This window comes from Triticum urartu, chromosome 5 (genome assembly GCF_003073215.2).
Source record: "Triticum urartu cultivar G1812 chromosome 5, Tu2.1, whole genome shotgun sequence".
In the NCBI taxonomy this organism is placed as follows: Eukaryota; Viridiplantae; Streptophyta; class Magnoliopsida; order Poales; family Poaceae; genus Triticum; species Triticum urartu.
In genome coordinates, this window is record NC_053026.1 from 311,868,384 (window position 1) to 311,940,472 (window position 72,089).

Below are 72,089 nucleotides of genomic sequence, written 5' to 3' on the forward strand. Positions count from 1 at the left end.
TTGAAGAAGCATTGGAAGATCCAGATTGGATAAACGCTATGCATGAAGAGCTACATAATTTTGAGAGAAACCAAGTTTGGACATTGGTCGAGAAGCCCGACAACAACCACAACATCATTGGTACCAAATGGGTGTTTCGTAACAAGCAAGATGAAGATGGCCAAGTGGTTCGCAACAAAGCACGTCTCGTCGCCCAAGGTTACACACAAGTCGAAGGTATGGACTATGGTGAGACATATGCTCCCGTTGCTAGACTTGAGTCCATTCATCTTATTTGCCTATGCTAATCACCATAATATCACCTTGTACCAAATGGACATTAAGAGTGCTTTTCTAAATGGTGAAATAGAGGAGGAGGTTTATGTCAAACAACCTCCCGGCTTTATCAATCCTAAGAAACCAAATCATGTTTACAAACTTCACAAAGCTCTTTATGGTCTTAAACAAGCTCCTAGAGCATGGTATAAATGCTTGACCAAGTTCCTTACTACAAGTGGTTTTGAAATTGGTAAAATTGATTCTACTCTTTTTACTAAAAGGGTTAATGGAGAACTATTCATATGCCAAATTTATGTTGACGATATCATATTTGGTTCAACTAACCCTCTCTTTAGTGAAAAGTTTGGAAAGCTAATGTCAGAGAAGTTTGAGATGTCTATGATGAGTGAACTCAAATTCTTTCTCGGGTTGCAAATCAAGCAAACTAAGGAAGGTACATTTGTCTCTCAAAAAAAGTACACCAAGGACTTATTCAAGAAGTTCAATATGCAAGAATGCAAAGGTGTGTCTACACCCATGCCTACTAGTGGACATAATGATTTGACCAAAGATGGTGAACCAGTTGATCAAAAGGTTTATCGCTCTATGATTGGTTCATTGTTATACCTATGTGCTTCACGTCCCGATATTATGCTAAGTGTGTGCATGTGTGCACGATATCAAGCTGGTCCTAAAGATTGTCATCTTAAGGCTGTGAAAAGGATAGTGAGATATTTAATCCATACACCAAATTTTGGCATTTGGTATCCTAAGAGGTCTTCTTTTGATCTTGTTGGCTATTCTGACTCGGATTATGCCAGAGACAAGGTTGATAGAAAGTCCACTTCGGGTACTTGTCAATTTCTTGGTAGATCTCTTGTGTCTTGGTCTTCCAAGAAACAAAACTCAGTATCCTTATCCACCGCCGAAGCGGAATACATTGCCGCTGGTTCATGTTGTGCTCAATTACTTTGGATGACCCAAACTCTTAAAGATTACGGGATTTATGTGAAACATGTTCCACTGCTTTGTGACAATGAAAGTGCTATCAAAATGGTCATAATCTTGTACAACATTCTCGAACTAAGCATATTGAAGTTCGTCATCATTTCATTCGAGATCATGTTGCTAAGGGTGACATCAATCTTAAGCATGTTCGCACTAATAAGCAACTAGCGGATATATTCACTAAACCACTTGATGAGAAAGCATTTTGCAGGTTGAGAGGAGAATTGAACATCATTGATGCTTCGAACTTGGAGTAGAAACTCCACTGGATACATGCAAGACATGAGCTTATGACTAATCCATGATATATCTCTTATGATAACTATCCTATGTCTTGGATATATTTGCACCTTGCATGTTGTCTAACCCATGTAGGTGCTTGGTTGAATCTAATTCCATGAGATTGCGACTCACTCATATCCTGAGCAATCTCTACATCACCAAGACGCTACACAACAGTGGTTGAAGACAAGGAAGCACAAAACCATTCAAACATATCCTTTGACAAACTCTATATTAAGCTTCATGATTGTCATTTTTGGATGTACAAGTGCTTTTCCTTGCAAGAACTAACCCATGTAGGTAGATTAACTCAAACTCCAAATGGTGCTCCCAACTCTCGATGAGCTACATCAACCTTGAGCACCCACACGAGTTCAACTACATGAGCAAGAACCACATCACCACCCAAGGTATGTTATTCCATCTTAGAGAAGCTTTACTCCAAGACATGAGTCAAAGCAACTCAATAAGATGTGAATACATCAAGATGCTTAAACGAAAAATGGTAACCCCATTTTGAGCCTAAACGATGAGTATGACCTATGGTCAAGTGTTCTCACTTGACTCCTAAGTCAATATACTCTAACATAGGTGACTATGTCACCGCCCAATTCTAGATGAAGTTCTCTTGTGTTCTTTTCTGAGTTATTGCATTTGTCTCTTGCATATTTGTCTCTTTCTTTTTCAAAAAAAAAACTTCATCCAGAAACTTTCACTCTTTTCTCTTTGTTTTTGTTCTGCATATTTCTGCATCAAATTCATTGCAAATCTTTGTGAGATCTTACTTGACTAGTGAGCTGCGGTGACAAGTGTTTCTCTCTGTGATGAACTCGGTTTCACCGAATAGCTATTCTCGGTCCAACCGAATCCCTTCGGTACTACCAAAACATGCCACTCGGTGCCACCGATTTCGCAACAGGAAAAACAGTTTGCCACATATTCTATATTTCTTCTGACCCAGCTCCACTCAATGAATCTTATCCTCTACAAGCATCACAGTTTTATTCACTGCTTTGTACTGAATCTCAAGGACCAAACCTATTCGACGGATTCCAGGAAAAACCTTCTTGGAAATTGATGTCAAAGGGGGAGAGAGAGAACACATCACATCAAAGCTTATCATCAGAGAGAGAGAGAGATCACATCAAAAGCTTATCACCTACAAAGGAGAAAGTACTAAGGGGGAGAGAATACTCAAGGATCCCAGATGATTGATGTTCAAGAGGAGAGATGCCACATGTCTTTTTGGGGGAAAGACATGTTCATATGAGCTTATTTGAATTCAGTTCTATTCATATCCTTCAGCTCTGATTTTCTGTTTCCTATCTTCTCCAAATATCCCATGTCAGATTTAGGGGGAGCAAGACACCTAAGGAAAAGAAATCAGTCAAATTCATTGCACATCTTTATTCTTGGGGACATGTTGAATTCTATGTGGTACCTTGTACTCACTCTCTACATGTCATCCCAGTCTTTGTATTCTTGTGGTTTCTTTTGTTTGCTCTGGCTAGTGGATATACCTGTGTTATCTAACCTTGTTTGTGCAGGTTCATTCCATCCTAAGCCAACTCAAGACCACAAGGTAAGTATATGCATCAAAATCATGAGTATGAGGAGTTCTTGCTTATGTACATACTGTTTGCAAGAAGGACTCATGAGCATGAAGGTATTTTCCTTGATAATCTTTTGCTCTGATGCATATGGCCAAGATGCATGTAACACTTTGCCTACTCTGTCATGGTTATGCTCTCACATGCCTCTCTATTTCATAATTACATGAGTGCATACATGAAGGGGGAGCCTATGCTTGTTACATGTCCTTCCAAAGCTTTACTTGCTGTTCTTTATATCTTTATCCAAAGCTTTGATGTATGTTGCCATCAATTACCAAAAAGGGGGAGATTGAAAGCACAAGTGCTCCCTAGGTGGTTTTGATAATTGATGACAACATATCTCTTGTTGGACTAACATTTCGATCTAGCATGTTTCAGATAAGTTCAACAATGGAGTGGCATGGACTAAAGGTTGTGGGAACTCCTTCAAGATGCTAAGGACAAAGGATTGGCTAAAGCTTCAAGCTCAAGACTCTTCATTTTATATTTTAGTGATCCAAGATCACATTGAGTCTTTAGGAAAAGCCAATACTATCAAGGAGGGATGAGGTGTTGCTTAATGAGCCTCTTGCTTCATGTGCTTAATGATATGCTCCAAAATCCTCAACTACTTTCCCATATCCACATATGACCTAAACCCTAAGCCAAACTCGGTCCTACCGATTCTTCCTATCCGGCGCCACCGAGTTTCACTTGTCATTAGCCACTGCCAAACCCTAGCAATTTGGTTCTACCGATAAGGATCTCGGTCTCACCGAGATGGGGTTGCAAACTCTCTGTTTCCCTTTCGTAACTTTTCGGTCTTACCGAAAGAGCGAATCGGTCCCACCGAGATTGCAATGTAAACTCAGTGTTTCCCCTTTGTAACTTTTCGGTCTCACCGAGTTCCACTCGGTCTCACCGAAAGAGCAAATCGGTCCCACCGAGTTTGCCTGACCAACTCTCTGGTTAGCTAATTACCAAATTCGGTCTCACCGAGTTTGTGTAATCGGTCTCACTGAGATTACGTTATGCCCAAACCCTAACCATATCGGTCCTACCGAGTTGCATGTCAGTCCCATCGAAAATCACTAACGGTCACTAGGTTTACATTTTCGGTCCGACCGAGCTTATTGATTCGGTCCCACCGAGATTGGAAAACTGTGTAACGGTTGGATTTTGTGTGGAGGCTATATATACCCCTCCACCTCCTTCTCATTCGATGAGAGAGCCATCAAAACACACGCACCATTCCAACTCATATGTTCTGATAGAGAACCACCTACTCATGTGTTGAGACCAAGACATTCCATTCCAACCATATGAATCTTGATCTCTAGCCTTCCCAAGTTGCTTTCCACTCGAACCTTCTTTCCACCAAATCCAAATCCTATGAGAGAGAGTTGAGTGTTGGGGAGACTATCATTTGAAGCACAAGAGCAAGGAGTTCATTACCTACACACCATTTGTTACTTCTTGGAGAGTGGTGTCTCCTAGATTGGCTAGGTGTCACTTGGGAGCCTCCGACAAGATTGTGGAGTTGAACCAAGGAGTTTGTAAGGGCAAGGAGATCGCCTACTTCGTGAAGATCTACCGCTAGTGAGGCAAGTCCTGTGTGGGCGATGGCCATGGTGGGATAGACAAGGTTGCTTCTTCGTGGACCCTTTGTGGGTGGTTGCTTCTTCGTGGAACCTTCGTGGGTGGAGCCCTGTGTGGACTCGCGCAACCGTTACCCTTGGGTGGATCCCTGTGTGGACTCGCGCAACCGTTACCCTTCGTGGGTTGAAGTCTTCATCAACGTGGATGTAGGATAGCACCACCTATCCGAACCACGGGAAAAACATCCGTGTCTCCAATTGCGTTTGAATTCTCCAAACCCTTCTCTTTACATTCTTGCAAGTTGCATGCTTTACATTCCGCTGCTCATATACTCTTTGCATGCTTGCTTGATATGTATTGCGTGTGTTGAAATTGTGCCTAAACTCCACTTAAACCGAAAAAGCTTAAAAATTGCAACTTTAGCTCTAAGTGTCTAATCCCCCCCCCCTTTAGACACATCTACTTCTAGATCCTACAAATAGATCGGGAGTTCCACCGCCAGAAGCCTCCGTAGCCACCGAAAACCAATCTAGACCCGTTCCGGCACCATGCCGGAGGGGGAATGTAACACCCCGGATATGATTTACCTAATATGTAATCCAACTCTTGCCATTTCCGGCTCTAAGTTATTTTATTTTCTCGGGTTCGGGTTTTTGTCTTCGTGTGTTGTTGTCGTTGTCATGCATCTCATATCATGTCATCATGTGCATTGCATTTGCATACGTGTTCGTCTCATGCATCCGAGCATTTTCCCCGTTGTCCGTTTTGCATTCCAGCGCTCCGTTCTCCTCTGATGGTCATTTCTACCTTTCTTTCGTGTGTGGGGGTTAAACATTTCCGGATTGGACCGAGACTTGCCAAGCGGCCTTGGTTTACTACCGGTAGACCGCCTGTCAAGTTTCGTACCATTTGGACTTCGTTTGATGCTCCAACGGTTAACCAAGGGACCGAAAAGGCCTCGTGTGTGTTGCAGCTGAACACCCCTCCATTTTGGCCCAAAACCCATCAAAACCCTCTCCATCATCTAGAGCGTTCGATCACGATCACATGGCCGAAAACCGCACCTCATTTGGACTCTCCTAGCTCCCTCTATGCCTATAAATACACCCCCTCCGAAATTCTCGTTTCCCCTCTCCCGAAACCCTAGATCCACCTCCACCCGCCGCCGCCGGACAAAAACCCGCAGGCCGGACATTGTCCGCTTCCCCGCCGGCCACTCCGGGAATGCCACGTGGCGCCCGAGGCGCCCACATCGCCGCCGACCGCACCGGCCCGCGCGGCCCGGGGCAGGCCCCCGCGGCCCAGCCGCTCGGCGCCCTCCTCCTCTCGCCGCCCCGCCGCCTCATTTCCCGCGCCGCCGCCCGGAGACCCGCGCCGACCACCGCCCCCATCGCCGTAGACTCGCCACGCGCCGCCGCCCGGAGCTCCGGCGTCGCCCGACCCTGCCGCGCCGCCCCATCCTCGCGATCACCCCCGGATCCGGCGCCCCCAAGCCCTCTCCGGCCTTCTACGTCGTCTCCGGCCACCGCGACCCTCAACTCCGGCGAAGACTCCGGCGGCCTCGTTTTCCGTGCGGCTGGATCTGGATCTGAGTTACCCCCTCGGTTGACTTTTCTCAGAAAACCCTAATTTTATTGCCATGTTCATCATGCCGTAACTTTGCACCCGTAGATCCGTTTTGGGCATATAGCATATCAAAATGTTCGTCTCAGAGAGTACATCATTTCGTCTCCTTGCATCATTTTCATTTGAGTTCATCTTGATGCCCGAAATGCTGTTGGAAGAGTGCTATTTGAGTTAAGTGTCAGATCTGCTGCACCAAATAGCTATTTGTCATTTTTTGCCATGATTATTGTGTGCATGATATGCCCCTGAGCTCTACATGAGTTTTGTTATATGCTTTGCCATCTTTCCAGAGGTGCTATCCATGTATTTCTGTGATGTGTGTGGTGACTAGCACAAGCTTGCAAAGTGGTGCATTCGTTAATGTTGATTCCAGGGACTTAGCAATTCCACTGTCCTTGGACTGTTTATAACAATATGCCATATGTTCATGTTGTTTCCTAGTGATACGTGCCTCTTTTGAGGATGGTCAGTAAGGGTGATTTTATAATCTTGTAGTGCTCTATCCATCCATGTCTTTGTTTGCAATTATGGAGCACCCTAGCTTGAGACAATCGAGCTCTACTTTTGTTATTTCGTGAATCTGGGCAGATTGTCTACTTGTTAGCGATTTTGCCGAGGATGTTGTAGTTGATCCGTGCATGCCATGTTGTTGTTCTTGCCATGTCTAGCTTGTATAATGTGTATTCTTGATGGATGTATGCTTATATTATCATGAATTGCTCTGTAGTGAGTGCATCGAGCTCGTAAACATGCCTACTTGATATCTGATTCGCATGCTCCAGTTTTTCACTAAGTCTGAGATCTGTTTATGTTTTTGCCATGTTCACATGCTTGCAATTGTATTTTATGATCCCTTTTGGCTCAAGGTAACTAAGGGACTTTTGTTAAGATCTTTGAGTAGATCCATGCCATGCTTTACTTTGCCATGTTAAGTTCCTGTAGCATATAGTTTTCATGCTTCAAAGTGTGCTACCTGATCTGAAATTCCAGACAAGTGTTAATTTTCACTAAGTCTGAAATCTGTTTACCAATTGCACTTTTGCCATGCTTGTTTGAACCTGTTAATGGATGAATTGGCCATATCTCAGTGTTCATCTTTTGTTAAGCATCATGAATGGATCCCTGCCATGTATTGTGTTGCCATGTTTGGGTGCTGTAGCATGTTTAACTTGTTGCATTTAGATGGCTACTTGCTGTTTATCATAGACCATTGCCATATTTGAATTGCTTGCCATTTCCAAACCATGCATCCGATTCCGGTGTTCTTTATATCGATTTCAACCGAAATCACCTCACCTTTCCAGTGGCACTCTTGGATTTCCAGGTTGAGGCCAGGTTTATTCATTCCTTGTAAAATCTTGCATATGCATCACATACCGCATCCCGCATAGCATACCATGTTTGCATCATGTTGTTTGAGCTTTGCACATGGTTGATTGTGTTCTTGTTGCTTGTTTGTCTTGCTTGGGTAGAGCCGGGAGACGAGTTTGCTAACGAGGAGCTCGTTGAGTTTGCTTTCGAGGATCCAGTCAACTCTGACAACTTTGCAGGCAAGATGATCATACCCTCAAAATCACTACTATCTATCTTTGCTTTGCTAGATGCTCGCTCTTTTGCTATGCCTATGCTACGATGCCTACCACTTGCTTATCATGCCTCCCAAATTGCCATGTCAAACCTCTAACCCACCATGTCCTAGCAAACCGTTGATTGGCTATGTTACCGCTTTGCTCAGCCCCTCTTATAGCGTTGCTAGTTGCAGGTGAAGATTGGAGATCGTTCCTTGTTGGAACATTATTTAATTGGTGAGATATCATTATATTATCTTGTTATCTTAATGTATCTATATACTTGGAAAAGGGTGGAAGGCTCGGCCTCTCGCCTAGTGTTTTGTTCCACTCTTGCCGCCCTAGTTTCCGTCATATCGGTGTTATGTTCCCGGATTTTGCGTTCCTTACGCGGTTGGGTTATAATGGGAACCCCTTGATAGTTCGCCTTGAATAAAGCTTTCCAGCAATGCCCAACCTTGGTTTTACCATTTGCCACCTAGCCTCTTTTTCCCTTGGGTTTCCGGAGCCCGAGGGTCATCTTATTTAAACCCCCCCGGGCCAGTGCTCCTCTGAGTGTTGGTCCAACCTAGAGCACCGTGCGGGGCCGTCCCTTGGCAACTTGGGTTACGTTGGCTCCCGTACGCTTAGCTTATCCAGTGTGCCCTGAGAACGAGATATGTGCAGCTCCTATCGGGATTTGTCGGCACATTCGGGCGGTGTGCTGGATTTGTTTTAACTTGTCGAAGTTGTCTTGTAGAACCGGGATGCCGAGTCTGATCGGAATGTCTCGGGAGAAGGTATATCCTTCGTTGACCATGAGAGCTTGTCATGGGCTAAGTTGGGACTCCCCTGCAGGGATTTGAACTTTCGAAAGCCGTGCCCGCGGTTATGGGCAGATGGGAATTTGTTAATGTCCGGTTGTAGATAACTTGAACCTTAACTTAATTAAAATGAATCATAGTGTGAGTTACCGTGATGGTCTCTTCGCGGAGTCCGGGAAGTGAACACGGTGTTGGAGTAATGTTGCCGTAGTTGTTCTCTAGTTCGTTCGTGCTTTGCCTTCTCTTCTCGCTCTCTTTTGCGAACAGGTTAGCCACCATATATGCTAGCCGCTTGCTGCAGCTCCACATATTACCTTGCCTTACCTATAAGCTTAAATAGTCTTGATCGCGAGGGTGCGAGATTGCTGAGTCCCTGTGGCTCATAGATTACTTCCAAACCAGATGCAGGGCCTGATGACTCCGTTCCAGATGACGCGCTTGAGCTCAAGTGGGAGTTCGACGAGGACTCACGCCGTTACTATGTGTCTTTCCCTGATGATCAGTAGTGGTGCCCAGTTGGGGCGATCGGGACCGTGTCGCATGTTGGGTTGATCTTTTATTTTGGCACCGTAGTCGGGCCATGAGTGATTGGATGATGTAATGCTATTTATGTACTTTGTTTGACGTGGCGAGTGTAAGCCAACTATGTACCTTCCCCTTTTATTATCTATATTACATGGGATGTTGTGAAGATTGCCTTACTTGCGACATTGCTTTCAATGCGGTTATGCCTCTAAGTCGTGCTTCGACACGTAGGAGATATAGCCGCATCGAGGGCATTACAAGTTGGTAATCAGAGCCTTCCCCGACCTTAAGAGCCCCCACTGCTTGATCGTTTTTAGCAGCCGTTGTTGAGTCTAGAAAAATGTTTTGTGTCATTTAGGAATTATATATCGGAGAGTTTAGGAATTCTTTTTACTCCCCAGTCCCTTCATCGCTCTGGTAAGGCTTCCTGAGTAGAGTTTTGACTCTTCTCTTCTCAAATTTCACTAATTTTTTTTAGGATCACGCGGGTATCTTGGAATCGTTCTGATGGATTTGTGACGAGAACATTGTTCTTGGTGCCTCCTGTCAGTTAGGGGTTGTGGCAGTGTCCCGGGGAGTTGAGCTCCGAGGTGTTGTCGTCACAATTTTATCGTTGCAGTTCTAGAATACCTGAGTTTAGTTCGCCAACATCGAAAATCTCTTTTATGCAGTTGTTGGTGAGATAACCTCGACGCCACCCAGTACTGGGGCGGGAGTTCGGGAGTGTTGCCATAACTTGTATAACGGATGCTTTTCGAAGGTTGAGGTAGATGGTTTTCGAAGTTTTTCTCGGTTATGTGTTGAAGGATGGATACAGCTGGATGTAGGATTTGCTAGATTTGGGTGAGATATTATGCTTCCCCTGTATCCCCAACACCTGATTGCATAACCGGAAAGGTTCGGGAGTTTCTTAGGTGGGAATTCTTGTAGCTCTAGTTCTTATTCCACGGATATTTGGTTTGAGATTGGGATTTCTTACCGAGTATTCGTTCTTGTTCCGTACCTTGTTGATTTATTCCTCTACCTAAATTCTAAGTGGCTTCTCAATTTATGGATATGTCACCATTTCAAGTGGAATGCATTCGTTCTTATGTTCGGATGTGAAGACTATATGTTGCAATTTCATCCCGCTTGATTCAGCTTCAATTTTATCTATCAATGTGCTAACGGATATCACCCTCTTCAAGATGGCTCCCGCTAAGAGCAGCAATCAGAATCAGAATCAGGATCCGCCACCACCTCCCCCTCCTTCGGAGGCATGGCAAGTTGTGATGGCCGCAACCAATGCAAACACGCAGTTGATCATGCAAATTCTTCAAGAGCGCAATCAAGCGAACCAAGGCAACCAAGGAAGCAATCAGAATCACTTTGCTACACTCAACCAGTTCCTGGCTAACCAGTCAAAGACCTTCAGCAATTGTGTTGAGGCAACTGATGCTGACGATTGGCTTGTGGACTTATGCAAGCATTTCGAGTGCAGTAACGTCAGGCCTGAGGACTTTGTCAAGTTCGCTTCCTTCCAACTCAAAAACCAAGCTGCAGAATGGTTCCAGCAGTACAAAGATTCCAGAGGAGGCCGTGTGATTACCTGGGATGAATTCCGTCAAGACTTCAAAGCTCATCATATTCCTCAGAGCGTGGTTGAAAGCAAGCGTGAGGAATTCCGCAACCTGAAGCAAGGCTCTTTGTCTGTCTATGACTACAACAAGTTGTTTCAGAAGCTCGCTCGCTTTGCTAAGCAGGACGTCCCTGACGAGAAGAGCATGATATACCAGTTCAGGGGTGGTCTTAGAGAAGAAATCCAGCTAGCTCTTATTCTCTTTGAGCCCTTGAGGTACGTTGAGTTCTACAACATGGCATTGAAGCAAGAGGCTGCTCAACTGAAGTGTGATGCCTCCAAGAAGCGAGTCAGAGATGCTACTCCTTCTTCCTCTACTCAAGTGGCCAAGCAGTAGAAGTATTGGCTTCCTCCTCCTCCGTTCCGTCAGCCGTATCAGCAGAAGAGCAAAGGTGGCAGTGGATCTTCCCCCCCACCCAACCCTGGCTTTCAGAACAAGACTTCATCTCAAGCTCCAAGATCGAGTGCTCTGTATCACCGTCCGCTTTCAGAGGTCACGTGCAACAAGTGTCAACAGAAGGGTCACTATGCCAACAAATGCTTCAATCAGAGGCGCCTCCCTCCTCCACTACAACAAAAACTGCAAGTAGACACGCTCAATTTCATACGTAGAGACGTGTTATTTCATCTCTAAGCAACTATAGAGTCGCTTTAGTAAAGCGTCCTTGGAGCGTCTCCCCACGGACCGTCTCAAAACATGTAGACACGCTTGCTAAGCGTGTATACATGTCTTGAGACGCTATATTGAGACGTTGAAAATCGTCTATTTTACATAAAGACGTTTCTTGAGACGTTCATTCACGTCCAAAGAAACATACCATCATCATGAGCTTAATACTTATACATGCTATGTAGAGCTATGTAGAGACGTTTAGTTCGTCTTCAAATATACGCAAGCTTCCTTGTAGCTATGGAATATTTTAATTTAAATAATATTTTATTTATTTCGAATTTGTGTTCACCATTTCGATCACTTTTCATGCCACAAATGCATGTGCAGATTGATCAAACCACATCACCAAGTGCATTCTCACACTTGGCATTCAAAAAGAATTGCATTCTCACACAATTAGCATAAAGTGGATAAATTAATAGGAACAAATACCTCCACTGAAAGTGTGGAGCTCACAAATGAGATATTCATACAGAAGATACAAATAATTACGAAAACCCTACAAAGTAGAACTAAGTACTCCTTTGAAGCTAAAATCTATACATCATCTATAATATTTGTTCATTTGAAGATTATTCATCTGTAGTTGCTCCTGGCTCGTGCAATGCACTCCTTTTCTGAATCCTCTAACCTGAAAAAGGTAGATAACAAAGAAAAGTTTAGATGCAATAACCTTTTAGACTATCATGACATTGTAAGAGATGTACAGTACCAATATTTCGTGGTTGTGTTGGACTAGCAATGTTCTGTGTCTGTGTTCGGAGGGGCTGGCTTAGATTGTTTTTTACCTAAACCACAAAGATTCTTCATCAATAATAAATCATAAGTACGGACATTGGAGAATACTCGATTGCTTTTATGCAAGTGGACTTAAATGTGACCGAGGCCAAGCAATAACATAACCAATAACATCACTTACTGTTTTGAATTTTTCATATGGTCACACCAGTCTCTCATCTCCAACATTTGAAACACGGCGAATAAAAATTACAAATATATTGCTCTCCAAGCATGTTTCCTCTGACCACATATGTTTAATCTTACTCACTAAAGCTCCTTTTGCCAGAAGTTTACTTTTGTTTCTCGATTTCATCAAATACAACAAGACTTCAGTTTTGCCTTATTATTAAAAGAAATGAAATAGTCATTATCACAAACCTGCTTAGTGACTTCGTGAAGCTGCACACTTTGTTCAAGGCTACTTTGCTTGGTTGCATTGCTAGTTTCAGCATGAGCATTCTGCGATTGACTGAGAATAGGTGCAAATGTAGACACGAGATCAGCTATAATCAGGGAAGATAAATTACAGGAGGTCTGATATGATGCATAGTAAATGCACTAACTAATCACCCTTATTATGTACATATTGATCCTATATTGTTCCTGGTTGTACCATAGACATGATTATGAACTCTTCTCTTTACCAGCTCCAGGATTTCTATAGTGCAATTGCTCGTCACTAAGATTATTACTATGACAAATAGACACCCTCATATTACTACATACTGCAGATTTCCATAATTATCACATTTTGTTGCATTAGAGTTACTTGCTACTGCTGCTGCTGGTAGTTCATGACGATATCACGTGCTAAAAAAATCAATGGCGAGCAAATACCCTACTTGTATGAAACAGTACACCACACTTCTTCTAATCCTTTGTTTGAATATACCTGGTTAGTGAACTGGTCGCTTAGTAAAGCTGATCGGCCCTATCTAACTTTTCAATGCGTGCTTTCTACAGTTGAGGCTTAGTTCAGCTGCAACTAAACATGGTAGAAAAAATGTTTGAGCTTACAAATCATTTTAATTTGACTAGTAGATTCAGGAGGATTTTTGGTAATGAATCATCAATCTCTGTAGGGCCTTGTAATTTTCCTTCATCTGGTTCTACATAAAGTCTTTGACAAAACAATGTTAAAATCATATGCTAATCAACAAGGCTAATGAAAGGAACGTGTGCATAGAAACATATGCCAAGTTCATGCATTTCACTTCCATTATCAAATAAAGAACTGAACTATGTGAGATCCAATATGAACATACCAAAAAGTAGAAGAAAATTGCATACATACAGCTTGAGCCATGTTCTTATGATCATGCAAAAAACCATAAAATTTATGCCAGATTTGGAGGCCACTTATGCTCACAGTGAAAGTGCATAATTTTATTAGTGCTATTGAGAGGCATCATGTTAGAAGTATAGTACAAGGGCAGCACTGCAGGCAACATTCTTACCAAGCTTAAGTCAGTAATATTGTCTGCAAGTGCCAATCATCATGCAAACCTTCGGTGTAACAAATTTTGACATATGCTGCTTGTGTCTATCACTACAAAAGTAAAAAAAAAAACTATTCGACCAGCTTTTTTATCTTCAAATTGAAAATATCTACTTTTACATTGTTACCTGTTAACGAAGGCCAATTGTTCGTAATCTTTCACAGTTGCATCTTCAATCACATCCTAAGTATTGCTTTTTAACTCGTGAGACTGCATCAAACTATGAAAGGCAACTGTACAAAAGCCATATAATGCTATCTAATCTCATAACGGACAATATGAGAGATTTAGTATTAATAGTAGATTGTACATTCTTGCCACCAGGAATAAATGATGTAAAATACCATGCTAATACAGTTGACCACCTATGTTAGATGTGAACCTAAGGTGAGACAGTGTTGCGAAGTGCACTATATTATTTAGATTCAGACAATAATATAGATTATGCGTCAAAGGCTCACAGAACCAGCAATAGATTATGCGTCAGTAATTCAGTAACCTGATGCAGATCCTACGGTATTTCAACAAAGCATAGAAGATCACCACAAGAGAATGTGCACCCTGCTCAGAAGACATTTACGTGTTAAAACGACAAGATTTTACATCACATTTTCCATGTTTGATTTTACTTTTACCAGACTAACAAGCCACTTCCCAATTTTGATCTGCCGGACAAACATACCAACACCATGCCATGCATTACAGACTCAATTAGAGGAAATTGATTACTCATTGTACCAATCAACTACTACAGCAACCAGCTTTGACTTTATAATCCGCAACTACACTACATAGATCACGTTTCAGTAAAAAAGGATCCACTAGAAGTCAACAACGACAGGCATGTTCAATAGGAACATAGAAGAGAGTAGAAGAAAACTGAAAGAGGCTACTTTTTTAATGCTAAAAGTTGTACAGGAGATGTAATTCGAGGGAATACCTACTTGACGAGGTGGAGGCCTGAAGATATTGGATGGAGCCGACCGCTGCTTGCGGACGGTGTAGCCACGGAAAACGCGGCAGAGCTCCTGGTGGAGGATGACACTGGCGTGGATGCTTGGTGATGGTGCGGACGACGCCAGGAGGAGCGCGGCTTGGCGACGGCGAGGACGGACGCCGGCGGTATCCAACTGGCGAAGTCGCCGACGGAGGAGAATGGGAAGTCGCCAGCGGAGATAGGAGCTCGCGCCGGAGAGCAGGGCATGTGGGTGTGGCTTCTTCCGCGCGGGATGGCGGGATGAGGGGTGCACGGGGCGCGCTGCTGCCGGCGGAGATTGGAATAGATCTGGAGGTTGAAGAATTGGGGAGGTAGGGAGATGGCGGCGTGGGGAAAACATGCGGACAGGTATTGGAGCGAAAAAAAGTCCAATCGTAACGCGCGAAATCTAGGCGGTAAAGAAAAATAATTTAGAGCATCAAAACTAAAAAAGCGAGAAAAGTTTGCGCGCGTCAAATTTTTATTCTTGTCATTTTTATGTGCGTATATAACACAGATAAATGGTACTCTCTCTGAATCAAATATAAAACGGCTTTTGACACTACTAGCAAATATGTCCGTGTGTTGCAACGGAAAAAAGAATAACCCGACATGATGACATCCTTCTAGTAAAAGAATACATCGTGCAAGGCTCGAGGATCGGGTTATAGAAACATGATAGGCATAAAGGAAAATTTTGAACATAGGTAAGAATGAGATAAGTACTTTTAAAAGGCCATTCAGAAAATATTAAATTTGAAGGTCTAATTTCCTAAGAACATTCACGTTATTGTCATTTTTAGTTTGAAGTTGCTTCTAAGCTACTTGTTCTAACTCCTAAACAAATTGACACGAAAAATTGACATTGGAATGACATACTAATGACCACGGCAAGGTGATGCCGAAATTGCCAACATTTGGTTCACGTCCACAGGTGGCACGGATCATGTGACAAAACCAACAATAACAATAGGAAAAGGAACAGTGTCTAGGAGATTGGCGACATCTAGGTGAATATATGGGTGCTAAAAAACATCATCGGGAGCGACGTACGATTGTAGTAGTCGATGTAGATTAAATAGCAAATTTGTCCTTCAAGTTGCACTCTTCGAGATTTTCTTCATTTGAATAGACTTTTCTTGCCGATACAATACTGGTGGCGTGTGGATTCGACCGAGGAAGCTCTGATGCGTTGCTGATGATAACAGCGGCTAGATGCTCCGAGATGACGACGGCGGCATCAGGTTCCTGTGGCGGCTAAGGGCAATGGCTATATGCCTGAGAAAGAAGTATATGAGTAGTATGGGAAAAGGCGTGGTTACTGCTGTATTGTATTTTAGGAAGAGGTTAGGGTGACCTATTCATGTTCATGTATTACGTGACAAAAGATTGTAGCCCCATACTGTATACTGTGGTGAAACTTTGCAATATACCAACGAGCGGCCAAGCAAACGATCGATTGATCACACGTGGAGGCCCTAGTACAACGGTGCACTTGGACGACCGTTAGGCTGTTTGGCCAAGTCTTCGTCAATGGTCACGTCCTTTCCTATTTGGCGAATAGGTCGCTGTCTAGCAACCTAGCTAGTGCATGCCCTCCTGCGCGCTTGTCGACAGTATAGGCCGGCCCGGTCTAGTTTTTTCCCACCCCATTTTGGAAGGTTCTAGAATGCTTCCATGAACTGGTTTTCTTCTTATTTTTCTTTGATATTTCTTCTGATTTTTTATTCTTTCTATATTTCTTGTTTCTCCCTTCCCCTCTTTTTTATTTTCACATTTTGCACTATTTACATATTTTTCATTTTCTTTTTACAAGTTTATTATTTATTAATTTTTTAAAAAAATTGTGAACATCATTTTCCAATTCAGGAACTTTTCTCAGATCCTGAACATATTTTTAAATCATTAACAAATTTTGAAATCATGAATATTTTTTATGAAACAATGAACGTTTTCAAATTCACGAACATTTTTTCAATTATTGTGAAAATTATTTTTGAAAGTTCTGAACATTGTTATGATTCTTCGAACATTTTTTGAGTCAATGAAGATTTTTCGAACGGAGACAATTTTTTCAAAGCTTGTGAAAATTTTATGTAAATCGATGAATATTTTCGGAATAGCTGAACAATTTTTGAAACGATTAACAGCTTTTGAAATTCATGAATATTTTGCGTTTGATGTATTTTTTTGAAATGCATGAACCTTTTTTAATTCACAATAATTTTATTTTTGTGAACTGTGTTTTAAAAATTCATGAACATCCTTTGAATTCGCGTATTTTTTTTCAAATTCACGAAAAAAATCCATTATCATAAAAATTATTTTTAATCAAAAAACATTTTTTTTCTACAAAAATTTCCAAAATTAACATTTTTCTGGAAATTTTGATTTTTTCTAAATTGTTTTAAAGACGAAAAACGAAAACAGAACAAAGCCCTAGAAAAAAAATAGGGGGCGTCCCTCCCCGTTTATGGCCTGGTCCAATAGGGCATGACGGACTCAATATCACGAGGTTCCTTCTTCTGACCAACAATTGTGTCGTAGATCAAATCTCTAACCTGTATACCAATGTTCGATTCCTGGCAGCCTCTCAAATTTTTGTCAGATTTGAACGGACTAAAACTGACGAAGGACGTATGAAGAAGAATAATTGGATGAAAAAAGGTTTAGAAACAATCCATCTTTTAATATTGTAAAATAAATATAAATAGTATAATAAATACAGAGAGGGTAATAAATACAAGCCTCTTAATAGTCATCCGATCTACCATACTAATAACTAGTATTTTTGACTTTTTTCCTTGTCAGATCAAATTGTATTCAATCAATAGAATTTTTTGTGAAAAATATATCATTCCAATATAAAATATTCACATACAATTTTTTTGGGAAACCCATATAGAAAAGACCCACAATTTTTTTAACTTTGACTCACTTCATTTACAAATACAAAACTATTGGTTTGGTTGATTTAGTTCTATTTGATAAGCCTAACATTGGTGCAGAGCGACGTCGGCTTGGTGGCAAACGTTTGGAAGTTATGGCTGGGAGGAGGAGCATGGGAGCTTTGTGGAAGGGGCGATTTGGTCGACCGACGAGGGAGCAAAGTCGAGTGACATGGGTGTTTGGCTTGGGGTTGAGCAACGACGGTGCGAGAGCTCTGACTGTGGAAGCAACAACTAGGTGGCAACAACTATGTATCCAATGTATGTTCGGTTCGGAAGATGAGCTCATGTGTGTTTCAGTTTTAGCACAGCTAATACTTTGTGACTATGCAATGAAAAAGATTACCATTATTCAAAGGTTTCTTAGGTCCAATAATAGCGCCGCATACTAAAACGTCTCAAAAATCGTCTCTAAGCTGAATTTCATATGCATATTTGTTTCTGCAAATGTCTAGTTATAATAAAAGGTTTGAGGCGCTTTGTAAGCGTCTTAGAAAACGTCTTTAATTTGCTCTGTTCACGAGCCTAGAGACGAATACAAAAAGCGTCTTAGGAAAAGCGACTATACGTGCCTATTTTGTTGTAGTGCTCCTTCTCCTGTGAGATCGGCAAGTACAGCTGTGGTCAAACATAACCCCAAGCACGCCAAGGTCAACTTGCTGAATGCAGCTCACGCAGAGGACTCGTCAGATGTCATCATGGGTAACTTTCCAGTTAACTCTATTCCCGCAAAAGTTCTTTTTGACACTGGTGCATCGCGTTGTTTCATGTCAAGATCATTTGTTTCCAAGCATGACTTCGTTTCGCAAATGTTGGGTAAACCTATGGGAGTGGTTTCTCCGGCTAAGTCTATGAGGGCTACTTCAATAGTCCCGGATGTTTCTATCATGCTGGGTGATTTCAAGTTTCTGGCTTCTCCAATGGTGCTTGGTAACTCGGATATTGATCTTATTCTCGGGATGGATTGACTTTCTAAGCACAAGGCTCAGCTTGATTGTGCAGCCAGGCAAATTCAATTGACTCATTCGTCTGAGGATGTAATTGTCTTTGCCGCTAATGACGATACAATCCGTCTGTTTTCTCTCAATGAGAAGGGTGAACTGGATGCCATCTTGCAAATTCCAGTCGTTTGCGAATATCAAGACGTCTTTCCAGAAGAGCTTCCAAGAATGCCTCCGCACCAGCCAGTTGAATTCGTCATCGATCTTGAGCCTGGCACGGAACCGGTTTGCAAGCGTCCTTACAAGCTCGGACCTGAAGAGTTGAAGGAGCTGAAGAAGCAACTCGATATTCAAGAGCGAATGGGCCTCATCCGACCCAGTTCCTCTCCGTGGGGTTGTGGAGTACTTTTTGTGAAGAAGAAGGATTGAGAGGACCGACTTTGTGTTGACTACCGTCCATTGAACAAGAAGACTATCAAGAACAAATACCCACTTCCCAACATCAACGAGCTGTTCGAACAACTCAAAGGTGCCCAAGTATTCTCCAAGCTTGATATCCGTATGGGTTATCATCAGATTCGAATCCATGAGCAAGATATTCCCAAGACGGCTTTCAGGACAACCTATGGTTCATATGAATACACTGTCATGTCTTTTGATCTCGTCAACGCTCCTCCGACTTTCTCTCGCATGATGAACTTCATCTTCAACGCCTACACCAATGAATTCGTTTTGGTCTATCTCGATGACATTCTGGTCTTTTCGAAGAACAAGGAAGATCACGCCAAGCACTTGCGTTTGGTGCTCGATAAGCTCAGGGAACACCAGTTCTACGCCAAGTTCTCAAAGTACGAGTTTTGGCTCGATGAGGTTCTTTATCTTGGGCATATCATCTCTGCCAAGGGCATTGCGGTGAATCCTGAGAAGGTGTCTGCAATTGTGAATTGGGAACCACCTCAGAACGTGAATCAACTACGTAGCTTCCTCGGTCTCGCAAGCTACTGTCGAAGGTTCGTTGAGAATTTTTCTAAGATCGCGAAGCCTCTTTCAAACCTTCTCCAGAAGCACGTCAAGTACGTTTGGTCTCCGGAATGTGACATCGCTTTCAACACTTTGAAAGAGAAATTGGTCACTGCTCCAGTTCTGACTCCTCCTAATGAATCCAAACCGTTCGAGGTCTTCTGCGATGCCTCTCTCCAAGGTCTTGGTGCAGTGTTGATGCAAGAGAAGAAAGTTGTGGCTTATACCTCTCGCCAGTTGAAGCCCAACGAGAAGAACTACCCCACTCATGACCTCGAGTTAGCGGCAGTTGTGCATGCTCTTTTGACTTGGAGACATCTCTTATTGGGAAGAAAAGTGGACATTTTCACTGACCACAAGAGTCTCAAGTACATCTTCACTCAGCCTAATCTCAACCTCAGGCAGACTCAATGGGTCGAAATGATTCAAGAGTATAATCCGAGTATCGAGTATACTCCAGGCAAGGCCAATGTGATTGCTGACGCATTGAGCAGGAAGGCTTACTGCAACAGTTTGATTCTCAAGTCTTATCAACCCGAGCTTTGTGAAGCTTTCCGCAAACTCAATCTGCAAGTTGTTCCTCAAGGTTTCCTCGCCAACCTTCAAGTCTCTCCTACCTAGGAAGACCAGATTCGCGAGGCTCAACTTCTTGATGCTATGGTGAAGAAGGTAAAGATTGGGATTGCCGAGAGTCAACCCAAGTACAAGTGCTACTGTCTTGATGACAAGGATACTCTCTTCCTCGAGGATCGTATTGTTGTGCCCAAAGGTGATCTTCGTAAGGTTATCATGAACGAGGCTCACAATTCACTCCTCTCCATCCACCCTGGGAGCACGAAGATGTATTAGGACCTCAAGCAGGCTTATTAGTGGACTCGAATGAAGCGCAAGATTGCTCAGTTCGTGAATGAGTGTGATGTCTGCAGAAGAGTGAAGGCAGAACACCAAAGGCCAGCTGGTCTCCTCCAACCTCTTGTCATTCCAGAATGGAAGTTTGACCACATTGAGATGGACTTCGTGACTGGGTTTCCAAAGTCCAAGCGTGGCAATGATGCTATATTCGTTGTCATCGACAAACTCACTAAAGTGGCTCACTTTCTGCCTATCAAAGAGTCTATCACTGCAGCTCAATTGGCAGAGCTCTATACCTCTCGGATTGTCTCTCTGCACGGTATTCCATAGGTGATCTCTTCAGACCGTGGCAGGATCTTTACCTCCAAGTTTTGGGAGTCTTTTCAGAAGGCCATGGGCACCAACATCCGCTTCAGTACAGCTTTCCATCCTCAAACTAGCGGTCAAGTCGAGCGTGTCAACCAGATTCTTGAAGATATGCTCAGGGCTTGTGTGATCTCCTTCGGCATGAAGTGGGAGGATTGTCTTCCATATGCTAAATTCTACTACAACAACAGTTTTCAAGCAAGTTCGGGCAAGGCCCCATTCGAAATTCTGTATGGCAGGAAGTGCCGTACCCCTCTCAACTGGTCTGAAACCGGTGAACGTCAACTTCTGGGAAATGACTTAACCACAGAGGCAGAGGAAATGTGTAAAGTCATTCGAGATAACCTCAAAGCAGCGCAATCGCGCCAGAAGACCTACTATGATAGTAAGCACCGTGATTTGGCTTTCGAGATCAGAGATCATGTTTACCTCCGCGTCTCTCCAATGAAAGGTACTCGCCGCTTCGGTATCAAAGGGAAGCTTGCCCCTAAATACGTGGGACCTTTCAAGATCGTCAGCAAGAGAGGCGATCTCGCCTATCAACTCGAGCTTCGTTCAAACTTTGCAAATGTGCAGGACGTGTTCCATGTCTCTCAGCTCCGCAAGTGCTTCAAGACTCCTGACCGCACCGTCAAATTCGAAGTCATTGATCTCCAAGAAGACCTTTCTTACCATGAGCACCCTGTTGCTATTCTTGAAGAAACTGAGCGCAAGACTTGCAATAAGTCAATCAAATTCCTCAAAGTCAAGTGGTCACACCATTCCGACCGTGAAGCCACCTGGGAACGCGAGGATCACCTCCGTTCTAAGTACCCGGCGTTTTTCCAGTCCTAGATCTCGGGATGAGATCCTTTCGTAGTGGTGGAGTGTTGCAACACCCCGGATGTAATTTACCTTATTTGTACTCCAACTCTTGCCGTTTCCGGCCTAAGTTACTTTATTTTCCTTGGGTTCGGGTTTTTGTCTTCGTGTGTTGTTGCCTTTGTCATGCATCTCATATCATGTCATCATGTGCATTGCATTTGCATACGTATTCGTCTCATGCATTCGAGCATTTTCCCCGTTGTCCATTTTGCATTCCGGCGCTCCTATCTCCTCCGGTGGTCCTTTCTACCTCTTTTTGTGTGTGGGGGTTAAACATTTCCGGATTGAACCGAGACTTGCCAAACGGCCTTGGTTTACTACTGGTAGACCGCCTGTCAAGTTTCGTACCATTTGGACTTCGTTTGATGCTCCAACGGTTAACCGAGGGACCGAAAAGGCCTCATGTGTGTTGCAGCCCAACACCCCTCCATTTTGGCCCCAAACCCACCAAAACCCTCTCCATCATCTAGAGCATTCGATCAGGATCGCATGGCAAAAAACAACACCTTATTTAGACTCTCCTAGCTCCCTCTATGCCTATAAATACACCCCCTCCGAAATTCTCGTTTCCCCTCTCCCAAAACCCTAGATCCGCCTCCACCCGCCGCCGCCGAACAAAAACCCGCAGGCTGGACATTGTCCGCTTCCCCGCCGGCCACTCCAAGAACGCCACGTGGCGCCCGAGGCGCCCACATCGTCGCCGACCGCACCGGCCTGCGCGGCCCGGGGCAGGCCCCCGCGGCCCAGCCGCTCGGCGCCCTCCTCCTCTCGCCGCCCCGCCGCCTCAGCTCCCGCGCCGCCGCCCGGAGACCCGCGCCGACCACTGCCGCCATCGCCGTTGACTCGCCGCGCGCCGCCGCCCGGAGCTCCGGCACCGCCCGACCCTGCCGCGCCGCCCCATCCTCGCGGCCACCCCCGGATCCGGCGCCCCCAAGCCCTCTCCGGCCTTCTACGTCATCTCCGGCCACCGCGACCCTCAACTCCGGCGAAGACTCCGGCGGCCTCATTTTCCGTGCGGCTGGATCTGGATCTGAGTTACCCCCTCGGTTGACTTTTCTCAGAAAACCCTAATTTTATTGCCATGTTCATCGTGCCATAACTTTGCATCCGTAGATCTGTTTTGGGCATATAGCATATCAAAATGTTTGACTCAGAGAGTACATCATTTCATCTCATTGCATCATTTTCATTTGAGTTCATCTTGAGGCCCGAAATGCTGTTGGAAGAGTGCTATTTGAGTTAAGTGTCAGATCTGCTGCACCAAATAGCTATTTGTCATTTTTTGCCATGATTATTGTGTGCATGATATGCCCCTGAGCTCTACATGAGTTTTGTTATATGCTTTGCCATCTTTTCAGAGGTGCTATCCATGTATTTTTGTGATGTGTGTGGTGACTAGCACAAGCTTGCAAAGTAGTGCATTCGTTAATGCTGATTTCAGGGATTTAGCAATTCCACTGTCCTTGGACTGTTTATATCAATATGCCATATGTTCATGTTGTTTCTAGTGATACATGCCTCTTTTGAGGATGATTAGTAAGGGTGATTTGATAATCTTGCAGTGCTCTATCCATCCATGTCTTTGTTTGCAATTATGGAGCACCCTAGCTTGAGTCAATCGAGCTCTACTTTTGCTATTTCGTGAATCTGGGCAGATTGTCTACTTGTTAGCGATTTTGCCGAGGATGTTGTAGTTGATCCGTGCATGCCATGTTGTTGTTCTTGCCATGTCTAGATTGTATAATATGTATTCTTGATGGATGTATGCTTATATTGTCATGACTTGCTCTGTAGTGAGTGCATCGAGCTCGTAAACATGCCTACTTGATATCTGATTCGCATACTCCAGTTTTTCACTAAGTCTGAGATCTGTTTATGTTTTTGCCATGTTCACATGCTTGCAATTGTATTTTATGATCCCTTTTGGCTCAAGGTAACTAAGGACTTTTGTTAAGATCTTTGAGTAGCTCCATGCCATGCTTTACTTTGCCATGTTAAGTTCCTGTAGCATATAGTTTTCATGCTTCAAAGTGTGCTACCTGATCTGAAATTCCAGACAAGTGTTAATTTCACTAAGTCTGAAATCTGTTTACCAATTGCACTTTTGCCATGCTTGTTTGAACCTGTTAATGGATGAATTGGCCGTAGCTCAGTGTTCATCTTTTGTTAAGCATCATGAATGGATCCCTGCCATGTATTTTGTTGCCATGTTTGGGTGCTGTAGCATGCTTAACTTGTTGCATTTAGATGGCTACTTGCTGTTTATCGCAGACCGTTGCCATATTTGAATTGCTTGCCATTTCCAAACCGTGCATCCGATTCCGGTGTTCTTTATATTGATTTCAACCGAAATCACCTCACCTTTCCAGTGGCGCTCTTATATTTCCAAGTTGAGGCCAGGTTCATTCATTCCTTGTCAAATCTTGCATATGCATCACATACCGCATCCCGCATAGCATACCATGTTTGCATCATGTTGTTTGAGCTTTGCACGTGGTTGATTGTGTTCTTGTTGCTTGTTTGTCTTGCTTGGGTAGAGCCGGGAGACGAGTTCGCTAACGAGGAGCCCGTTGAGTTTGCTTTCGAGGATCCAGTCAACTCTGACAACTTTGCAGGCAAGATGATCATACCCTCGAAATCACTTCTATCTTTGCTTTGCTAGATGCTCGCTCTTTTGCTATGCCTATGCTACGATGCCTACCACTTTATTATCATGCCTCCCAAATTGCCATGTCAAACCTCTAACCCACCATGTCCTAGCAAACCGTTGATTGGCTATGTTACCTCTTTGCTCAGCCCCTCTTATAGCGTTGCTAGTTGCAGGTGAAGATTGGAGATCGTTCCTTGTCGGAACATTATTTACTTGTTGGGATGTCATTATATTATCTTGTTATCTTAATGCATCTATATACTTGGAAAAGGGTGGAAGGCTCGGCCTCTCGCCTAGTGTTTTGTTCCACTCTTGCCGCCCTAGTTTCCGTCATATCGGTGTTATGTTCCCGGATTTTGCGTTCCTTACGCGGTTGGGTAATAATGGGAACCCCTTGATAGTTCGCCTTGAATAAAACTCTTCCAGCAATGTCCAACCTTGGTTTTACCATTTGCCACCTAGCCTCTTTTTCCCTTGGGTTTCCGGAGCCCGAGGGTCATCTTATTTAAACCCCCCGGGCCAGTGCTCCTCTGAGTGTTGGTCCAACCTAGAGCACCGTGCGGGGCCGTCCCTTGGCAACTTGGGTTACGTTGGCTCCCGTACGCTTAGCTTATCCAGTGTGCCCTGAGAACGAGATATGTGCAGCTCCTATCGGGATTTGTCAGCACATTCGGGCGGTGTTGCTGGATTTGTTTTAACTTGTCGAAGTGTCTTGTAGAACCGGGATGCCGAGTCTGATCGGAATGTCTCGGGAGAAGGTTTATCCTTCATTGACCGTGAGAGCTTGTCATGGGCTAAGTTGGGACTCCCCTGCAGGGATTTGAACTTTCGAAAGCCGTGCCCGCGGTTATGGGCAGATGGGAATTTGTTAATGTCCGGTTGTAGATAACTTGAACCTTAACTTAATTAAAATGAATCAACTGTGTGCGTTACCGTGGTGGTCTCTTCTCGGCGGAGTCCGGGAAGTGAACACGGTGTTGGAGTAATGTTTGCCGTAGTTGGTTCTCTAGTGATTCGTTCGTGCTTTGCCTTCTCTTATCGCTCTCTTTTGCGAACATGTTAGCCACCATATATGCTAGCCGCTTGCTGCAGCTCCACATATTACCTTGCCTTACCTATAAGCTTAAATAGTCTTGATCGCGAGGGTGCGAGATTGCTGAGTCCCTGTGGCACACAGATTACTTCCAAACCACATGCAGGGCCTGATGACTCCGTTCCAGATGACGCGCTTGAGATCAAGTGGGAGTTCGACGAGGACTCACGCCGTTACTATGTGTCTTTCCCTGATGATCAGTAGTGGTGCCCAGTTGGGGCGATCGGGACCGTGTCGCATGTTGGGTTGATCTTTTATTTTGGCACCGTAGTCGGGCCATGAGTGATTGGATGATGTAATTCTATTTATGTACTTTGTTTGACATGGCGAGTGTAAGCCAACTATGTACCTTCCCCTTTTATTATCTATATTACATGGGATGTTGTGAAGATTGCCTTACTTGCGACATTGCTTTCAGTGCGGTTATGCCTCTAAGTCGTGCTTTGACACGTAGGAGATATAGCCGCATCGAGGGCGTTACAGGGAATCCCTCTCCGGTGGCCATCTTCATCATCCCGGTGCTCTTCATGACGAGGAGGGAGTAGTTCTCCCTCGGGGTTGAGGGTATGTACCAGTAGCTATGTGTTTGATCTCTCTCTCTCTCTCTCGTGTGCTTGAGATGATACGATTTTGATGTATCGCGAGCTTTGCTATTATATTTGGATCCTATGATGTTTCTTCCCCCCTCTACTCTCTTGTAATGGATTGAGTTTCCCCTCTGAAGTTATCTTATCGGATTGAGTCTTTAAAGATTTGAGAACACTTGATGTATGTCTTGCCGTGTGTATCTGTGGTGACAATGGGATACCACGTGATTCACTTGATGTATGTTTTGGTGATCAACTTGCGGGTTCCGCCCATGAACCTATGCATAGGGGTTGGCACACGTTTTCGTCGTGATTCTCCGGTAGAAACTTTGGGGCACTCTTTGGGGTTCTATGTGTTGGTTGAATAGATGAAACTAAGATTGTGTGACGCATATCGTATAATCATACCCACGGATACTTGAGGTGACATTGGAGTATCTAGGTGACATTAGAGTTTTTGTTGATGTGTGTCTTAAGGTGTTATTCTAGTACGAACTCTAGGGCTGTTTGTGACACTTATAGGAATAGCCCAACAGGCTGATTGGAAAGAATAACTTTGAGGTGGTTTCGTACCCTACCATAATCTCTTCGTTCGTTCTCCGCTATTAGTGACTTTGGAGTGACTCTTTGTTGCATGTTGAGGGATAGTTATGTGATCCAATTATGTTATCATTGTTGAGGGAACTTACACCAGCGAAAGTATGAACCCTAGGCCTTATTTCCTATCATTTCAATACTATTTACACTCACTTTTATCATTAGTTACCTTACTGTTTTTATAATTTCAGATTACAAATACCTTTATCTACCATCCATATTGCACTTGTATCACCATCTCTTCGCCGAACTAGTGCACCTATACAATTTACCATTGTATTGGGTGTGTTGGGGACACAAGAGACTCTTTGTTATTTGGTTGCAGGGTTGCTTGAGAGAGACCATCTTCATCCTACGCCTCCTACGGATTGATAAACCTTAGGTCATCCACTTGAGGGAAATTTTCTACTGTCCTACAAACCTCTGCACTTGGAGGCCCAACAACGTCTACAAGAAGAAGGTTGTGTAGTAGACATCAAATATCTCAAACGTTTTTATAATTCAAACTGTGTGCGTTCTGTTAACCATTCACGTGACACCACGTGTCTTGGTTTTAATGGTTGTAGGAGGTGCCGTGCGGACAGCTGCTTGACCTTGACTGAACGGGAGGCGTGCGAGCGCAGTCCGGTGCGCAGGCTGACCGAGAGGCATGCAAGCTGCCCTCCAATGCGCAGGCTCACCGGGAAGCGTGCGAGATGTACGATGCGCAGGCTCATTGGGAAGCGAGCCCTTTGACTTCCATGGCCGCTCGCCTTCCTCTCCATTAATGGCGCCCGAGCCATTGTTTAATACGGGCGGCCTTACTGTTCACCTCCCATTCCCCTCCCCCCCGCAGACCTCCACCGCCATGGCGCAGAATGATCATCTGCAACTAGTCTTCATGTTTGGTGAAGTTGACTCCGAGCTGGAGGAGATAGAAAATAAGGAGGAATGGGGCCTCATGGACATGGCCCAGAATGAGCTAGCCGCGGCGGTTGCTGCCCCCGCTCCCGTCCCAGCTCCCATCCCCGCGCCCGCGCCAACGACCATCCCCGTAGCATTGACGGGCTGGTCGCCGAGCACTATCGCAGAGCTGGAAGCCGTGGGCGTGAGCGAGGTCTCCGCGGACCCGCACGAGCTCGTGTACATGCCAGCGCCAACGCTCGTGCCTGTGCCCGTGCGCGCCCCTCCACCCACCGTGGCGCCAGACCCCGTGCATTTGGCTGCACCCGCCGCGCCCGTGCGCGCCCCTCCACACATCACGGCACCGGTCCCCATGCGTTTGGCTGCACCCGTCGCGCCCGTGCCCGTGCCCGTGTGCCCCCTCCTCAGCAGCATGGGACGCTGCTGTCGACCGCTTCCTCTCAGCAGCGCCAGTTGCCGTCCTCCCATGCCCCGCCCGTCGATCGCGCGACAACATGATGTTTCATTTACAAGTGAAGAACATTTTGTGCTGCCTTGAAGACTTCAAAAATGGCGTCCCGGAGGACGACAACGGCAACGACGACACGGCACACTGACTCCACCGCCACCGAAAATAGTTTTTTTGGGGTTTAATACTGTATCTCAAATTCTCGATCATATGAATATAAATTCGCGGTGTGACTGAATGAAAGATATGGTTTGAACGAACTTGCATTTCTCTCTCTTAATGTATAGACTTATCAAACGATTTTCTTTTGAAAAAAACGTCAACGGTTTTTAAATATAAAACACTCATTGCAAACGTTTTAGTTAGAACACCCGTATGCAAACCGATAGCTTCCCCAGGAAGCCAAGGGAAAATGTGCCTAGCAGGATTTCTGCATCCCTTCAACGCAAACGGTTGTTTTGCATGACCCGTGTGCAACCACGTACAAACAATTGGGTAAGATTTGCATATCTGTCATTTTGGGTATGTTGCTATTTCTCAAACTGGAAAGATTGACATTTGTTTATCTAGTAACATTGCCATTTGTCAACCTTGTAACACTGTGATTTGTCAAAATATGCAGCTACAAATCACTAGCACTATCTAATTTTTGCAACTAAAATCACTAGCACTATTCATATGGACACCACTAGCAGACGTGAGTTCATGGACGCATATGCAAATGTACCATTGATTACATACAACAAGTCATCAACCCACAACGACAACGAGGATACACGTTGGATTATAGATCATTTCCAACAAAACATTCTAGTAAAGTTTTTCTCACACAACAAATAACAAAGCGATGAAATGAATTTCAGCTCAACCACTCGTCGGCATTGGAAACGCTTGCTTTGAACCAAAAGTGATTCTCTAGGAAGGGCCAACTACTGTCAATCTGGAGACCAATGCAGGACTGATCATCGAGGCTGAAGCGGCCTATGTCAGGACCCATATTGGGACGGTAGGGAATCATAGTAATGTCCGAGGTATAGATACATTTGCTTCTCATAAATGGTAGTAACATTGTGTGAACAATAGTTGGATCGCCTTCGACCATCATTGGATAGTTTTGTCCAAGGAAGAGCGAGTTTCCTCCAAGACTTTCAATACTGAACTAGGGAGAAGATGTTGGCGCTAGTACACTAGTATCCATCACGAATACCCTGCAACGGATGTTAGAATAGGTCCGGAGAGTGGGACCATACGAGACAACACCTGCTTCCTTAGTAACATCAGCAGTGCCCCGTATACAGACAAGAAGAGGTGATCCATCGGAATAAGTTGCCAGGCGCCACTGAGTATATGGGTCCTGCTCGTCCTCGTGCTCGTGAATAAAATTTTCAATTATAAGTGGTGGAATGTTCACAGGACCTTGGAAACACAAGAAGGTTAATTATTAAAGGGAAACTAGCTAACCCGCATGCATGTGGATGAAACAATTATAATTACGGTGGAAGACAAACGTACCGAAATCATGATGATTCCATGCAAAAACGGTGCCATGAGTGGTGGCAGCAAACACAAGACCCTCATATTGAATTGCATCACAGTACTCATCTGTGTATAGAAACTGATTTTTGATCAATATCCATCGAGTCGAACCATGAAGGACGGCAACAAGCTTGTTAAAGATAGCGACAACATAAGCATTCCTATAACCCCAAGAGCTGTTGGGAACTCGACAAATTGCTATCTTCCGTAGACGATAGTCAGCATGATCGTATTTGAACTCACGTAGAATACCGGTGTACTCAACCTCTGGGCAGTCGTCTGAGATTTTTCGAAGTGGAACCCGGTGACGAGTATACACAACTACACATTCACAAATTCCCACTCGCAGTTGTACCCAATATGAACAACCCAATCTCCATTTGCGCCTGCCCAAGCCTTGCCCTCAAGCGATGGCATCTTAACATCATACGTATCATTATCAAGCGGCATCAACTTACACAAGGCGAGGTTTCCCTCGTCCCTGCGCCAGTCAGCAGGGTCACGGCGAAGAAGATAGGGGAGATCAAACCGCTCTTGGACCCTTGGGTTCCTTGTAATGATGTTATTAGTTGAGTCGAGAATGGTCTTGAACGAACCTGCCATGCTAGCCGAGGTGATGACGTCGCACCGATCAATGAGTTCCTCCACCGCATCATCATTCAAATTGGGGCAAGAATAATGGGGTTGTTTCCAGCTTATCCCCTCCATGAAGAAGACGATAAAACAATGGCAGAAGGAAGGGTGAAGGCAAATGGAGGAGGGAGGAAGAGCTAGCGTGCGACAACAGTTCCAAATCGAGAGGGAAGGGCGCAGAGTTGGTGGACGGTTGCCACAGTACACGAAGAGGCGCCTAGGGAGCAAACGGTTGCCATAGAGGTCACACACTGACGACAAGGGCCGAGTGAACCGCATGCAATCCCATCGCACAACACACACGTCTTGTTAAGTTGAACTGTTTCTGTTCTCTTATGTCAACGCAAATAGTTCATCCGAGTGAACCGCATGTCGTATATCGCACACACCTTGATTTGGCTGACCGTTTCTTTTGTGTTTCCTAATCACAAACAGTTCATCCGAGTGAACTGTATGTTGTATATCGCACACACCTTCATCTGGCTGCCCATTTCTTTTGTGCTTCCTAATCACAAACAGTTCATCCGAGTGAACCTTATGTTGTGTATCGCACACGCCTTCATGTGGCTGCCCATTTCTTTTGTTCCTCATCATCGCAAACGGTTAATTGAACTGAATCATATGCCCTTCATCACACATGCAACTAAAATTTGAACCGTGTTTGATGCATCCTCCATCGCAAATGTTTTCACCTTTTTTGACGGTTTTCATATACAACCGTTTGCGATTATTACATCGCACACAGTTTCTCGAAGGGTCTCTAATCGTAGTGTCATGTTAGCAGCATCCCATAGTAGTGGAAGGTGGAGTATTTGACTGGTAGATCTCACTCTTTGCAGGTGTAGGTTCCGATCTGATCCTGTGACTAGAAGTAGCCGGGAGCTGCAAGGGCAAGTCAAAGATGAGTGTGGTTCAGTTCAGTTTAGGCAACAGGAGCTGCATTGTGATCATGGCATGGTAACTTGTCGTCGACATGTTTCTCAGTGAGTAATCCATATGGGAGACCCCTGCCATTGTCTTCTTTAGTGACAAGCAGTGGTTCATCAGCACTGCAAGCACTGCGAACTCCAGCATGAACCCAAAGACTTTAAGTTTGTTTTAAGTTCTAATGGTACATGTCTAGATTTCATCTATCATGCATGTCACTGACCACAACATCCCAACTGAGCTCATCGGCCAGCTGCGCAACGCCGACACTACCAAGAACAAGGAGGTGTATGCTAAACAATTCATCACACCTCCTATTGTTGAAATGCCTATTATGAAAATTATTGGCATGTTTTCTTGTGGGTTTGTTTTGCCTCAATGGTACTATTCTTCTGGAAGGTATGTTCTCAACTTTGAATTTTCATTTACTTCAAAAATTTCAAAGTAAACACTGAATTGCAACATGGCAAATTTTAATACCCAAAAACTTTGCAGATTTTGCTTCAAGTTTGCAGTTCGATTTGCAAACATAAAGATAGAAGGTTTGTAGTAGGCACGTGTGATTTTTGTTTAATGGTGATATGAAATAATCCTCTAAACATGTGATAACCTTCTCCTTGTGCGCTTCAGGATGGGAGATCAATATATTGATGTTTTCTCTGGTAAATGTGAAGTTCCGGTCTATCCAAAAAGCGACTAATGTCTAGCAATCTGCAGCAAGAACTTTATCCACTCATCTGGTCCAACTTACACCCATGGAATTCTCCATCCACACCTCTCTCTTCGTGAAAGCAATTGCTAGATTTGTATGGTAAGAGTGGTCCCTTACATGCATTCCATTGGCTACTAAATTAATTAATTTCCCGTGAATTCCAATAGAATTTAACTAGGAGGGCAAGTAATTATTGGCGATAGCTACTTAGTTTATTTTTGTAGGCATGATTGTAGTCTTAGACCTTTTTAGGATTTTGCAATGTGTTTTGCAGATCTACTGTCCTTACTTTACTTAAAGTTTTGAAATAAATCTTCGGAAACAATGATGTTATGTCTGAAACCGATCTAAGTAGTGAGCCAAATTAACAATTATTTTCTTTGTTATTAATCAGTATATAACACCTATTTTATCAGTTCTTAACTTAAGATTCGACCACTATGAGAAGCATTGCAGCAGTCAGCCAGAGGCTTCTAGTTTTTCCTCCATCTGAAGCCTAGCGCTTAGAGATCTTGTCCTCTGCATTACCTGGTATTTCATTTGTTTGAGGGTAGTGGATGAAAGCATGGTTTAGTCATTTAGTTGACTAAAATCAGCTTAGCTCTTCTTTCGTTTGGAAAGATATGTTCTGAAGCAAAATAAAGTCCGAACAACCTAAGCTTAGACATACATCAGTTTTGGTGTCCCAATCGGGGAATTATGAAGACAGGCATACGTGGAAATGTCTGATAATATGATAAATGGAAGATTTCCATGTGAAGCTAGATACAATGCTCTGTTGTATACATGATATATATATTGAAGGAATTTGACCAGTCACTTGATTTTCTTGCTGAGATGCAGTGGGAAAGTTAAAACCAAGCAAGATGTCCTTTGATATGCACGAGTGACCTTTGGTGCCATGGGAAGAAATGTTATGCCAAGAAGATTTCGGAGATGTTATTGACCTTTGGTTCTGTACCATCCTTTGGCATGTATAGAATTGTTTCTGATAACTACTGTAGGTCCAACCTGGAAGCTGCAGAACTTTTGCATCATGTGCAGCAAGAAGGACATGTACCCCACTTTGAGACGCAATGGTCTGTGATAAGCAATTTATAAGCAGTACTAATAGGAAGACTGAAGGACATGAACAATCTCTATTTCCAATCATGTGCATGGATCTCAAGCAATAAAATTGGGTGGTGGAGATAGGGTACAATGGTTGTTGGAGGGGCCCCTGATGTGTGGCGGTTGGAGTTGACAAAGATCTGGCCTCCTCGTCACCAGGCGACAGTCTAGATGTTGCAGATGACCTTCCATCACACTTTAGTTTGACCTGAAACTGCCTCAGGGGCAGCCACCAGTGCATTTTCACAGACCTTCTCTCCACTAATTGCATACGGTTGTTAAGGAGGCCAAAAAGTACATATTCCACCTTTTCTACCCATATTTTTAATAGCCAGTTGTTCGACCCACGCTTTATATATACATGCGATGATTGATTTTATCTTCTATCAAATACTTGCTAGCAAAAATAATTAATAAACTGCAACATCTTGAATCCAAATGTACTTTTACTTGAAGTCTTGAACGATGCAGTTGATTAGATTTTAGAGTGCATATTTGTTTAAATTTCAATGAACACCAGGTTATTTCTCCCATTGCAATGCACGGGCATATGTACTAGTCTATCCCTAATAATAAAGTACGGATTGACTTCGTGGGTTCACCGTCACAATACGCTTCTTCCCGTAAGTTTACACTTTCACTTTGAATTTAAAACATATACGTGAGGTGGTACTAATTCACGGAACCACGTACCACGTCGTGTGCATCGAACGATGCCCGCCCGTGCGCTTCGGCCTAGTAAATCAGGCCCACATATCCCGTTTGAGCGCAGCCAGCAGCAAAGAATCACGAGGAGATGGCGACGGCGACGATGACGGTGCAGGCGCAGCCAGGACTCGACGCGCGCGAGTGGGACGAGGGGGCGTACCGGCAGGGCATCCTGCGGGAGCGCGACCTCTCCTGCTGCACCCTCTTCCGCGCCGTCTTCTACGACCACCACGACGAACCCGACCCACACATCCTCCTCGCCGCCGCCTCCAGCGACGGTCCTTCTCGCTGTCTTCCTGCATCTCCTCCTCTGCCTCCGCCCACGGCGCCCCCCCAGTTTTCGCCTCCCCCCTCCCCCTTCTCCCCCACTCCCTACTCTATTCTGTGTGTACAAACACCCCGTTCCCCTTGATTTGATTCAGCCCGGCTGCCACCGTGCTGGTCGACCTGTTTGCATCATCCAAGCACATAGTGGCGCCGTTTATGACGCCAAGTTCTACAACGATCTGATTCAGCCGCTACTCTTCAAGTAAAAGCCTCTTCTTTCTGCCAAGGGTGTTCCCAATCAAGAAGGAAAATTTACAACGTGGTCTATGATTTGTGACAGCTGCGGGGATGACGGCCACATTTGGGGTTGAAGATGGCATGAGATGTAGAGCTGCTTTCTGCCACTCTCTCTACAAATTAATGTACCAGAGCTCTCATTCGTGGCCCGGTTTGCTAGATTAGCTAGGATTGTGCTTAACCACCTGTTCTTACATAGATGTACTTTCAGTAAGAAGAAAAAGCTATTTTTTTACCATTGCATCCCCCCAGGAGATCATGTTGAACCAATACTTGACTTGGTTAACCCTCAGCATGAGCAGGATTCTATACTAAACAATAATGTAGTATGTTCCTGAGGAATACACCAGTTCTGGTAGTTCTTTGTTCCTGAGGAATACACCAGTTCTCTCGCCCTCCATACTTTGATATATGTTTCTGTCAATTTCTAGAGGCCATTGGGGTGCACGGTCTCCAGTATCAGAAAATAATGCCATTGCAATTAGCAAACAAGTCAGTACTTCATATTTGCATACTTTCACACTGTTTGAAGAAAGCAAGCAGCACACCAGCCTCTTATGTGCATTCTGTCCTCATTCTTCTTGTAGAATGCTTGATTCCTTATGCTTCTGTTGGGTATGATTTTCTCCACTATGCTTCTTTCAAACATGATGGATCTCTTTTCGCGGCAGCCGGTGATACACCAGTTCTCTCGTCCTAAAAATAAAGAAGGAAAGAAGGGTTTTCCGGGATTGACAGCAAAGAAAAATAGGAAAGTGGGAACCCTTCCGGTAATAAGAAGGAAAGGAGGGAATTCGGGGATTGAAAGCAAAAAAAAGGGAAAGTGGGAAGCTGTCCCATAATAACAAGGAAAGAGGGATTCCGGGAAAAAAGTGGGAAGCCAGACGTCCCGTAATAAGAAGAAAGTGTCCTAATAAGGAAGAATGCAGAGAACAAAGAAGGAAAGGAGGGATTCCAGAATTGATAATAAAGAAGGAAAGGGAGGGATTTCTGGGATTGACAGACAAACATAGCCTGGTTATTTTTTGTCATTTGTTTTGTCCTGTCATGAGTTGATTGATCTCTAAAAAGATTGTGGGAACAACGTAAACCACCTAGAAATCAATCAAAAGTCTCCCCCCTCAAAAAAATTTCATCCTCTGCCACTAGCTATAATCCCATGAACGAAGTTTTACCCCGTCCATAACTCGAGAGAAAATTATTCTAGAATTATTTATTTATTGTTTATAATCACCGGGAAAAATTATGTTAGAAAATACTATGTCTAAGTCATAATAAAGAAATTGTTTATTTATTGTTCATGTACAATAAATTTTTGAGAATTATAATGAAAAAGATAGTACCAGTTAAAAATAGGTGCTTGATTGTTGGGCACGAATAGTGCTATGCTACAGTCCCTAAATCTAGCCAACATTGGTTCATGAAAATTCGTGTTACCTCCGTAGTGAAGCAAAAACATTGTACTAAAATTGACTTTACTATTTACGGTATAATGCGATATGTTTTGGACATCACTAAGCAACTCCAACAAAGGCATGAAGAGATACTCACAACCAGATAGATATTTCTATGGTTTAAATTCCACACACCTTTAGTACACTTCTGAAATACGTTCATATTTTTCTGCAGTACATATTTTCATGGCAGGATGGAGGATTTCAAAGAGTTTGTTCATGTCATCATGCCTGGCGGTCTGTCCTGGAATGAGAGGGGGTCTTGAGCAATTGGGTTAGGAAAGTGTGGTTTTTTTTCACCCGATGCAACGCTTGGGCATTTGTGCTAGTATATTTCTTTCCCTAATAATAAAGCACGGATTGACTCCGTGGGTTCACCGTCACAATACGCTTCTTCCCGTGATTTTACGCTTTCAGTTTGAATTTAAAACATATTCAAGGTGGTACTAAATTTTGATACTATTCATGTGGCCCGCCACGCACAACTTCCGTCCGGAGGGATGAGACTCGAACGAAGCCTACGTGATGGAAAGCCGCATGCAGCTTGGGCTGTGGCCCAACTAATCTAGCCAACATAAAGGGCCTGGCAAAAATATTAGATGCTACTTGGAATTGAACTCACGACCTCATCTTCGCCTAGCTATTGTCGGCACCAACTGAGCTGGTTTGCTAAGAAGAAAAGTTTGTTTCATGTATTATTAATCCCACCTCGCGTCCTTAAATCCAATCCTACTAATTTATATAGGCCTTTCAATGTCCTGGTTATCAAGGAGCTGTCTGGGAATCAATAAGCAAAGGCTGAGAAAAGGAAGCAACTCATACATGCATGCACGGTGGGCCTGAAGGAGATTAACAGAAACAAGGAAGTGTAAATTCAGTCTCTGGCAGGCTAGCTTGCAGATATGCAGATGGGGGACATGAAATGAGCGAAGGAAAGGGAATGGAACGAGCGAAGAAAGGCTGGGACAGCGGTGACAGGGGTGAAAGAAGAAAAACGGCAGGGCGTGAGGGCGTGAGGGTCGGACCCGAGATGCTCGAGCGCTGCCTGCGCTGCTGCTCGGCTCTAGAGAAAGCTAGAGCAAGGAAGAAGCTCGCAGGTTGTTACAATGTTCATTTTGTTTTTAGAGAATAGGGCTTTGAAACGTGGCATCACTACAATGACGAGGCGTACACGCGGCCGGCCGGCCATGACTACAACGAGGCGTATGGGGTCTCTGGCCAGCGGCGGCGGTTTACTCGAGACAATAGAGAAAATAGTTCTTTTCTGTTCAAAGTGGCGGGAGAGAGAAAACATAGAAAAATAAATCTATTGCAAGGAGCTTGAAATTGATGAACAAATGAGATGTGTGCGTGCGGTTCTGGTCTCTCAACGTGCGCGTCTTTTTTAAAGAAAGAGCCTATCCGATGTCTACGTGAAATGCTTGTGTTTGGATCAAGTCCAAATTATGCAAAAAAGGAGAATGGAGTATAACCTTGCAAACCAAACAACCAATCTTCTCTAAAAATAACATAGCAAAAAACGGCTTGCATTTGAATATTTTTAAAAAAAATCTCTATAAAAAATTCCCATTCAATGCACCACTACTCTTCCATCTGATGGTAGTACGAAGCTGAAGGACGTGTCGTCAAAGTACATGAACGCGGCTTCATAATAAAACATTAATTGTGGATACCAAAAACCTTACCATCATCGACGAGAGGAGGACGTTGCGAATATTAAAAGTGCCAACATGAATAAATGACTCACTAGGAAAGTGCGATGATTTTTTTCCTTAAAGCATGATATGCATTTGTTTTATACCTCGACATGCGATGGGTATTTGGTGGACACCTCAATTTTCTTTCTCGTTACAACGCACGGGCATATGTGCTATCATGAATAAACGAAAATCTATATTTAAAAGAGACCGTAAAATTGGCGTTGATCCCTGGTGGCTAATGGTGTACAAATAAAGGGGGACTTGAATTGGGTTGAAGTTGGATTAAATCCGTCATGCAGCGGTGGTGGGCTAGCAAAAGCAAAATTCATAACAACGTAGAGGAGGTGATGCTTCTAAATTCATAACACTGCACTTTCTAGACTTATTTTAGCAATTTTTGATCATTAGTGGTACCCGGATCATCGAGGACATTAATGTTTGGGCTACATCTTCCAGGTTGCTATCATAGGATTGTGGCGATCTCACCATGGTTAAATTCTTACTCCAAATAAGGAGTTGTCGACCATTTTCCAAAGACATATGGTGTGTATACTGTAAACCGATGAGGCGATGAGACATTGTAGGAGACGAGGAAGCGGCTCACAGCTTCCACAATCGACATGCCCGACTAGCTCATTGCCACACTCATGAAACACATATGTATGGGTGATGGCATGCCAGGATGTCCACCAAAGCCCATACCTCTACGAACAAGCCTGGCTCGTTGGACCCACTCGCATTAGTCCGCAACGAACGAGATGGAATCCAGCTCTGGTGTTTGTTTTATGGTAAAGCACATGCGTTCCGCCAAAGAAAAAAATCCAATTAATTTCGGTGATAAACACTATCTTTTTTCTCCCATTGCAACGCACGGACATTTTTGCTAGTATATTATAATAAATAAAGCACGGGTTGAGTCGGGGGGTTCACCGTCGCGGCGTTTTTGCAAAATAGCCCCTGTGATTTAGGGTATTCAACCTCGTATATAAGTCAACCGAACCGGTATATGGACGAGGTAAAAAAATCACCCTACCTCCCGATCCCATCTCAACCTCCAGCTTCCAGCGCGTCGCCACCCTCCCCCCGTCGCATGCGTCGCCACCCTCCCCCCGTCGCATGCGTCGCCACCGACGCCGCGGCCGTTGGAAGCTCCCCCGCTCATGCTACTATGGTGCCGCAAAGACAAACCAGAATGCCTACGACCCCGACTCCCTCCCGCGCCGTCGCCGCCCTTTGCGGCACCACCCCGGCAGCCCCTACCACCGACGACCACCACAGGTGCGCCTTCCTCTCTCAAGACTCCAGCTCCCCAGCGCCTCCCCTCCTTTCCCCCGAGTCCATGACCACCAGTTTGGTCGAATTCCCCGTCGCCGCAGGTCATGGTCGACCGCGCCGCCGCCCCTGGTCGATCCAAACGCCGCGGTGGATAACGGGCTGCTGTGGTGATGCACCGGGGTGTAGCGCAGCTCGGCGGCCTGGCTGTTTTGGTGGTGTTGGTCGCGGAGGACGGGGAACCAGTGGCAGGGAAGCCCAGCCTCTGCATGCAATGTCGACCTTAATTATAGATGTTTCTGTGTTTGTTTTGGATGAAGTGGACTGCTTGCTAGAGAGAGGATTCAGAGATTAGGCCATGCATATCTTTGGCACGCTCTCATGTCCACAGGTCATGATGTTTTCAGCAACAGTACATTCATAAATTGTCAAACTCTGTCTTACACCATGATTGATACATGGAGTATTTCTTGTGGGAACCTAGGTAAACCAAACAAATCAATTAGACAAGTGGTAATTTGGGTGGAGTCTAAGCAGAAGCAGAAGATTTTTGAGATAATGAAGAGTAAGCAGTACTTCAAACCTCCTGCTGTTGTATTTGTGAGTTCTAGAGTTGGTGATCTCTTGTCTGAAGCAATTACTGCTGCTACTGGGTTGGAGTAAGTTCCATTCAGGATGAGAAAGCAATGAAAAAGATAAGAGAAAGATTGAGACGGTTTCTCACTGGAGAAGTATCTGTTGTTGTTTGTACACGGGTCTTGGGATGTGGAATGGATCTTCTGAAACTACATCAAGTTTTTGCTTGACATGTCAAATTCCATTGATGAATATATTCACCAGTGACACATTCAAGCAGTTGAGTTACATTCATAAAGGTGCTACTGCCAAGCCTGGATTCGATTGGAGAATCCTCCAGTAGGAGCAGCGTCTGCCCACAACTGTTGTGGATCGGGAATGCAAGCCGGGTCGCCTCCACGTGGGCTATTGTTGCAAGGTCACGGTGCTGCACCTCAGCTAATTCAGTAGGGGTAGTTTATTCCCTGTCCAAGTGTTTATTATTGATCATTGTCGCTTCATCTGTTTATTCTCATCTAGCTCATATATTTGGTGACTTTTTCAACGTTTGGCTAATTCCTTTTTATCTTTTGGAGCTTTGTGGTGAAGGCGAGATGAATTTAGAAGAGTTCAATTTAGAGTCAGTGCAGTGTGTTGCCCGGAAAGAAAATAGATTGGTGCAGTGTCTCTCGCCTATTGGACTCAGTCTATTACGCTTACTAAATATATACATCTATGTTGCAGAGAATGGCCACATGGATGATTAGCATCTCTTCGCAAATGCATGTTAATTCAGTGAAAAAGTACTACTGTAACTATGACTATGAGCGTAGATGTCCACTCTTGATTTTCCACTTTAGATGTGATCATTAGTGTTGCTTCACACCTTCTTGACATAACATAATGTGTGTGTTACTAATCTGAAAGTCGAACCTAAGCACTGTTAAGTGGACTTCATGGACTTATGATATAATTGTTGATTATCTCTCTTCCATCACAAAATCCAACTTACTATGTTTTTTTTATCACATAATGATTGTTCAGCCACTGTCAGACTTTTGTGGTGTGCCCTGGCTGACAAACTGTGCTTTGCCAGCCTACTGGAGGGAAGGCAAGGTTCACCAAGGGATGATCCTTTCACCGGAAGGGTGATTAATTGTTGGGGAACATAGTATTTCAAAAATTTTCTATGATCACGCAAGATCTATCTAGAAGAAGCATAGCAACGAGCGGGGAGAGTGTGTCCATCTACCCTCGTAGACCGAAAGCGGATAGTACGGTTGATGTAGTCGAACGTCTTCGTTATCCAACCGATCCAAGTACCGAATGTATGGCACCTCCGCAAACAGCACACGTTCATCTCGATGACGTCCCTCGAACTCTTCATCCAGTTGAGGCCGAGGGAGAGTTCCGTCAGCACGACGGTGTGGTGACGGTGATGATGAAGTTACTGATGCAGGGCTTCACATAAGCACTACAACGATATGATCGAGGTGTGTAACTGTGGAGGGGGGCACCGCACACGACTAAAAGATCAACTTGTGTGTCTTTGGGGTGCCCCTGCCTCCGTATATAAAGGAGGGAGAGGGAGAGGCAGCCGGCCCCAGGGGCGCGCGCCAAGGTGTGGAGTCCTACTAGGACTCTGTAGTCCTAGTAGGATTCCACCTCCCACATGGAGTAGGAAAGGGGGAAGTGAGAAGGAGAAGGGGGGCCGTCCCCCTTCTCCTAGTCCAAATCGGCCTCCTACCCAAGGGGGGGGGGGGCACACCAGCCCCTTGTGGGCTGGTGTGCTTCCCTCTTATTGCCCATAAGGCCCATAACTTCTCCCGGGGGGTTTCGGTAACCTCCCGGTACTCCAGAAAAATGCCTGAACCACTCAGAACCATTCCGATGTCCAAATGCAACCTTCCAATATATGAATCTTTACCTCTCAACCATTTCGAGACTCCTTGTCATGTCTGTGATCTCATCCGGGACTCCGAACAAGCTTCGGTCATCAAATCACATAACTCATAATACAAATCGTCATCGAACGTTAAGCGTGCGGACCCTGCGGGTTCGAGAACTATGTAGACATGACTGAGACACATCTCAGGTCAATAATCGATAGCGGAACCTAGATGCTCATATTGTCTCCTACATATTCTACGAAGATCTTTATCTGTCAAGCCGCATAACAACATACGTTATTCCCTTTGCCATCGGTATGTTATTTGCCCGAGATTCGATCGTCAGTATCACCATACCTAGTTCAATCTCGTTATTGGAAAGTCTCTTTACTCGTTCTATAATGCATCATCCCGCAACTAACTCATTAGTCACATTGCTTGCAAGGCTTATAGTGATGTGCATTACCGAGAGGGCCCAGAGATACCTCTCCGATACACGGAGTGACCAATCCTAATCTTGATCTATGCCAACTCGACAAACACCATCGGAGACACCTGTAGAGCATCTTTATAATCACCCAGTTACGTTGTGACGTTTGATAGCACACAAGGTGTTCCTCTGGTATTCGGGAGTTGCATAATCTCATAGTCAGAGGAACATGTATAAGTCATGAAGAAAGCAATAGCAATAAAACTAAACGATCATTATGCTAAGCTAACGGATGGGTCTTGTCCATCACATTATTCTCTAATGATGTGATCCCGTTCATCAAATGACAACATATGTCTATGGTCAGGAAACTTAACCATCTTTGATTAACAAGCTAGTCAAGTAGAGGCACACTAGGGACACTCTGTGTTGTCTATGTGTTCACACATGTACTAAGTTTTCGGCTAATACAATTCTAGAATGAATATTAAACATTTATCATGATATAAGGAAATATAAATAACAACTTTATTATTGCCTCTAGGGCATATTTCCTTCAGTCTCCCACTTGCACTAGAGTCAATAATCTAGTTCACATCGTCATGTGATTTAACACAAAAAGTTCACATATTTATGTGATTAGTTCACATCTCCATGTGACTAACTGTAGCGACCAGACCTCAAACAGTCTGATCTCTGTGCTCCGGTGTCATCCCTGGATCAGTAATGCTGACACCACACAGTACTCGGAGGATTTATAGCAGAGTAGCAATCACATACTTATTACATCGAGTGTCTCAAAAGAGAACTTATTACAATAAATATGGCTTAAGGCCATCTAATTACGATAACAGCGGAAGGCTTGGAAGATAAGTGAGTCCATCAACTCCAACGGCATCACTGAGTATAGAACCACGACCTAAAAACTCCTTAATCGTCGTCTGAAAAGTCTGCAACATTAACGTTGCAGCCCGAAAACGGGTCAGCACATGGAATATGCTGGCAAGGTAACACATAGAGAGTAGTGGAATGCAACAGCTATACTATATGCATATTTGGCTGGTGGAAAGCTCTATGGTTACAGTTTTGCATAAAGCCAATTTTTCCCTACTTCAAAAGGAATAAATTTAATTACTATCATGGTGGTTGTTAAACATTGAGAATGGTTGACAGCATTCTCAATCCCAATTAAGCATCATCATTAACCCAACAACATTAATTTTAGAGTAACATGTTGAGATTCACATGATAATCCAGATACTAGATACTCAAGATGTCCATAACCGGGGACACGGCTAATCATGATTAGTTTGTTACACTCTGCAGAGGTTTGCGCACTTTTCCCCACAAGACTCGATCGCCTCCGTTGGATTTCTCGCACTACATGGTGTCTGAGAAACGGATGACCGAGACACAGTCTTTCAGAAGCGCTAGCACCTTACGATGGATAGATCGGTACACCTACTTTCCCCTACATCTGCTAGTCTACCCTGTAAGAGTTCGCACGACTTAATCAACTATGCCAGAGCCCATAATGGCTTGTGGCTGCACACGGAAGTTTCTAGTTTGAAAAATCTCATGATCCCTTTGAGTCTGGGTGTCGGTCCAAAAGAAAGCAGGCATGTCCTGGAATACCCAGGTGCCTCAATCCACCCAGATGTGTATTTAAGTTGCCACCTTAGATAAACCATTAATTATCAATCTCACATCTGTCATGGATTTCACTCACCCAATCCACGTCTACTAGCATAGCATGGCATAATAAGCAAACGTAGAAGTAACTCCCAAAGGTTTGATAATAAACAGGTAATAGGTACTACCTCATCTACTTCCCATCCCACGGTTTAATTAGATCCTAATCATGCAATGTGTGAAGATTGATCTAATGCAAAAAAACTGGGTTGTAGAAAAGGTATGATCAAAGTGTTACTTGCCTTGCTGATGATCCGTGAAACCTAACGATTCGAAGTAACAGGCGGCGCACTCCGGGTACTCTATCGCAGGCAAACAAACAAGCATACAATAAGTACTCATCTAATGCACATGTAAAACTCAAATAAGAGATCTAACCAGAAGGTTCAACTTAAGAACTCCGGTTGGCAAAAGAATCAAATCGAACGAAGCAAAGAAAGTCAAACGGCGAAAGAAAACAACTTCGTTCTAGTAATCTGAACCTAAGTCAAATTTTATAGTAGCAAAAAACTTGTTTAAGTTGATTATTCGGATAGAGGGTTTCGAGACGAAACTCCAGGCGCTTGAATCGCCTGATTCCGATAAACGAGCGAAAAGTTAAACTAAAACGAAAATCGGATCAGAAATCGCGATCAGAAAATAACCGCGGAAAAATCCGACGAAAAAGAAAAACGACGAACGGAATTTTTTTTAAATGGCACGGATTTCGTGGTGCGGCGAACCTCGGGCGACGCGCGGCTCCGGCGGATCGGCGGCGGGGCGGCGGCGGCTGGCGGCTAGGGTTAGGGCGCGGCTAGGGTTTCGGGGCAGCTGGGCCTTCGGGCTGGCTTGCCCCGGCTTACAAAGGCCCCCGGCAGGCGGAGTCCTGGTCGAGTACGGCCCAAAGTCGGTTCCGTTTTTTTTTCGCTCGGAAGAAAAATAAAAAGAAATACTAAACGGACTCCAAAAATCCCGAAATAAATTTTCCCGAGCTTCTAAAATCAAGCCCGACAAAGTGAACATTTATTTGGGCCCTAAATGCAATTTTGAAAAACGCGCATTTTTCCTAATTCAAATAAAAACAACAAAAAAAAACTCTGAAATAAAACTATTTGATTTTTTTATTAAATCCTCAATATTTCTATATTTTGGGAAAGTCATTTTATTCCCTCTCTCATATTTTTGTAATAGAAATAATTGATGATAAAATAAATAAAATCAAATGATCCTATTCTCAAAATTTGAGAAAAACTCAAATATGAAAATAACGAAATCCCCAACTCTCTTCGTGGGTCCTTGAGTTGCTTAGAATTTTCTAGGATCAAAACCCAAAGCAAATAAAATATGATATGCATGATGATCTAATGTATAACATTCCAAATTGAAAATTTGGGATGTTACAAACCTACCCCCCTTAAGATGAATCTCGCCCTCGAGATTCGGGTTGGCTAGAAAATAGGTGAGGGTGGTCTTTGAGCAAATCTTCCTCTAGTTCCCAGGTGGCTTCATCCTCCGTGTGGTGGCTCCACTGAACCTTGCAAAACTTGATAACTTTGCTGCGAGTAACTCGGCTGGCAAACTCGAGGATCTTAACTGGTTTCTCATCGTAGGTCAAATCGTTATCCAACTGAATAGTTTCCAAAGGCACTGTGTCTCTCAATGGTATGTCAGCCATCTCCGCGTGACACTTCTTTAACTGAGAAACATGGAACACATCATGAATTCCTGACAATCCTTCGGGCAATTTCAACTTGTAGGCCACTTCTCCCATATGCTCCAAAATTCGATATGGTCCTACCAATCGTGGCGCTAACTTCCCTTTAACTCCAAAACGCTTTGTTCCCCGAAGTGGAGATACTCGAAGATAAGCTCTGTCTCCAACTTCGTAAACTGTCTCCTTGCGTTTAGAATCTGCATAACTCTTCTGTCTAGACTGGGCTACCTTGAGCCTATCGCGAATCAACTTCACTTTCTGTTCAGACTCCTTAATAAAGTCAGGTCCAAACAACTGACGGTCTCCAACTTCGTCCCACGACAACGGTGTCCTGCACCTCCTTCCGTACAAAGCTTCGAAAGGGGCCATCTTCAAACTGGTTTGGTAACTGTTGTTGTAAGAGAACTCTGCATATGGCAAATTATCGTCCCAACTAGATCCATAATCTAGCGCACAAGCTCTCAACATATCCTCCAAAATCTGATTAACTCTCTCGGTCTATCCATCTGTCTGCGGATGAAAAGCTGTACTGAATTCTAGCCTGGTTCCCAAAGTTTCGTGCAACTGCTTCCAGAACTTTGAGGTAAACTGGGTTCCTCTATCTGATACGATACTCCTCGGAACTCCATGCAGACATACTATTCTGGTCATGTATATTTTTGCCAACTTAGCACTGGTATAAGTGGTCTTTACTGGGATGAAATGAGCTACTTTCATCAATCGATCGACTACAACCCAAATCGAGTCATAGCCTGAACGAGTCCTGGGCAATCCCGTGATAAAATCCATGCCTAACTTATCCCACTTCCATTCGGATATCGGCAATGGTTGTAACAATCCCGCTGGCTTCTGATGCTCTGCCTTTACTCTCTGGCATACATCACAAACTGTTACATACTCTGCTATTTCTTTCTTCATTCCGGTCCACCAGAAAATATCCTTCAAATCCAGATACATCTTGGTATTCCCTGGGTGAATCAAATAGGGTGAATCAGGGGCCTCTTGCAGAATTAACTTCCTGATCTCCGGGTCATTGGGCACATAGACACGGTCTTCAAACCATAGGGTATCGTGCTCATCCTCACGAAATCCTTTAGCTTTTCCTTCTTTCATTTTCTCCTTTGTGGAAGCAATCTCCTTGTCAGTCTTCTGAGCTTCCCTGATTCTGTCCATCAAAGTTGACTGAATCTCCAACGCTGCTACATAGCCTCTCGGAACTATTTCCAAACATAGTTCACGAAGATTTTCTGCTAACTCCTTGGGTATTTCTCCCGTCATTAACGTATTGACATGGCTCTTGCGGCTTAATGCATCAGCTACTACATTAGCCTTCCCGGGATGATAATGCAATTTCATATCATAATCCTTGATGAGCTCCAACCATCTCCTTTGTCTGAGGTTCAACTCCTTCTGTGTGAAAATGTACTTCAAACTCTTATGATCTGTGTACACCTCACAATGATTTCCGAAGAGGAAATGTCTCCATGTCTTCAAGGCATGCACTACGGCTGCTAACTCCAAATCATGCGTAGCGTAATTCAACTCATGGGGCTTCAGTTGTCTTGAGGCATATGAAACAACTCTCCCTTCCTGCATAAGCACTGCTCCAAGTCCTCGACGTGAAGTGTCGCAATACACCTCATAATCCTTGGTCTGATCTGGCAAAATCAACACTGGTGAGGTAACCAAGCGTTTCTTCAACTCCTGGAAACTAGCCTCACACTGCTCAGTCCATTTGAACTTGGTATCTTTCTTCAACAACTCCGTCATAGGCTTCGAAATCTTTGAAAAAATTTCAATAAACCTCCGGTAGTATCCTGCGAGTCCAAGAAAACTCCGGATCTCTCCAACGGTAGTTGGGGCTTCCCACTTGGTCACGGTATCAACTTTAGTGGGATCAACAGCTATACCTTCTCCAGATATAGCGTGTCCGAGGAATCCTACTTCCTTCAACCAAAACTCACATTTGCTGAACTTGGCATATAATTGATGTTCTCTGATCTTTTCAAGTACCAAACGCAAATGCTCCTTATGTTCCTCTTCATTCTTTGAATAAACCAGGATATCATCAATGAACACTACGACGAACTTATCCAAAAACTCCATAAACACTTTGTTCATCATGTTCATAAAATAGGCAGGCGCGTTAGTCAGACCAAATGACATAACGGTATACTCATACAGCCCATACCTGGTGGTAAAAGCTGTCTTCGGAATATCCTGTTCTCGAATCTTCAACTGGTGGTACCCTGATCGCAAATCGATCTTGGAAAACACTTTAGCTCCTTGCAATCGATCAAACAGATCATTGATCATTGGTAGCGGGTACTTGTTCTTGATTGTTACTTCATTCAATCCTCGATAATCAACAACCATCCTTAACGATCCATCCTTCTTCTCCACTAGTAGTACTGGTGATCCCCAAGGTGAAGAACTTGGCGAATGTAACCTTTATCCAGTAACTCCTTAATCTGTTTCTTAATTTCCACCAAATCCTTTGCTGGCATCCTATATGATCTCTTTGATATTGGCCCTGTGCCTGGCAATAGCTCAATCAAGAACTCAATATCTCTATCCGGTGGCATGCCTGGCAACTCCTCTGGAAATACATCAGGGAATTCCCTTACCACTGGTACTTCCTCCTGCACAACTCCTATTAATGAATTTACTTGTGTCTTGTTTGGCGGATGCCGATACATACTTGATCCTTCTCCCTTCTGGGGTGGTAAGCAAAATTGACTTACTAGCACAATCGATGTTTCCTCCATACATCGACAACCAATCCATACCAAGAATCACATCCAGACCTTGGGATTCCAGAATAATTAAATCTGTTGGGAAAACATGCCGTCCTATACTTAATGACACTTGAAAGCATCCTTGACTGGCCATGTACTCTGCTCCTGGTGAGCTTACTAGCATAGGTGTTTTGATAACCCTAGTGGGTAGGCTATATTTTCCACAAATCCCCTTGATATGTATGAATGCGATGCACCAGTATCAAAAAGAACGAGTGCAGTAAATGACTTAACCAAAAACTTACCTATTACTGCATCGGGCTGAGCTTCAACCTCCTCCACATTAACGTGGTTCACCTGTCCCCTGTTGAAAGGGTTCGGCTTCTTCCCAGAACTTCCATTGCCGTTTTGGCCTTCAGGACATTCATTGGCATAATGTCCGGTCTTGGAACACTTGAAACATGTGACTTGACTCAGATCTCTCTTGGCTGGGGTTGATGGGGTGCTACGGTTCTGGCCATTGCTTCCTCCATTCCCATTACCATTCTTGGTGCCATTGTGATTGTGCGAGCTACCTACTCCATGGGTATGCTGAAAATGTCCTCCCGGTCTAGGGGTAAAACGTGGCTTCTGCTGAGCTCCTGAATTATACTTTCCTTGTCCATACTTCCTCTTGCGGTTCTCAATTTGCTGCTGCTTCCCTTCAATCATAAGAGCACGGTCTACCAACTCCTGGTAGTTGTTGAAGGTGGCTACCATCAACTGCATACTCAACTCATCATTCAGTCCTTCCAGGAACTTCTCCTGCTTAGCTGCATCCGTAGCAACGTCGTCTGGGGCATAACGTGCTAGCTTACTAAACTCCTCCACATACTGGCCAACTGTCCGTCCTCCTTGGCGCAAGTTACGAAACTCACGCTTCTTCATGGCCATAGCTCCTGCTGAAACATGGGCAGTACGGAAAGCCTGCTGAAATTGATCCCATGTGACAATGTCGACTGGAAAGGTGGCTGTGAAATTCTCCCACCATGATGTTGCGGGTCCTTCTAACTGATGTGCGGCAAACTTCACCTTCTTCGCATCTGTGCATCCTGCTGTGGTCAACTCCCTAGCTGTCTTGCGGAGCCAATCATCTGCTATTATTGGCTCGATGCTACTGGAAAACACCGGCGGATTCAGCCTAAGAAAGCGGGCTAAGTGGTCAACAGGTGGTGGTGGTGGTGGTGGGTTGTTGTTGTTGTTCCCCTGATTCTGATTCTGGACTAGCAACTGCATCAAGGTGTTCTGCTGCTGGATCAACTGGGTGAGCTCCGGCGGAAAGGCAAATCCGGGGTCACGTCTCGGAGGCATCTGAGGGTTTAGAAAAGATGAGATATAAGAATAGAAGGGGGTCTAAAGAGAAAACACTACCCATATGCACATGAGGCAAAAGCAAACAATTCACTTCATTCAAACAAACAAAGGCATACAATCGATCTAACTATCGCAAAGTGCTCGGACTACTATATTTACATGATGGACTACTACTACTGATGAGGTGGTCTACTAGAAATATTCTACGGTTGTAGACTCCATGATATCTGCTCCTGCTTCATCAACATAATCATCATCGCTACTATCTGCTTCCGATTCGGTGCCGTCGATGATGATGTAGTCTTCCGGGCTAATCTCCTTGGGTTCTTCGTCTTCATCTACTGGTGTCGGGCCTCCCATAAATATTCCAATCTTCTTGATCAGGTCGTCATTCTTATCCACCAATACTTCAATTTCTTCTTCATAATCTTCGCGTGTAGCCTTGAGTTCTTCCTCCAGTTCCTTGATTCTAGTCTTAGTCTTCTTCAGGTCTATCATGTCGGCGCACATCTGATTCTCTTGTCGTCGAATGTGCTGATTTAACTCCCGAATAAAAGCTGCAATTGATCTATCTTTCCTGGTGTTAATCATCTCCCAATGTTCATCTCGACGCCCACAAATCTGGTATATAGTATCCTTAAGATCCTTGCGGTAGACTTCTCCAATGCGTCCCATGGCGATGTGAGCTGCCATGCTCTTTCCTAGACTCCAAGTTGGTGCATCAAAAGAAAACTCTATGGGCTCAGTGACTGGCATGAACGTCCTTCCTGGGATTTGAACTTGAATCATCCATCGCTCTTCTTCAGGTAAAGTGGCATTGTAGGTTCCCGTGAAGCTTGGTACTCCTATATTCAGGTATCTAGTGACTTCCTTCAAGTGGCGTCCAAAGGGTGTATCTTCATCCGGTTGGGTGAACTTGTTCCTTACATCCGCCATCCTTAAGAGTAGAAAAGATGAGAGGTCAGAAGAGAAGAGAGTGAGTAGTGATCTAGGTCTTTAGCTTAGTGGTCGTGTCCTACAGTCAGCGTGTGCTCTGATACCATCTCTGTAGCGACCAGACCTCAAACAGTCTGATCTCTGTGCTCCGGTGTCATCCCTGGATCAGTAATGCTGACACCACACAGTACTCGGAGGATTTATAGCAGAGTAGCAATCACACACTTATTACATCGAGTGTCTCAAAAGAGAACTTATTATAATAAATATGGCTTAAGGCCATCTAATTACGATAACAGCGAAAGGCTTGGAAGCTAAGTGAGTCCATCAACTCCAACGACATCACTGAGTATAGAACCACGACCTAAAAACTCCTTAATCGTCGTTTGAAAAGTCTGCAACATTAACGTTGCAGCCCGAAAACGGGTCATCACATGGAATATGCTGGCAAGGTAACACATAGAGAGTAGTGGAATGCAACAGCTATACTATATGCATATTTGGCTGATGGAAAGCTCTATGGTTACAGTTTTGCATAAAGCCAATTTTTCCCTACTTCAAAAGGAATAAATTTAATTACTATCATGGTGGTTGTTAAACATTGAGAATGGTTGACAGCATTCTCAATCCCAATTAAGCATCATCATTAACCCAACAACATTAATTTTAGAGTAACATGTTGAGATTCACATGATAATCCAGATACTAGATACTCAAGATGTCCATAACCGGGGACACGGCTAATCATGATTAGTTTGTTACACTCTGCAGAGGTTTGCGCACTTTTCCCCACAAGACTCGATCGCCTCCGTTGAATTTCTCACACTACATGGTGTTTGAGAAACGGATGACCGAGACACAGTCTTTCAGAAGCGCTAGCACCTTACGATGGATCTGTACACCTACTTTCCCCTACATCTGCTAGTCTACCCTGTAAGAGTTCGCACGACTTAATCAACTATGCCAGAGCCCATAATGGCTTGTGGCTGCACACGAAAGTTTCTAGTTTGAAAAATCTCATGATCCCTTTGAGTCTGGGTGGCGGTCCAAAAGAAAACAGGCATGTCCTGGAATACCCAGGTGCCTCAATCCACCCAGATGTGTATTTAAGTTGCCACCTTAGATAAACCATTAATTATCAATCTCACATCTGTCATGGATTTCACTCACCCAATCCACGTCTACTAGCATAGCATGGCATAATAAGCAAACGTAGAAGTAACTCCCAAAGGTTTGATAATAAACAGGTAATAGGTACTACCTCATCTACTTCCCACCCCATAGTTTAATTAGATCCTAATCATGCAATGTGTGAAGATTGATCTAATGCAAAAAAACTGGGTTGTAGAAAAGGTATGATCAAAGTGTTACTTGCCTTGCTGATGATACGTGAAACCTAACGATTCGAAGTAACATGCGGCGCACTACGGGTACTCTATCGCAGGCAAACAAACAAGCATACAATAAGTACTCATCTAATGCACAGGTAAAACTCAAATAAGAGACCTAACCAGAAGGTTCAACTTAAGAACTCCGGTTGGCAAAAGAATCAAATTGAACGAAGCAAAGAAAGTCAAACGGCGAAAGAAAACAACTTCATTCTAGTAATCTGAACCTAAGTCAAATTTTACAGTAGCAAAAACTTGTTTAAGTTGATTATTCGGATAGAGGGTTTCGAGACGAAACTCCAGGCGCTTGAATCGCCTGATTCCGATAAACGAGCGAAAAGTTAAACTAAAACGAAAATCGGATCAGAAATCGCGATCAGAAAATAACCGCGGAAAAATCCGACGAAAAAGAAAAACGACGAACGGAATTTTTTTTAAACGGCATGGATTTCGAGGTGCGGCGAACCTCGGGCGACGCGCAGCTCCGGCGGATCGGCGGCGGCGGCGGCGGCTGGCTGGCGGCTGGCGGCTAGGGTTAGGGCGCAGCTAGGGTTTCAGGGCGGCTGGGCCTTCGGGCTGGCTTGCCCTGGCTTATAAAGGCCCCGGCCAGGCGGAGTCCTGGCCGAGTACGGCCCAAAGTCGGTTCCGTTTTTTTTTGCTCGGAAGAAAAATAAAAAGAAATACTAAACGGACTCCAAAAATTCCGAAATAAATTTTCCCGGGCTTCTAAAATCAAGCCCGACAAAGTGAACATTTATTTGGGCCCTAAATGCAATTTTGAAAAACGCGCATTTTTCCTAATTCAAATAAAAACAACAAAAAAAACTCTGAAATAAAACTATTTGATTTTCTTATTAAATCCTCAATATTTATATATTTTGGGAAAGTCATTTTATTCCCTCTCTCATATTTTTGTAATAGAAATAATTGATGATAAAATAAATAAAATCAAATGATCCTATTCTCAAAATTTGAGAAAAACTCAAATATGAAAATAACGAAATCCCCAACTCTCTCCGTGGGTCCTTGAGTTGCTTAGAATTTTCTAGGATCAAAACCCAAAGCAAATAAAATATGATATGCATGATGATCTAATGTATAACATTCCAAATTGAAAATTTGGGATGTTACACTAACACCCAAAGGGTTTACTAGAGTCAATAATCTAGTTCACATTGCTATGTGATTAACACCCAAAAAGTACTAAGGTGTGATCATGTTTTGCTTGTGAGAGAAGTTTAGTCAATGGGTCTGCCACATTCAGAGTCGTATGTATTTTTGCAAATTTCTATGTCTAGAATGCTCTGCACGGAGCTACTCTAGCTAATTGCTCCCACTTTCAATATGTATCCAGATTGAGACTTAGAGTCATCTGGATCAGTGTCAAAGCTTGCATCGACGTAACCCTTTACGACGAACTTTTTGTCACCTCCATGACTGAGAAACATGTCCTTATTCCACTAAGGATAATTTTGACCGCTGTCCATTGATCCACTCCTGGATCACTATTGTACCCTCTTGCCAAACTCATGGTGAGGTACACAATAGGTCTGGTACACATCATAACATACTTTATAGAACCTATGACTGAGGCATAGGGAATGAATTTTCATTATCTTTCTATTTTCTACCGTGGTCGGGTTTTGAGTCTTTACTCAACTTCACACCTTGCAACACAAGCAAGAACTCTTTCTTTGACTGTTCCATTTTAAACTACTTCAAAATCTTGTCAAGGTATGTACTCATTGAAAAAACTTATCAAGCGTCTTGATCTATCTCTATAGATCTTGATGCTCAATATGTAAGAAGCTTCACCGAGGTCTTTCTTTGAAAAACTCCTTTCAAACACTCCTTTATGCTTTCCAGAAAATTCTACATCATTTTTGATCAACAATATGTCATTCACATATACTTATCAGAAAGGCCATAGTGCTCCCACTCACTTTCTTGTAGATACAAGCCTCACCAAAAGTCTGTATAAAACCATATGCTTTCATCACCTTATCAAAGCGTATATTCCAACTCCGAGATGCTTGCACCAGTCCATAGATGGATCGCTGGAGCTTGCACACTTTGTTAGCACCTTTAGGATTGACAAAACCTTCTTGTTGCATCATATACAACTCTTCTTTAAGAAATTAAGGAATGTAGTTTTGACATCCATTTGCCAGATTTCATAAAATGTGGCAATTGCTAACATGATTCAGACAGACTTAAGCATCGCTACGAGTGAGAAAATCTTATCGTAATCAACACCTTGAACTTGTCGAAAACCTTTTGCAACAATTCGAGCTTCGTAGATAGTAACACTACTATCAGCGTCCGTCTTCCTCTTGAAGATCCATTGATTCTCAATGGCTCGCCGATCATCGGGCAAGTCAATCAAAGTCCATACTTTGTTCTCATACATGGATCCCATCTCAGATTTCATGGGCTCAAGCCATTTCGCGGAATCTAGGCTCATCATCGCTTCCTCATAGTTCATAGGTTCGTATGGTCAAGTAACATGACCTCCAGAACAGGATTACCACACCACTCTAGTGCGGACCTTACTCTGGTTGACCTACGAGGTTCGGTAGTAACTTGATCAAAAGTTTCATGATCATTATCATTAGCTTCCTCACTGATTGGTGTAGGAATCACTGGAACTGATTTCTGTGATGAACTACTTTCCAATAAGGGAGAAGGTACAATTACCTCATCAAGTTCTACTTTCCTCCCACTCACTTCTTTCAAGAGAAACTCCTTCTATAGAAAGGATCCATTCTTAGAAACGAACATCTTGCCTTTGGATCTGTGATAGAAGGTGTACCCAACTATTTCCCTTGGGTAACCTATGAAGACACATTTCTCCAATTTGGGTTCGAGCTTATCATGTTGAAGCTTTTTCACATAAGCATTGCATCCCCAAACTTTAAGAAACGACAGCTTAGGTTTCTTGCCAAACCACGGTTCATATGGTGTCGTCTCAACGGATTTAGATGGTGCCCTATTTAATGTGAATGCAGCTGTCTCTAATGCATAACCCCAAAACAATAGTGGTAAATCGGTAAGAGACATCATAGATCGCACCATATCTAATAAAGTACGGTTACGATGTTTGGACACACCATTACGCTGTGGTGTTCCAGGTGGCGTGAGTTGCGAAACTATTCCACATTGTTTCAAATGAAGAACAAACTCGTAACTCAAATATTCGCCTCCACGATCAGACCGTAGAAACTTTATTTTCTTGTTACGATGATTTTCCGCTTCACTCTAAAATTATTTGAACTTTTCAAACGTCTCAGAATTATGTTTCAGTAAGTAGACATACACATATCTACTCAAATCATCTGTGAAGGTCAGAAAATAATGATACTCACCGTGAGCCTCAACACTCATCGGACTGCATACATTGGTATGTATTATTTCCAACAAGTCAGTGGCTCACTCCATTGTTCCAGAGAATGGAGTCTTAGTCATTTTCCCCATGAGGCATGGTTCACAAGCATCAAATGATTCATAATCAAGTGATTCCAAAAATCCATCCGCATGGAGTTTCTTCATGCGCTTTACACCAATATGACCTAAACGGCAGTGCCACTAGTATGTTGCACTATCATTATCAACTTTGCATCTTTTGGCATCAATATTATGAATATGTGTATCACTACGATCGAGATTCAGTAAATCATTCACCTTGGGTGTATGACCATAGAAGGTTTTATTCATGTAAACAGAATAACAATTGTTCTTTAACATAAATGAATAACCGTATTGCAATAAACATGATCCGATCATATTATCCTCAACGCAAACACTAAATAACATTTATTTTAGGTTCAACACTAATCCCGAAGGTAAAGGGAGTGTGCGATGGTGATCTTATCAACCTTGGAATCACTTCCAACACACATCGTCACCTCGCCATCAACTAGTCTCTGTTCATTTTGTAAATCTTATTTCAAGGCACTAATCATAGCAACTGAACTAGTATCAAATACCCAGGGGCTACTATGAACACTAGTAAAGTACACATCAATAACATGTATATCATATATACTTTTGTTCACTTTGCCATCCTTCTTATCCATCAAGTATTTGGGGCAGTTCCGCTTCCAGTGACCATTTCCTTTGCAGTAGAAGCACTCAGTTTCAGGCTTGGGTCTAGCTTTGGGCTTCTTCATGGGAGTGGCAACTTGCTTGCCATTCTTCTTGAAGTTCCCTTTCTTTTCCTTGCCCTTTTACTCGAAACTAGTGGTCTTTTCAACCATCAACACTTGACGCTTTTCTTGATTTCTACTTTTGCCGATTTGGGCATCGCGAAGAGCTTGGGGAATCGTTTTCATCATCCCTTGCATATTATAGTTCATCACAAAGTTCTAGTAACTTGGTGATAGTGATTAGAGAACTTTGTCAATCACTATCTTATCTGGAAGATTAACTCCCACTTGATTCAAGCGATTGTTGTACTCAGACATTCTGAGCATGTGCTTACTGGTTGAGCTATTCTCCTCCATCTTGTAGGCAAAATACTTGTCAGAGGTCTTATACCTCTTGACTCGGGCATGAGTCTGAAATACCAATTTCAACTCTTGGAACATCTTATATGCTCCTTGGTGTTCAAAACGTTTTTGAAGTCCCGGTTCTAAGCCATAAAGCATGGCTCACTAAACTATCAAGTAGTCATCATACCGAGCTTGCCAAACGTTCATAACGTCTGTATCTGCTCCTGCAAAAGGTCCGTCACCTAGCGGTGCATCAAGGACATAATTCTTCTGTGCAGCAATGAGGATAATCCTCAGAGCACGGATCCAATCCGCATCATTGCTACTATCATCTTTCAACTTATTTTTTCTCTAGGAACATATCAAAAATAAACGGGGAGCTATAACGTGAGCTATTGATCTACAACATAATTTGGAAATACTATCAGGACTAAGTTCATTATAAATTAAAGTTCAATTAATCACATTACTTAAGAACTCCCACTTAGATAGACATCCCTCTAGTCATCTAAATGATCACGTGATCCATATCAACTAAACCATGTCCGATCATCACGCGAGATGGAGTAGTTTTCAATGGTGAACATCTCCATGTTGGTCATATCTACTATATGATTCACGTTCGACCTTTCGGTCTCAGTGTTCCAAGGCCATATCTGCATATGCTAGGCTCGTCAAGTTTAACCCGAGTATTCTGCACATGAAAAAACTGGCTTGCACCCCTTGTATGTGAACATAGAGCTTATCACACCCGATCTTTATGTGGTGTCTCGACACGATGAACTGTTGCAACGGTGCATACTCAGGGAGAACACTTATACCTTGAAATTTAGTGAGGGGTCATCTTATAATGCTACCGCCGTACTAAGCAAAATAAGATGCATAAAAGATGAACATCACATGCAATCAAAATAAGTGATATGATATGGCCATCATAATCTTGTGCCTTTGATCTCCATCTCCAAAGCACCGTCATGATCACCATCGTCATCGGCTTGACACCTTGATCTCCATCGTAGCATCGTTGTCGTCTCGCAAACTATTGCTTCTACGACTATCGCTGCCGCTCAGTGATAAAGTAAAGCAATTACATCGCGATTGCATTTCATACAATAAAGCAACAACCATAAGGCTCCTGCCAGTTGCCAATAATGGTTACTAAACATGATCATCTCATACAACAATTTATATCTCATCACATCTTGACCATATCACATCACAACATGCCCTGCAAAAACAAGTTAGACGTCCTCTACTTTGTTGTTGCAAGTTTTACGTGGCTGCTACGGGCTTCTAGCAAGAACCGTTCTTACCTACGCATAAAAACCACAACGATTTTTCGTCAAGTGTGGTGTTTTAACCTTCAACAAGGACCGGGCGTAGTCAAACTCGATTCAACTAAAGTTGGAGAAACAGATACCCGCTAGCCACCTGTGTGCGAAGCACGTCGGTAGAACCAGTCTCATGAACGCGGTCATGTAATGTCGGCCCGGGCTGCTTCATCCAACAATACCGCCAAATCAAAGTAAGACGTTGCTGGTAAGCAGTATGACTATTATCCCCCACAACTCATTGTGTTCTACTCGTGCATATAACATCGACGCATAGACCTGGCTCTGATACCACTGTTGGGGAACGTAGTATTTCAAAATTTTCCTACGATCACGCAAGATCTATCTAGGAGAATCATAGCAACAAGCGGGGAGAGTGTGTCCACGTACCCTCGTAGACCAAAAGCGGATAGTAACACGGTTGATGGAGTCGAACGTCTTCGTGATCCAACCGATCCAAGTACTGGACGTACGACACCTCCACGATCAGCACACGTTCAGCTCGATGATGTCCCTCGAACTCTTGATCCAGTTGAGGCCGAGGGAGAGTTCCGTCAGCACAATGGTGTGGCGACAGTGATAAGTTACTGATGCAGGGCTTCACCTAAGCACTACAATGATATGACCGAGGTGTGTAACTGTGGAGGGGGGCACCGCACACGGCTAAAAGGTCAACTTGTGTGTCTTTGGGGTGCCCCTGCCTCCGTATATAAAGGAGGGAGAGGGAGAGGCAGCCGACCCTAGGGGGGCGCGCCAAGGTGTGGAGTCGTACTAGGACTCCCTAGTCCTAGTAGCATTCCACCTCCCACACAAAGTAGGAAAGGGGGAAGGGAGAAGGAGAAGGAAAGGGGAGCCGCCCCCCTACTCCTAGTCCTAATCGGCATCCTGCCCAAGGGGGGCGTACCCGCCCCTTGTGCGCTGGTGTGCTTCCCTCTTATCGCCCATAAGGCCCATAACTTCTCCCGGGGGGTTCCGGTAACCTCCCGGTACTCTGGAAAAATGCCCGAACCACTCAGAACCATTCCGATATCCAAATGCAACCTTCCAATATATGAATTTTTACCTATCGACCATTTCGAGACTCCTCGTCATGTCCGTGATCTCATACGGGAGTCCGAACAAGCTTCGGTCATCAAATCACATAACTCATAATACAATCGTCATCGAACGTTAAGCGTGCGGACCCTACGGGTTCGACAGCTATGTAGACATGACCGACACACATCTCAGGTCAATAACCAATAGTGGAACCTGGATGCTCATATTGGCTCCTACATATTCTACGAAGATCTTTATCGGTCAAACCTCATAACAACATACGTTATTCCCTTTGTCATTGGTATGTTACTTGTCCGAGATTCAGTTCAATCTCGTTACCGGCAAGTCTCTTTACTCATTCCGTAATGCATCATCCCTCAACTAACTCGTTAGTCACATTCCTTGCGAGGCTTATAGTGATGTGCATTACCGAGAGGGCCCAGAGATACTTCTCCGATACACGGAGTGACAAATCCTAATCTTGATCTATGCGAACTCAACATACACCACCGGAGACACCTTTAGAGCATCTTTATAATCACCCAATTACGTTGTGACGTTTGATAGCTCACAAGGTGTTCCTCCGGTATTCGGGAGTTGCATAATCTCATAGTCAGAGGAACATGTATAAGTCATGAAGAAAGCAATAGCAATAAAACTAAACCATGACTATGCTAAGCTAACAGATGGGTCTTGTCCATCACATCATGCTCTAATGATGTGATCCCGTTCATCAAATGACAACGTATGTCTATGGTCAGGAAACTTAACCATCTTTGATTAACGAGCTAGTCAAGTAGAGGCACACTAGGGACACACAGTTTGTCTATGTATTCACACATGTACTAAGTTTCCGGTTAATACAATTCTAGCATGAATAATAAACATTTATCATGATATAATGACATATAAATAACAACTTTATTATTGCCTCTAGGGCATATTTCCTTCATCAATTTGCATGCCTATTATGAAAAAATTAAGCCCTTCTGAACATTGCTTTCTAATACTTATCCTTGATGTTGGGAGGCCGGCCAAAAGGGGTATGCTTGGGTGCTGAACTTGTAATGGGATAATAACACTATCTGTTGTTACATTCTGATTTCAGTTGCTTTCATATTTTAGTTTTTTTTACATTTTAGCATGGTAATTAACTTGGACCTGACACTTTTGATTTTAATTATTGCAGGATGTAATCAGTTTTATGTCGGTTTTATCTTCTCAGGAGAAAGCAAATTACTCAACGTTTTGAAATTCAGGATGTGCATACTACACTTTCAGAAGGTCAGTAATACCTAATGCATTGCCTTCCATGTACTATCTTGGTATGTTCTCATTGATGATCTGTACACCAACCCCATTATAATTTGGTGCCTATGTACTATTTTATTCGGCATCGAGTTTTAAAACATTCAGTACCATTGGTGCAGTTTGATATGCAAATGTTCGAGTTGCCAAGAAAATGTCTGAGATAATTCCCGAAACAAACTCATGTTTCTCATGTTTTCCTTTCTTGGTCAAGCAATGCAGGTTCGCAATAGAGTTTTCATTAAGGAAGCACCAAATCTTCTATAGCTGCAAATAAAACATTTTCTTCACAGATACACTTATTAGCTTTTCCTGATGAGTAGATGATTTAAGTCAAGACGAGAAACAAAAACTTCACTATTAAGAATATTATAATCATTCACTATCTGTTTTGAGTGATGAACTCCATGCTGATTGCCCTTTGAACAATCTGAATATGAGAGCATTACTCTATTTCTTGTTGCATCACAGAAAATGAATCACGGGAGTACTGTTGCCTGCCATCTTAGATGTAAAATAGATATATGGTTTAGAGAAATTCATGCTAAGCATTGATCATGAGATTTGATGTCTGAGCCACTAACTTAACTGTAAAACTGTGATATTTTTGTCCCGTTGCAACGCACAGGCACATTTACTAGTCCATACCAATATAAAAAGACCCAAAGGGGCAGATCCAATTAATCTCGACCATCAAATCATGTCAATCCAACGACCTAGACTGCTTCAATGTCGAGCGCTCAACAGGTTTAACGTGCAGTTAATTTAATGCCAAATATAGTGCTAATCATATAATAAAACGCAAATAATATCCTACTTAATATCCGCATGCATCTATACCAATATAAAAAGACCCAAAGGGGCAGATCCAAATAATCTTGGCCAACAAATCATGTCAATCCAAGGACCTAGACTGCTTCAATGTCAAGCGCTCAACACGTTTTACGTGCAGTTAATTTCATGCCAAATATAGTGCTAATCATATAATAACACGCAAATAGTATCCTACATAATATCCACATGCATTTAATATACTTCCAAATTAACGTGCATTGCACGTACACATTGACTAGTCTCAAAAAGTGTCCGACTATGTCTGGCTTTGGCATTTCATCGAACACAGCACGGACGGCCGCCGCCGGCGTCGACGACGAGCATAGGCACAACAACTTCTCCACCAATCGGGCTGGAGAGAGCTTCTGGTGGGCGCCGCGTGCGCAAGGAGGACCGGTGCCACCTCACTCCGCCATGGAGGTGCATGAAGAGAGCAACAAGAGGGTGCCGCGCACACCCTGCCAGCGCGGCCGCCACGCCCACCCCGCCCCAAAGCACACACCGGCGCGCCGCGGCTAGGTGAGCACGACCTCGGTGTCCCCGAGCCCCTCTCTCCCTCCTACGCGCCACATCTCCCCCGTCGTCATAGGGGATGTCGGGCCATGGGTGTGGGGAGCGCGAGTTGGATGGCAAGCTCCACACTCGCCAACTCCTTGGTCACCCCGTGCTCGTAGCCACCTCACTCTGTCGCCAGCCCGACATCCTCAGCCTGGCGCTGGTGGGAGTAGCGCACGGCATGGACACGACTGTACGAACAGGAGGAAGGTTTGGTACAAGGAAGAGACGGAGCGATAGGTTCAGTGGCGGCTCCGCCACGTGGAGCCGATACCACGAGTCATTGATGTTGTTGCTGCGGGCTCCAGCATGACATGTTGTTGCTATTGCGGGTTAGTGCAGATACGTGGCACGATGAGCGAGGTGCAGGACGCGCGACAGTGGCAGGGCACCTGTAACACCCCGGATATGATTTACCTAATATGTAATCCAACTCTTGCCGTTTCCGGCGTTAAGTTATTTTATTTTCTCGGGTTCGGGTTTTTGTCTCTGTGTGTTGTTATTGTTGTCATGCATCTCATATCATGCTATCATGTGCATTTCTTTTGCATACATGTTTGTCTCATGCGTTCGAGCATTTTCCCCGTTGTCCGTTTTGCATTCCGGCGCTCCGTTCTCCTCCGGTGGTCATTTCTACCTTTCTTTCGTGTGTGGGGATTAAACATCTCCGGATTGGACCGAGACTTGCCAAGCGGCCTTGGTTTACTATCGGTAGACCGCCTGTCAAGTTTCGTACCATTTGGACTTCGTTTGATGCTCCAACGGTTAATCGAGGGACCGAAAAGGCCTCGTGTGTGTTGCAGCCCAACACCCCTCCAATTTGGCCCAAAACCCACCTGAACCATCTCCATCATCTAGAGCATTCGATCACGATCGCGTGGCCGAAAACCGCACCTCATTTGGACTCTCCTAGCTCCCTCTATGCCTATATATACACCTTCCCCTCCAAAATTTGCGGTGCAAAACCTACCCTAACTCTCCCCGCCGCCGCCGGACATCTTCTTCCACCGACGGACGTGTCCGCCCGCCGTGTCCGCCGCCACGTGGCAGCCGCCGATTCGCCCGCGCCCTCGCGCCCACATCGCCGCCGGTTGGCCCGCCCGGGCCCAGGAGGGGCCCTCTCGGCCCAGATCCAGGCGCCGCCCCGCGCCATCGTCCTCCCCGCGGCCGGGCCCGAGCTTCCCTCGCCGCGCCGCCGCTGCTCCTTGCCGGCGAGGGCTCGCCGGCCGCCGCACCCCGACGCCGCGCGCCGCACTCCGACTGACCGCCGTCTCCCCAAGACCTCGCCGGCGACGCCGCCCGCTTCTCCGGCCTCCCTCAAGTCTGGCCGGCGTGCCTCCCTCAAGTCCGGCGACGCTCCAGCACCGACTCCGGCCATCCTCGTTTTGCTTGCTCCGGCGAGATCCGATCTAGATCTGAAAACCCTAGGGGTTGACCTTTTTTTTCACTAAGTTCCTAGATTATTTTGCATACTTTGACCTGTGATAACTCCGCATCCGTAGCTCCGTTTTGGGCATATAGCATATCAAAATGTTCGTCTCAGAGAGCACATCATTTCTTCTCATTGCATTATTTTCATTTGAGTTCATCTTGATGCCCGAAATGCTGTTGGTAGAGTGCTATTTGAGATAATTGTCAGATCTGCTGCTCCAATTAGATATTTGTCATTTTTGCCATGATTATTGTGTGCATTATATGCCCCTGGGCTCTACATGAGTTTTGTTATATGTTTTGCCATCTTTCCAGAGGTGCAACCCATGTATTTTTTTGATGTGTGTGGTGACTAACACAAGCTTGCAAAGTGGTGCATTTGTTAATGCCGATTTCAGGGACTTAGCAATTCCACTAAGTCCTTGATCTGTTTATCTCAATATGCCATATGTTCATGTTGTTTCCTAGTGATCCGTGCCTCTTTTGAGGATGATCAGCAAGGATGTTTTGTTAATCTTGTAGTGCTCTCTCCAGCCATGTATTTGTTTGCAATTATGGAGCACCCTAGCTTGAGTCAATCGAGCTCTACTTTTGCTATTTCGTGAATCTGGGCAGATTGTCTACTTGTTAGCGATTTTGCCGAGGATGTTGTAGTTGATCCGTGCATGCTATGTTATTGTTCTTGCTATGTCTAGCTTGTATAATGTGTATTCTTGGTGGGTGTATGCTTAGATTGTCATGACTTGCTCTGTAGTGAGTGCATCGAGCTCGTAAACATGCCTACTTGATATCTGATTTGCATGCTCCAGTTTTTCACTAAGTCTGTGATCTGATTATGTTTTTGCCATGTTCACATGCTTGCAAATGTATTTTCTGATCCCTTTTGGCTCAAGGTCACTAAGGGACTTTTGTTAAGCTCTTTGAGTAGCTCCATGCCATGCTTTATTTTGCCATGTTCAGGTCCTGTAGCATATAGTTTTCATGCTCCAAAGTGTGCTACCTGATCTGAGATTCCAGACAAGTGTTAATTTCACTAAGTCTGAAATCTGTTTACCAAATGCATTTTTGCCATGCTTGTTTGAACCTGTTAATGGATGAATTGGCCGTAGCGCAGTGTCCATCTTTTGTTAAGCATCATGAATGGATCCCTGCCATGTATTTTGTTGCCATGTTTGAGTGGTGTAGCATGTTCATATTGTTGCTTTTAGATGGCTACTTGCTGTAAATCACAGAATTTGGCCATATTTGAATTGCTTGCCATTTCCTAACCGTAACTCCGATTCCGGTGATCTTGATATCGTTTTCAAGCGATTTCATCTCACCTTTCCAGTGGCACACTTGGATTTCCATGTTGAGGCCAGGTTCATTCATTCCTTGTCAAATCTTGCATATGCATCACATATCGCATCCCGCATAGCATACCATGTTTGCATCATATTGTTTGAGCTTGCACGTGGTTGATTGTGTTCCGTTTGCTTGTTTGTCTTGTTTGGGTAGAGCCGGGAGACGAGTTCACTAACGAGGAGCTCGTTGAGTTTGCTTTCGAGGATCCAGTCAACTCTGACAACTTTGCAGGCAAGATGATCACACCCTCGAAATCACTACTATCTTTGCTTTGCTAGATGCTCGCTCTTTTGCTATGCCTATGCTACGATGCCTACCACTTGCTTATCATGCCTCCCAAATTGCCATGTCAAACCTCTAACCCACCATGTCCTAGCAAACCGTTGATTGGCTATGTTACCGCTTTGCTCAACCCCTCTTATAGCGTTGCTAGTTGCAGGTGGAGATTGGAGACCGTTCCTTGTTGGAACATTATTTACTTGTTGGGATATCATTATATTGCCTTGTTATCTTAATGCATCTATATACTTGGTAAAGGGTGGAAGGCTCGGCCTCTCGCCTTGTGTTTTGTTCCACTCTTGCCGCCCTAGTTTCCGTCATATCGGTGTTATTTTCTCGGATTTTTGCGTTCCTTACGCGGTTGGGTTATAATGGGAACCCCTTGATAGTTCGCCTTGATTAAAGCTTTTCCAGCAATGCCCAACCTTGGTTTTATCATTTTCCACCTTGCCTCTTTTTCCCTTGGGTTTCCGGAGCCCGAGAGTCATCTTATTTAACCCCCCCGGGCCAGTGCTCCTCTGAGTGTTGGTCCACCTGTCAGCTGCCGGTGGCCACCAGGGGCAACCCTGGGCTGGCCTACCCGTACCTAAGACAATCTGAGTGTGCCCTGAGAATGAGATATGTGCAGCTCCTATCGGGATTTGTCGGCACATTCGGGCGGTGTTGCTGGATTTGTTTTAACTTGTTGAAGTGTCTGGTAGAACCGGGATACCGAGTCTGATCGGAATGTCTCGGGAGGAGGTCTATTCCTTCGTTGACTGTGAGAGCTTGTCATGGGCTAAGTTGGGACTCCGCTGCAGGGATTTGAACTTTCGAAAGCCGTGCCCGCGGTTATGGGCAGATGGGAATTTGTTAATGTCCGGTTGTAGATAACTTGAACCTTAACTTAATTAAATCGAATCAACTGTGTGAGTTACCGTGATTGTCTCTTCACGGCGGAGTCCGGGAAGTGAACACGGTGTTGGAGTAATGCTTGCCGCAGGTTGCCCTCTAGTCACTCGTTCGCGCTTTGCCCTCTCTTATCGCTCTCTTTTGCGAACAGGTTAGCCACCATATATGCTAGTCACTTGCTGCAGCTCCACATATTTACATTGCCTTACCTATAAGCTTAAATAGTCTTGATCACGAGGATGCGAGATTGCTGAGTCCCTGTGGCTCACAGATTACTTCCAAACCAGATGCAGGGCCTGATGACTCCATTCCTGATGACACGCTTGAGCTCAAGTGGGAGTTCGACGAGGACTCACGCCGATACTATGTGTCTTTCCCTGATGATCAGTAGTGGTGCCTAGTTGGGGCAATCGGGACCGTGTCGCATGTTGGGTTTATCTTTTATTTTGGCGCCGTAGTCGGGCCATGAGTGTTTGAATGTTGTATTGCTATTTATGTACTTTGATTGACGTGGCGAGTGTAAGCCAACCATGTATCTCCCCTTTTATTATCTATATTACATGGGATGTTGTGAAGATTGCCTAACTTGCGACATTGCTTTCAATGCGGTTATGCCTCTAAGTCATGCCTCGATACGTGGGAGCTATAGCCACATCGAGGGCGTTACAGCACCCATGGCCAGCTGCGGCCAGGGAAGAAATAGAGAAAAGCAGGAGAGAGAGAGAGAGAATTGGGTGGGTGGGTGGGCCCCTTGTTTGAATGGGTGGATGTATTGCAGGTGGGCCAGGCCGGGCAAGCGGCAAACAGGGATGGACAAGGAGTCCTAGAAAACATCTGGTTTGTGTCCTCTTTAGACCCAGATTGCGAGCAAATTTGGTCTTGAAATAGGTCTGAACAGACACGAACCGGACAGAAAATCGGTATGCCACTAGTGCAGAGACGTGCTATACAAACGGTTTTTAACCCCTTTCCGCGACGGCGTTTCAAACCGTCACCAAGTGAGTGACTGCGATAGGGGGGTGCTTCCCACACGACCTAGAAACCATCGGGGATAGGCTCTCCTAGCACACAGGCTGGGGCAAAATGAGCTCGTGTGCGATCGGGTGAGGCATCAAAACCCAATCGTTTCCATTCGTATGTACATTCCACATGGTGAATCCTAGAAAAACATTTTCGTTCATATGTATATCACACACAGTTTTGTGTGTGGAAACGTTTGTGCAAGGTGGCCTAACGCAAACAGTTCTCTGCCGGAAGCCGTGTGTGATTGTTAGTTGATCGAACACGCCTACTTTCTAGAAACCATGTGGGTTGTTTGAGTTTGTTGGGGAACGTTGCAGAAAACAAAATTTTCCTACTCGTTTCACCAAGATCCATCTAGGAGTTCATCTAGCAACGAGTCATTGGATGCATCTACATACCTTTGTAGATTGCGCACGGAAGCATTCAAAAGAACGGTGATGATGTAGTCGTACACGACGTGATCCAAATCACCGATGACCAAGCGTCAAACGGACGGCACCTCCGCGTTCAACACACGTACGGGACGGGAGACGTATCCTCCTTCTTGATCCAGCAAGGGGAGGAGGAGAAGTTGATGAAGATCCAGCAGCACGACGGCGTGGTGGTGGATGCAGGGCGTCACAGTAGCAGGGCTTCGCCTATACTACGAGGGAGAGACGTAACGGGGAGAGAGGGAGGCGCCAAGGCTCAGGTATGAAGTCCCTCCCTCTCCTCAACTATATATAGGGGTGCCAAGGGGGGGGGGGCGCCGGCCCTAGTAGATGGATCTACTAGGGGGGGGCGCCGGCCAAGGGGTGGGGGGCTTGCCCCCCAAGCAAGGGGGCGCCCCCTCTAGGGTTTCCCCTCAACCCTAGCCGCATGGGCCCTTGGGGGGGTGGCGCCCCAGCCCACTTTGGGCTGGGTTCCCTCCTACTTCAGCCCATGGGGCCCCCCGGGATAGGTGGCCCCACCCGGTGGACCCCCGGGACCCTTCCGGTGGTCCCGGTACAATACCGGTGACCCCGAAACTTGTCCCGATGGCCGAAACAGCACTTCCTATATATAATTCTTTACCTCCGGACCATTACGGAACTCCTCGTGACGTCCGGGATCTCATCCGGGACTCCGAACAATATTCGGGTTACTGCATATACATGTCTTCACAACCCTAGCGTCACCGAACCTTAAGTGTGTAGACCCTACGGGTTCGGGAGAAAAGCAGACATGACCGAGACGACTCTCCGGTCAATAACCAACAGCAGGACCTGGATACCCATGTTGGCTCGCACATGCTCCACGATGATCTCATCGGATGTACCACGATGTCGAGGATTCAATCAACCCCGTATGCAATTCCCTTTGTCAATCGATATGTTACTTGCCCGAGATTCGATCGTCGGTATCCCAATACCTCGATCAATCTTGTTACCGGCAAGTCACTTTACTCGTACCGTAATGCATGATCCCGTGACCAGACACTTGGTCACTTTGAGCTCAATATGATGATGCATTACCGAGTGGGCCCGTGATACCTCTCCGTCACACGGAGTGACAAATCCCAGTCTTGATCCATGTCAACCCAACAGACACTTTCGGAGATACCCGTAGTCTACCTTTGTAGTCACCCAGTTACGTTGTGACGTTTGGTAGACCCAAAGCACTCTTACGGTATCCGGGAGTTACACGATCTCATGGTCTAAGGAAAAGATACTTGACATTGGAAAAGCTCTAGCAAACGAACTACACGATCTTTGTGCTATGCTTTAAGATTAGGTCTTGTCCATCACATCATTCTCCTAATGATGTGATCCCGTTATCAATGACATCCAATGTCCATAGCCAGGAAACCATGACTATCTATTGATCAACGAGCTAGTCAACTAGAGGCTTACTAGGGACATGTTGGTGTCTGTTATTCACACATGTATTACGATTTCCGGATAACACAATTATAGCATGAATAAAGACAATCATCATGAACAAGGAAATATAATAATAATGCTTTTATTATTGCCTCTAGGGCATATTTCAAACAGTCTCCCACTTGCACTAGAGTCAATAATCTAGTTACATTGTGATGAATCGAACACCCATGGAATTCTAGTGTTGATCATGTTTTGCTCTAGGGAGAGGTTTAGTCAACGGATCCGCTACATTCAGATCCGTATGTACTTTACAAATCTCTATGTCTCCATCTTGAACATTTTCACGAATGGAGTTGAAGCGACGCTTGATGTGCCTTGTCTTCTTGTGAAACCTGGGCTCCTTGGCAAGTGCAATAGCTCCAGTGTTGTCACAAAAGAGTTTGATTGGCCCCGACACATTGGGTATGACTCCTAGGTCGGTGATGAACTCCTTCACCCATATTGCTTCATGTGCTGCCTCCGAGGCTGCCATGTACTCCGCTTCACATGTAGATCCCGCCACGACGCTTTGCTTGCAACTGCACCAGCTTACTGCCCCACCATTCAAAATATACACGTATCCGGTCTGTGACTTAGAGTCATCCAGATCTATGTCGAAGCTAGCATCGACGTAACCCTTTACGACGAGCTCTTCGTCACCTCCATAAACGAGAAACATTTCCTTAGTCCTTTTCAGGTACTTCAGGATATTCTTGACCGCTGTCCAGTGTTCCTTGCCGGGATTACTTTGGTACCTTCCTACCAAACTGACGGCAAGGTTAACATCAGGTCTGGTACACAGCATGGCATACATAATAGAACCTATGGCTGATGCATAGGGGATGACGCTCATCTCTTCTATATCTTCTGCCGTGGTCGGACATTGAGCTGAACTCAATTTCACACCTTGTAATACAGGTAAGAACCCCTTCTTAGAATGATCCATATTGAACTTCTTCAATATCTTATCAAGGTATGTGCTTTGTGAAAGACCTATGAGGCGTCTTGATCTATCTCTATAGATTTTGATGCCTAATATATAAGCAGCTTCTCCAACATCCTTCATCGAAAAACTCTTATTCAAGTAGGCCTTGATGCTGTCCAAGAGTTCTATATCATTTCCCATCAATAGTATGTCATCTACATATAATATGAGAAATGCTACAGAGCTCCCACTCACTTTCTTGTAAACGCAGGCTTCTCCATAAGTCTGCGTAAACCCAAACGCTTTGATCATCTCATCAAAGCGAATGTTCCAACTCCGAGATGCTTGCACCAGCCCATAAATCGAGCGTTGGAGCTTGCACACCTTGCCAGCATTCTTAGGATCGACAAAACCCTCCGGCTGCATCATATACAATTCTTCCTTAAGGAAACCATTAAGGAATGCCGTTTTGACGTCCATTTGCCAAATTTCATAATCATAAAATGCGGCAATTGCTAACATGATTCAGACGGACTTCATCTTCGCTACCGGTGAGAAAGTCTCATCGTAGTCAACCCCTTGAACTTGTCGATAACCCTTAGCGACAAGCCTAGCTTTATAGATGGTCACATTACCATCCGCGTCAGTCTTCCTCTTAAAGATCCATTTATTTTCTATGGCTCGCCGTTCAAGGGCAAGTCAGTCAAAGTCCATACTTCGTTTTCATACATGGATCCTATCTCGGATTTCATGGCTTCCAGCCATTTTTCGGAATCCGGGCCCGCCATCGCTTCTTCATAGTTCGAAGGTTCACCGTTGTCTAACAACATGATTTCCAAGACAGGGTTGCCGTACCACTCTGGTGCGGAACGTGTCCTTGTGGACCTTCGAATTTCAGTAGGAGCTTGATCAGAAGTATCTTGATCATTATCATTAACTTCCTCTCTAGTCGGTGCAGGCACCTCAGGAACATTTTCTTGAGTTGCGCCATTTCCCGGTTCAAGAGGTAATACTTCATCAAGCTCTACTTTCCTCCCACTTACTTCTTTCGAGAGAAACTCTTTCTCTAGAAAGGACCCATTCTTGGCAACAAAGATCTTGCCTTCGGATCTGAGGTAGAAGGTGTACCCAATAGTTTCTTTTGGGTATCCTATGAAGACGCATTTTTCCGACTTGGGTTCGAGCTTTTCAGGTTGAAGTTTCTTGACATAAGCATCGCATCCCCAAACTTTTAGAAACGACAGCTTAGGTTTCTTCCCAAACCATAATTCATACGGTGTCGTCTCAACGGATTTCGACGGAGCCCTATTTAAAGTGAATGCGGCAGTCTCTAAAGCATAGCCCCAAAAAGATAGCGGTAAATCAGTAAGAGACATCATAGACCGCACCATATCCAATAGAGTGCGATTACGACGTCCGGACACACCGTTACGATGAGGTGTTCCAGGCGGCGTGAGTTGTGAAACTATTCCACATTTTCTTAAGTGTGCACCAAATTCGTGACTCAAGTATTCTCCTCCACGATCTGATCGTAGAAACTTGATTTTCCTGTCATGTTGATTTTCAACCTCACTCTGAAATTCCTTGAACTTTTCAAAGGTTTCAGACTTGTGTTTCATTAAGTAGACATACCCATATCTACTCAAGTCATCAGTGAGGGTGAGAACATAACGATAGCCACCGCGAGCCTCAACACTCATTGGACCGCACACATCAGTATGTATGATTTCCAATAAGTTGGTTGCTCGCTCCATTGTTCCTGAGAACGGAGTCTTGGTCATTTTACCCATGAGGCATGGTTCGCACGTGTCAAATGATTCACAATCAAGAGACTCTAAAAGTCCATCTGCATGGAGCTTCTTCATGCGTTTGACACCTATGTGACCAAGGCGGCAGTGCCACAAGTATGTGGGACTATCATTATCAACCTTACATCTTTTGGTACTCACATTATGAACATGTGTAGTAATACGCCCGAGATTCATTAAGAATAAACCATTCACCATAGGAGCATGACCATAAAACATATCTCTCATATAAATGGAATAACCATTATTCTCAGATTTAAATGAGTAGCCATCTCGAATTAAACGAGATCCCGATACAATGTTCATGCTCAAAGCTGGCACTAAATAACAGTTATTGAGGTTTAAAACTAATCCCGTAGGTAAATGCAGAGGCAGCGTGCCGACGGCGATCACATCAACCTTGGAACCATTCCCGACGCGCATCGTCACCTCGTCCTTTGCCAGTCTCCGTTTATTCCGCCTGCTGTGAGTTACAAATATGAGCAACGGCACCGGTATCAAATACCCAGGAGTCACTACGAGTACTGGTAAGGTACACATCAATTACATGTATATCAAATATACCTTTTGTTTTGCCGGCCTTCTTGTCTGCTAAGTATTTAGGGCAATTCCGCTTCCAGTGACCGCTTCCCTTGCAATAAAAGCACTCAGTCTCGGGCTTGGGTCCATTCTTTGGCTTCTTCCCGGCAGCTTGCTTGCCGGGCGCGGCAACCTCCTTGCCGTCCTTCTTGAAGTTCTTTTTACCCTTGCCTTTCTTAAACTTAGTGGTTTTATTGACCATCAACACTTGATGTTCCTTCTTGACTTCTACCTCCGCTGACTTCAGCATTGAGAACAACTCAGGAATGGTCTTTTGCATCCCCTGCATGTTGAAGTTCATCACAAAGCTCTTGTAGCTTGGTGGAAGCGACTGGAGGATTCTGTCAATGACCGCATCATCCGGGAGATTAAATCCCAGCTGAGACAAGCGGTTATGCAACCCAGACATAGTGAGTATGTGCTCACTAACAGAACTATTTTCCTCCATCTTACAGCTGAAGAATTTATCGGAGACTTCATATCTCTCGATCCAGGCATGAGCTTGAAAAACCATTTTTAGCTCTTCGAACATCTCATATGCTCCATGTCTCTCAAAACGCTTTTGGAGCCCCGGCTCTAAGCTGTAAAGCATGCCGCACTGAACGAGGGAGTAGTCGTCAACACGTGTCTGCCAAGCGTTCATAACGTCTTGGTTCTGTGGGACGGGTGGATCACCTAGCGGTGCTTGTAGGACATAATCTTTCTTGGCAGCTATGAGGATGATCCTCAGGTTCCGGACCCAGTCCGTATAGTTGCTGCCATCGTCTTTCAGCTTGGTTTTCTCTAGGAACGCGTTGAAGTTGAGGACTACGTGGGCCATTTGATCTACAAGACATATTGTAAAATATTTTAGAATAAGTTCATGATAATTAAGTTCATCTAATCAAATTATTAATGAACTCCCACTTAGATTAGACATCCCTCTAGTCATCTAAGTATTACATGATCCGGGTTGACTAGGCCGTGTCCGATCATCACGCGAGACGGACTAGTCAACGTCGGTG

At 44.3% G+C, this 72,089-nt stretch overlaps 1 protein-coding gene, 2 long non-coding RNA genes and 1 pseudogene across 20 annotated transcripts; 3 read left to right on the plus strand and 1 right to left on the minus strand.

The window, feature by feature from the left end:
- Window positions 1-11,948: 11,948 nt before the first annotated feature.
- Window positions 11,949-15,194, minus strand: LOC125508758. Of its 18 annotated transcripts, none has more exons than XR_007283757.1 (5): window positions 14,776-15,194; window positions 13,350-13,452; window positions 12,711-12,801; window positions 12,265-12,340; window positions 11,949-12,183 (listed from the first exon to the last, which is right to left on the minus strand). XR_007283757.1 is itself a non-coding variant. In XM_048673547.1 (5 exons), the coding sequence occupies exons 1-5, from the start codon at window positions 15,166-15,168 to the stop codon at window positions 12,179-12,181; spliced, it is 621 nt and encodes a 206-aa protein (XP_048529504.1). In that variant the 5' UTR covers window positions 15,169-15,194; the 3' UTR covers window positions 11,949-12,178. The 18 variants fall into 18 exon arrangements, 5 of the variants coding, with proteins under 5 accessions (XP_048529504.1, XP_048529507.1, XP_048529502.1 ...); XR_007283756.1 differs by having other exon boundaries at window positions 14,772-15,194; XR_007283758.1 differs by lacking the exon at window positions 13,350-13,452 and adding an exon at window positions 13,959-14,014 and having other exon boundaries at window positions 14,772-15,194.
- Window positions 15,195-31,773: 16,579 nt separating this feature from the next.
- Window positions 31,774-33,350, plus strand: LOC125555936. The gene is made up of 3 exons (XR_007304959.1): window positions 31,774-31,983; window positions 32,333-32,415; window positions 32,728-33,350. It is a non-coding gene; the product is annotated as an uncharacterized LOC125555936 (long non-coding RNA).
- A 439-nt stretch (window positions 33,351-33,789) lies between these two features.
- Window positions 33,790-34,966, plus strand: LOC125507004 (annotated as a pseudogene).
- Window positions 34,967-38,447: 3,481 nt separating this feature from the next.
- Window positions 38,448-40,106, plus strand: LOC125555937. Its single transcript, XR_007304960.1, has 2 exons — window positions 38,448-38,698; window positions 38,797-40,106. It is a non-coding gene; the product is annotated as an uncharacterized LOC125555937 (long non-coding RNA).
- The last annotated feature ends 31,983 nt before the right edge of the window (window positions 40,107-72,089 follow it).

Coding starts and splice junctions, on each gene's coding strand:
- LOC125508758 (XM_048673545.1), bottom strand. CDS start 15,168: ATGTTTTCCCCACGCCGCCATCTCCCTACCTCCCCAATTCTTCAACCT. Junction 14,015..14,775: donor TCAGGCCTCCACCTCGTCAA/GTAGGTATTCCC, acceptor AGCAATACTTAG/GATGTGATTGAAGATGCAAC. Junction 12,184..12,710: donor TTCACGAAGTCACTAAGCAG/GTTTGTGATAAT, acceptor TACCTTTTTCAG/GTTAGAGGATTCAGAAAAGG.